This window comes from Papio anubis, chromosome 18 (genome assembly GCF_008728515.1).
Source record: "Papio anubis isolate 15944 chromosome 18, Panubis1.0, whole genome shotgun sequence".
Classification (NCBI taxonomy): domain Eukaryota; kingdom Metazoa; phylum Chordata; class Mammalia; order Primates; family Cercopithecidae; genus Papio; species Papio anubis.
In genome coordinates this window covers 43,492,912-43,565,000 of record NC_044993.1, presented here as the reverse complement: position 1 = coordinate 43,565,000, position 72,089 = coordinate 43,492,912, and the positions used below count along the sequence as shown (strand labels likewise).

Sequence of the window (72,089 nt, the reverse complement as noted above, 5' to 3'; positions counted from 1 at the left end):
TTTTTTTTTTGTTGTTGTTGTTGTTGTTGTTGTTGTTGTTGAGACGGAATCTTGTTCTGTCACCCGGGCTGGAGTGCAGTCATGTGATCTTGGCTCACTGCAACCTCTGCCTCCTGGGATCAAGTGATTCTTGTGTCTCAGCCTCCTGAGTAGCTGGGATTACAGGCACCTGCCACCATGCCCAGCTAATTTGTGTGTTTTTAGTAGAGATGGCCAGGCTGGTCTCAAACTCCTGGCCTCAAGTGATCCACCTGCCTCAGCCTCCCAAAGCGTTGGGATTACAGGTGTCAGCCACTGTGCCGGGCCTCTATTGATTGTCTTTGAGATCAGCAGTAAAGTAAGAGATGAGGCTAGGATCTCCCAGATTCCTCCTGTCTTCAGTATGTTAAGGCTCAGCCTAGAACTGTGCTCAGCCTTTCCATTGTGCCAGGCTAATTTTTGTATTTTTAGTAGAGACAGGGTTTCACCATGTTGTCCAGGCTAGTCTCGAACTCCTGACCTCAGGAGATCCACCCGCCTCGGCTTCCCAAAGTGCTGAGATTAGAGGCATGAGCCACCTCGCCCAGCCCTGTGTGATCTCACTTCTATGTGGAACCTAAAAGCATTGAACCCTTAGACCTAGAAAGTAGAATAGTGGTTGCCAGGGGCTGGGAGTAGGGAGTGGTGGAGTGGGGAGGGAGTCAGATGTTGGTCAAAGGATACAAAGTTTCAGTTAGATAGAAAGAATAATCTTTTGAGATCTATTGCACAGCATGGTGACTGTAGTTAAAAATAACATATAGTATATTTCAAAATTGTTAAGAGAATGTATTTCAAATATTCTCATCACAGAAAATGATGTGTGTGAGGTGATAAATAGGTAAATTAGCTAGATTTGATCATTCCCTAATGTACACATATATCTAAATGTCACATCATACCCCATAGTTATATATAATAAATAAAAAATATGTAAAAATATATTTTTAAAAAGATGCTCAGCATTATTAATCATCAGAGAGATGCACATTACAACCACAATGATATACCACTTCACACTCACTAGGACGGCTGTAATAAAACACACAATCACAAGTATTAGCAAGTGTGTAGAGACATCAGATCCTTCACACATTGTTGGGAAGAATGTAAAATGGTTCAAATTCTTTGGAAAACAGGTGTTTCCTCAAAAAGTTCAACACAGGACAGGCATGGTGGCCCACACCTGTGATCCCAGCAGTTTGGGGAGCTGAGGCAGGAGGATGGTCTGACCCCAAGGGTTTGAGACTAGCCTGGGCAACATAGACTCAGTCTCTAAAAAAGAAAAAGTGAGTGGCGTGTGTCTGTAGTTCCAACTACTCTGGGGGTTAAGGTGGGAGGATTGCGTGAACCCAGGAGGTTGAGGCTGCAGTGAGGTATGATTGTGCCACTACATTCCAGCCTGGGTGACAGAGCAAGACCATCTCAAAAAAAAAAATCAACATAGAGTTACCCCACATGTAGGGAATCCCACACCCAGGCATATACCCAAGAACTGAACATATGTCTCACAAAAACTGGTACACAAATGTTTAGAGCAGCATTATTTATAATAGCCCCCAACTGGAAACAACTCAAAACTCTATCGCCTGATAAATGGATAAATAAAATGCGGTCTACCCATGTAATGGAATATGATTTGACAATAAGAAGTGACGAAGTGCTGATACCTGGTATAACGTGGGTGAACCCTGAAAACATGCTGAGTGAGAGAGACCAGTCACAAAAGACCACACATTGTATGATTCCATTTATATGAAATGTCCAGAAGAGACCAATCCAAAGGGAGAGAAAGTAATTAGCGGTTGCCTCGGGCTGGGAACAGAGCAATGTTGGGGAGTGACTGCTCATGGGTGCAGGGTTTCTTCTTGGGGTTATGAAAATGTTCTGGAATTAGATGGTGATGACGGTTGTGCAACTTTGTGATTAAACTAAAAACCAGTGAATTGCACGCTTTAAAATAAAGTAGTGAATTTTATGGTATGTGAATTATATTGAAAAAAAAAAGTCAGTGAATGCTTAATGCAGAAAATAAGAAAAGAAGGAAACAGAAATTGCAATTGCAGCATCCGGAGATAATCACTGCAAATGTTTTGATGCAGATTTCCAGACTCTTATGTAAATCTAAACATCTTTGGAAAATAAAGTGGGATTATATAGCCCATATGCTTTAGTGAAAGTTTTGTTTTTATATTGCTAGTACTTTTCCTCTGCATTAAGAAATAGTCTTTCTAAGTATCAGTGGGTTTCACCTCTATGTCTTCTCAAATGTCTTGCCTTCCCACATTTCTCTGCCAAGCCATGATCCTGTTCCCTACTCTCTTCTCCAGGAGAACTTTCCAAGTTCATCTGTTCCACCTCCTTTTGGCACCTCTACCTCCCCTCAGTGCCTCTGTCTCCCCTGAGCCCCTGTCAGAGCTGCTAGAGGAACCGAGGGGAACTGAAGCCTTCTGGAGCATGAGGTTTGTGGGACTCAGGGTGCTTCTGGAGGGCAGAGTGAAGGTCAAGACCAGCAGAGTTAGGTGGGCATGTACACTGCAGAGCATGCATGCCAGGGGAGGGGAGAGAGCAAGGTCCAAGGAACACACAACTGGGCCCAAGAAGGAGTTGGGGAAGGGCGCTGACAGGCAAATTATGTGGCCAGAGGTTCCGGTGTCAGGTCCTGGCTCTCCCTCTTCCTTGCCCTTAGTGGGCCTCAATTCCAACAGCTCTAAAAGAGGGGACCGAGTGTTAAACTTTTCCCAACAGCGACACCAACTGTCCATTCTCCCAGGCTTGACCCACCTCCAGAGGTTCACCCTGGGGACTGGCTCTTCCAGATGCTTCTGTCATGCCACCTAGATGCATCCATCAGAAGGAAAGGGACAGTGATGCTATCACAGGGAAAACTGAATTTGCTCCAATTCACTAAGGGAGAGAGTTCCCACCTAATTATTACTACTTCCAAGTTACTCGTATCCCACTCAGGGCTCTGAGGTTGGGGCCTTGTCTTTTCTTCCACATCTCCTCAGGCTGTGGTTCCCAAACTTGAATGTGCACCAGGATCACCTGGAGGGCGTCATGAAACACACCAGCTCCACTCCCAGAGCCTGTGAGCTCATGGTCTGGGCTGGGGCTGGAGATACTGCATTTCTAGTACGTTTCCAGGTGACGCCGATGTTGCTGGTCTAGGGAATCCCATTTCAAGGTGCACCATTCAGCAGCCTCACCTCTTTCCTGCTCCCCCAGCCACCTGCAGCAAATGTCTCCCCACTAAAGTGGGGGCTCCCAGTGATTTTGGTGGCTTTCACCATTCTGGGAATAGTTTGCCATTTCAGTCTCCTCTAATTCTTTTGGTGGATGGATGGATGATGGAGAGGGTAGGAGGAGAGAGGTGGGGATGAAGGAAAAAAAGGCACCAGAGCTTTATTAAAAATGGTAGATTGAGAGGCTGAGGCGGGCGGATCACTTGAGGTCAGGAGTTTGAGAACAGCCTGGCCAACATGGTGAAATCCTGTCTCTACTAAAAATGCAAAAATTAGCCAGATGTGGTGGCGTGTGCCTGTAATTCCAGCTACTGGGGAGGCTGAGCCAGCAGAATCTCTTGAACTGGGGAGACAGAGGTTGCAGTGAGCCAAAATCGCACCACTGCACTCCAGCCTGGGCCACAGAGCAATACCCTGTCAAAAAAAAAAAAAAAAAAAAAACAAAAAAAACCCCAAAAAAAACAAAAAAAAAAAGAAAATAAAAAAAGAAAAAAAGGTATTACCAGTATTTATTTGCATGCTAGTCATTCTGATCACAAAGCTCCCTCTTGGAATCATTCTATTAGGTTTCCTTGGAAATATTTTTTTTTTTTTTTTCTTTTTGAGACAGAGCTCTGTTGCCAGGCTGGAGTGCAGTGGCTCAATCTCAGCTCACTGCAACCTCTGCCTCCTGGGGTCATGTGATTCTCCTGCCTCAGCTTCCCGAGTAGCTGGGACTACAGGTGTACGCCACCACACCCAGCTAATGTTTTGTATTTTTAGTAGAGATGAGGCTTTACCATGTTGGCCAGGATGGTGTCGATCTCTTGACCTCGTGATCCACCGGTCTTGGCCTCCCAAAGTGTTGAGATTACAGGCGTGAGCCACTACGCTCGGCCTGGTAATATTTTAATAGAGAACCAGCTGTTAGGTTGAAGAAATTACTTCCCCTTTGCTTTCTGGCAGTGTGTTAGGGACATTTCTAATGAGATGATTCAAATAACACACTTTAAACAAGTCCTGACATAGAACCAGTTTACAATACAATTCCGTAGAAGTACATCCCACAGCATAGAGATCAGCAGTACAGGCTCCAGATCAGAAGGCCTGGGGTTGGATCCCAGCTCTGTTATTTGTTAACTATGTGACTTTGGGCAAGTTACTTAAGCTCTCTGTAACTCAGTCTTCTTACCTGTGAAGTGGGGATAGGGATAATAGTACTCCCAGCCTTATAATGGATAATGGAATTATCTGTAAAATATACTTATGACAATGCCTGGCTCATAAGAAGCGTTTAATCAACATGGGCTATCATTCCTGGTTCAATGCTTTTGTGCAAACTGAAGTATAAAGATCACTGCAAAGGCGAATCACGTGGGCTGGGCCCCCATTGGGGTTATTCTGGATGCTTCTGTCCACTAATAAGGCCACTTGACAGGCAAAACAGATGCTAAGAATGGGAGTTGGAGTCATAATCCTTGGGTTCAATCCTGGCGAAAAAACTCCTTCTTAGTTATGTGAGCTAGAACAAGGTGTCTCACCTCTTTCATCTGTTAAGTGGGGACAGCAGTGGTATCTGCTTCATAGGATGGTGTGATGGTTAACACTGAGTGCCAACTTGATTGGACTGAAGGATGCAAAGTATTGATCCTGGGTGTGATTGTGAGGCTGTTGCCAAAGGAGATGAACATTTGAGTCTGTGGGCTGGGAAAGGCAGACCCGCCCTCAATCTGGGTGGGCACCACCTAATCATCTGCCAGCATGACCAGGATGTAAAGCAGGCAGAAAAATGTGAAAAGGCTACACTGGCCTGGCCTCTTTCTTCCGTGCTGGATGCTGCTTGCCCTTGAATATCAGACTCCAGGTTCTTCAGTTTTGGAACTGGAACTGGCTTTCCTTGCTCCTCAGCTTGCAGATGGCCTATTGTGGGACCTTGTGATCATGTGAGTTTATACTTAATAAATAAATAGGCCAGGCGCGGTGGCTCAAGCTTGTAATCCTAGCACTTTGGGAGGCAGAGATGGGCGGATCACGAGGTCAGAAGATTGAGACCATCCTGGCTCACACTGTGAAACCCTATCTCTACTAAAAATACAAAAAATTAGCCGGGGGCCGTGGCGGGCGCCTGTAGTCCCAGCTACAGCGGAGGCTGAGGCAGGAGAATGGCGTGAACCTGGGGGGCGGAGCTTGCAGTGAGTGGAGATCGCGCCACCGCACTCCAGCCTGGGCTACAGAGCAAGACTCCGTCTCAAAAAAAAAAAAAAAAAAAAAAAAAAGTACAAAAAAACTAGCCGGGTGAAGTGGCGGGCGCCTGTAGTGCTGAGGCAGGAGAATGGCGTGAACTCGGGAGGCGGAGCTTGCAGTGAGCCGAGATCGCGCCACTGCACTCCAGCCTGGGAGACAGAGCCAGACTCCATCTAAAATAAATAAATAAATACATACATACATACATACATACATACATACATGTGTGTGTGTGTGTGTGGAGGGTACTTAATTTAATAATACACAGAGTAAGTATCCTCTATTTTAATTTATTCTCTTTCTCCCTCCATTGCTAGAGTATAGTAGAAAGTAGTTTTTCTACCTGAATATGCAACTGGGCCACCACTTCATTGAAACAACTCAGGATGCTTAATTTCCCTTGTAAAATTGATTTTCACTCCATGTTCACAGGGAGGGCTCTCCATGTTTTGAATGTTTCCGCACTGTGTTAGAGGATAGGCTCAAATGGCAGTCTAGACAGCTGGTTCCTGACCACTCCTCCCTTGACTGTGCTTATATCAGCTTCATTTTGGAAAGCATTTTAAAGGAATGATAAAGTAGCTTAGTTTCAGAGTTTAGGTTTAAAATGTCTTTCCATTTTTTCATCAAAAGTCCAAAATGGCCAAAAATAAAACAATTAAAAAGACCTTTAATTATCAGGTCTTTTTGGAATATCGATGTGTGTAAAGCATGTGGGGCATTACCCACTCCAAGCTCCGTTTCTAGAATGTATTTTTTAAACTGTGATTCATTTAAACTTGTTTTTTAATTTCAGCAATAACAAAATAGAAATAAGCAAATATGCATATACACACATATCTGTATATATAATTTTAGGGGGGATAATCAGTTTCACACGTTTGAGGTTACGAAACACAATAGGAGTTGATCCGTGTAAATTCAAGTTGGTCTGAATCACTAGCATTTATTAAATTATCATGGAGCACAACCTGCCTCTCTTTGGTCGATTTATTGACACAATTTCCTCAATTATGAAGAGCAGTGAGGGGGCGGCATTAGGGGAAAAGGCAAGTCCAGGTGCTCTAAGACAATGGGATACAGGGGAAAGGAGAGTGCAGCAAAAGGCTCCTGATCCATCCCGTGATACGGCCACTGTCCAACCGGCCTGACCCTCCCCTCACTCTTGGGTTCTGTGATAAAGGCTCCTGGTTTGGGCTGATGGGAGAAGGGAAGTCACTTCCTGTAACTGGCAGCACTGGGACGCCAAGGCTCACTCTATTCAGAACAACTCAGTTTCATATTCATAGAAACCTCAGGTCCAACTTTAATCAGTCCACTCTTGCTGGGCAAAGGGGAGAAAGGGCATCCTGAACATGTTTTCACCAGGGCCTGAAATCTTAACACCTGACATCACAAGGCTTAGATTCCAGTGGAAAGATGGGTGAGAAACACACACATAAATAAGCAAGATAATTTCAGAGAGAGGCAAGCGACTGAAGAGTCAGAGGCTGTGACTTAATTGAGCTTGGCATGGGACAGTTGTGAATCCCTCTCTGATGATGAAGTGTAGCTGAGACCTGAGTTATGAGGAATGATGGTGCTTGAAGTCTCGGCTGGTTTGGGACAAAGTTCCCATTTCAGCTCTCTCCCTGGTAAGGTTGTTCAGGAACACGAGCTGCTGATCTTCCCAGGGTTCCGCCATCTGTCCCTTTTCTTGTGACATTGTCTGAGGTCAACTCTGCAAGAGTAGGGACTTTTGTTCACCGCGGCACTCCCACCCGGGAGAACATTGTTGGGCCCACTATAAGCACCTGTGGAATGAATGAATGAATGAATGAATGAACGAATGGAGTAGTTCCCCTGTCTCCTCCAAATCGCCACACCCCTGTGTTCCTTATCTTAGTGAGTGCAAGTCACACCCCCTGGTTCCCAAGCCAGAAACCTGGTGTCAGCTCTGACACGTTCTCCCTCCTCCAGCCTGAGCTGATTCTTTCTCAGGCCTGGCTTTGTGGGTTTTGGGCATCTTCCAACAGCCTCTTCATGGGATCACGTCTTCAGCTCGCCCTCCCCTGCCAATGCTTCCGGCTTCAGCCAGGCGGATGAACATAAGATAGGACTCCGATCAAGACCTTTCTCTTCAGGTGCTCCGCGGCTGCCCATGCTGTCCCAGCCTCTCGGGATGGTGCAAGCCTGGAACAGTTTAGTGCCAGGATGTGCCCCCTCCTCCCCTCTCGCCCCCTTTTCTCTTTTATCCTGAAACCAGTCGCCCTAAACACCCACAGTGTCTGCACAGTTGGTGTTCAGTAAATGGTGCCGCGGGACTTGGGTGCTGCTGGGAAATGAGCCAACTGTGTTCCCAGATCTCTGGAGGGAGTGGGGGGGAGTTGTGGGGAGAGAGGATAGGAGAGGTGACAGCTGAGACAGGTGTGCAAGCGTCTTCCAGGGGAGTCTACTGTGGTGAAATGGGGGTCCCCTGGCCATTGGGTTAGAGAGGTCTTTGGGCTGTTCTGCCAGGATACCTACCAAGCACCCATCCCTGCCAGCCCTGTGGGATCAGGGGCATCCCAGGGGCCTTGGGCCAAAAGATATGACGTGGGCCCCTGACACAAGGGATCCCAGGAAGTTGGGGGCATCAGGGCAGAGGCGAGGACAGGAGCCAGGCTCCAGCTTCAGAGCAGCGCCGACATCTGCAAGACTCGCGAGCTGGAGCCCACGTCTGTTTTTGCAACAGCTCGCCCTGGGGCTCCCAGCCCAGGTGTGGATGCCTTCTTAGGCAGCAGCTCCGCCCCCATCCACCCGCCTCTCCTCACAGCTGTCCCAGGCCCCTCTAAAACCAGGGGCCCAGAGTCAAAACCTAAATTGAACCTCCGATGGAGCCGGATTGTAGCCCACGGATGCAGCCAGCTCAGAGCAGGGGGCCTAGCACGCCCGCGGGAGGCGGCGGGAGCAGGTGCCCAGAGAGGAGTGGCGCCCTCGCGTGTTCAAAGACCGGAAGCGAGCGATTCTGTGGCAGGAGCCGCTCTGTATCTGCATTGGAGAAGATTGATTTGTCCATCTGATGTGTTGTTTCCATAGAAGCAGGGCTTAACCTTTTAAGCGAAGATTTAAAAGCTACCTAATTCATTTCAGATTAGGCTTCAAGCATCTCAGTACTTAACGCTCAAGTGTTTCTGTGGGACTTGCTGTAGTCATTCATCTAACCGCCAGACACAGCCTTTCCAGGGTCTGAAGGCTCTCACTCCAGCAGCAATCTAGGTTGTTTATTTATTTTTTAAAATTAACTTCATCAGGAGATATAACTTCTGTGGGAGATCATCAGAGTATTAATAATACCTTTTAATTAACAAACAGCACTGACTTCTCTTCATAAACACAGGAAGATGGGAACACAGGCAAGATCTGCACACACATTCAATTAATTTATTGTATTCTTCCAGATCGGACATAAAAAGCATCTTGGGAATTGAGATCACAACACACTGTTTACACCATTTTCAAAATCAGACTTGCATTGAATTCTTTTTAAAAGAACATAGTAATTTTTAAAAATCTAAATATTTACATATTAATAGCACATATATACAGAAGATTGAGACATTATCCATAGATACGGGTTTTTTTTTCCCGAGGAAGTGTGTGAAAAGGATTTCTGAATAAAGTCTGTACAGTAGTCACAGTAAGTAAACACAATTTTAATTTATAAAATAAGTTTGGTTTTTTTTTTTTAAGATGGGGTCTCACTCTGTTGCCCAGGCTGGAGTGCAGTGGCCCAGTCTCAGCTCACTGCAACCTCTGCCTCCCAGGTTCAAGCGATTCTTCTGCCTCAGCCTCCCGAGTAGCTGGGACCACAGACGCTCGCCACCATGCCTGGCTAATTTTTGTATTTTTAGTAGAGATGGGGTTTCACCATCTTGGCCAGGCTGGTCTCCAACTCCTGACCTCGTGATCCACCCGCCTCAGCCTCGCAAAGTGCTGGGATTATAGACGTGAGTCATCGCGCTCTGCAATATGATTTTACTGTTGCAGTTTTGACATGTATTTCCAGTGTGTGGATCCATTCATTGCACATATCTTTGGGTTGAACAAGCCCCACCCATCCCCAAGTGCTGAACACTCCAAGCCGTGGCCCCGCCTCGGAAGGCAGTGCTTCTGAAGGCTCCTCGCGAATCTCTAACAGACCACACTTGGAAGTTAGTGTTTCTGCCTTTACCAGCAGCATACTCATCCTATTTTAACAGATGGAAAGGTCACTAATTAATCTTTTCCCTTCCCTTGGGTAATATTTCCTTCTGGGAGGCAGAGGAGAGATTCTAAAACCCATGGTGCAAAAAACACAAGAGCCACGGTTCGCAGTACTTCACGAGACCACTTGATAAAACAAAGGGACCGTTTTCAGGAAAGGGATTACTTACTGAGCAGAAATGGAAAAAGGCTAACAGGAAGGTATGATGGAAATAATTTCTCCAAACCTTCCTCGTAGCCCCAAAAAGAAGAAAAATAAGCCAGACATATACGAGATGTAACTTGTCTAGTAGTTAGGTTAATTCCATAAGCCACCCCTAAAGCCAGCTTTTTGTCACAGTACAGGGATGCCTTCTCTTATCTTTGATGACTGGCCGGTCTTTGGTGGAATAGGGATTTATCCCAGAGCGCCCCTCCTATCTCTAGGTTTAGCATTTCAGTGTGATGTGACATGAGTACTGTGGACAGGGCAGTCAGGAAATCTGGGTTCTAGGCTAACGGGCTCTGGGCAACCATTTACCCTCATTCATGCTCAGTTGCCCCACCTGCAGAATGAGGGGTGAGACTTAGTAGCCTCTACAATAACTTTTAGCTCTTAACCTTCTGTACTTTCCTAAATCCAGGGCTAGGGGAAGGCATTGGAATTGCCAGTAGGCAGGTGTGAACCCCGGGTTTGGTGATCTGCAGTCCAAATTGTTTTCCTGCCAATTTTTGTCCTTTGGGTCAAGTGGCAAAGATTCAATGCAATTTGCTTTATACAATAAATGAAGTGTAAATGCAATGTTTCTAAATGACACAGTATTTTAAATTCACCTTTATTAGAGAAAGAAATCTGCAGGTAAATATATCTATAAAACAAATACCTTCGTGGCAAGATATCTTTTAAAAATAAATTCAGATTTTCATATATTAGTTTTATATAAAGTGAAGGGCAAGTATACTAGGAACCAAATAAACAATATAATATTCAGTACATTTTTAGCTAGTTGGCACATGGTGCAAAAACCCTGTACCACTCAGTTAAAACCATCTGTTAAAATGGCTGTGAGGTATCATGTAGATAACTGATTGATTTTCTCACCTTTTAATTAGTTATTTTGTTGTTGTATTGATGTAACTTAGGTGATAGGTTTTTCTTTCCTAAGAGCTCATAGGTCATTTGCACTTAGTTACAAATGGCTATCTGGGGGACACTGATGTCATGAATGATTTCATCTGATGGGTCAGAGCTATCCTTCTCCCAGAACAACTTTTTCATCTTCTTCATCTTCTAAAATGATGAAGGTCTAATTAATCTTGGCCTTCACAACTGCTCTCTCAGCACTGGAAAGAGTCATGTTCCTTTATACTGCATCTAAGCAATTTACATTAAAATAAATATGTGTCAAAGCTCTATATATTCACACTAGGTGCTGAATGAAAACAGGGAAGAGAAAACTACTTCTTTTTAATGGACAATGAACTAACTGAATCATACGCTGGACTTTTAAAGGGTAATGAGTCAATCCTAAAAATGATTTTAAAAATCTTATCTCAAATTGGAGGCTTGATTATCACACATTACAAAGAAAGTATGTGAAATGATTCAAACATGACAGGTAAGCTTGACAGAACACCCACACTTTGCAGGAGCTTGAAATGCTACGTGGATCTTTGTGGAATTTCAAATGGAAGTTACATATGCCACTGAACAATGTCACTAAAATCAAAGTCTAGGCAGTGAAACCTGGTTCTGTGTCTTCCATGTTTTCTCCCCTGGTGTCAAATATATTAGCACAACAGAGTCAAGAAAATGAAGGGGGAGAGCTGCTTCTCTAAGGAAGAGTTGTCCATGTGTCTGTGACATGGCTGGAGGTGGGTGTTCTGGACAAGTAAAGAACTTACTGGGGAGGTGTCTGTGTTTCCCAGTTAAGTTGCTAAGTTTCTACCCAAGGCTTTAGTTGTCCTCCCATGAAAAATTGTAGAAATTTGAAATTTGTAATGATGATGTTTTATGAGAAAGCCCGTGAATGTGTGTTACTATTAGAGTATATCCACATGCTATCCAGTAATAGAAAATGGCCTAATAAAATATAATTTACCCACAAAACAGAGTATCATGCAGCTATTAAAATAATGCACAGGGCACCACTGCAGTCCAGGCTGGGTGAGAGCGAGACTCCATCTCAAAATAGTAGTAGTAATAATAGTAATAATAATGCATATGAAGATTTGCCCTAAAGTGGAAAATGCTTGTTAAGTAAAAACAAAAACTTAGGAAACAAAATTTTACGTTTGATCTCCACTATATAAATAAATAAAATGGAGAAACATTTGCCAAAAATCACCCAATAATGGTTGTCGGTGGGTGGTAACAGCAATTGAAATGTTCTTCCTTACACTTTTATTAATTTTTTAAAAGAAAAGTATGTAAAATGCCAATTTATGACAATTGCTAAGTCCAGATGAACATCCCCCATTTCAAATTTGGAAGCCCCATTTTAAATTTTAGAAAGCATTGTTTTGATTTCACTTTCTCTATAGTTTTTTATGTGAATTGTCCCTAGCTCCTGGGTGGCTTTTCTTGAGTCCCAGGTCCTTTCCACATGTCTGTGCTATAGCATTTATGTAATTCCTTCTGCCTCTCACACTAGTCTGAGGGCATTTGTACACCAGCACCCAACACAGGGCTGATTCCTGGTAGTTGCTCCAAAAGGCTTAGTGAAGAGGGTTAAGGGAAAATAAAATGGATGCACTATAGAAGTGGATCCATTTTTGTTAAAACATGATGAATAGAAGGTTGCTTACATATAATGCATCCAAACAAATGTCATCTGACTTTCTGCCTGTAACACTGCCCTAGTCACTTCTGGTTCATAGAAACACTTAAGGACTTAAACACCTTTCCCTGCCTTTCCCCCAAACACACAAATTTGGAAGGAGGAAAAAAAACCTTAAAAAAGCAATGAAAGCATTGTTGAGTCTTTAGAAAGAACTAACTGTTGCTAGCTCAGATAAACTGGGTAATGAGAGTCTGTATCAGAGCCCTTGGTCACTCCTGTGGTTCTGACCAATGAGGCTCAAGTTCAAGGATGAAACCACATGTGCAAGAAAGGTGGAATTCTTAAAGGGATAAACGTTTTTATCTATCATGCTGCTCAGTGATTTGTATCAAATATCTATCAATAGTTTAGTAAAAAGACCTGCAACTGTGTTTTACTACTGTCTTCATTATGACCTCACAGCCTTGGGTAAAGTTTGAGAAAAGACTGGAAGAACTGAGTTTGAGCTGCAGTGAACCAGGCCAACTGACAACGAACATTTTAACTGTGAAGACTGAGACAGTGAAGTGGACTCCTAAAGGCATTAGCACATCCATTGTCTCTTGGGATCTTTAAGAAATATGCTGAGAAAAGCTGGCTTTGGCTTAGGTGTGAGAAAGCTATACGGTATCATGGCCGGGAGTCGAGGGACCTGGGTTCCGGCCAGGCCATCAACCAGCTGTGAGACCTTGGGAAAGTCACTTAATGTTTCTGGGCCTCAGGGTTTTTTTCCCTGTAAAATAAAAGGACTGGATAAAAAGAAGGGATTGGACTAGGTGATCTCTCAAGTTCCTTCTCATTCTCAGATTCTTTGACTTTTTTTTTCAGTTCCATGAGGCTCTTCTAACACCCTCTGTGCTCAGTTTCCTCATTGGAAACATATCTCCATCTTCAGATAGGAAAATGCAAAGGCATTCTGTACTCACCACTTGGAGGTGAATATAAACTTCAAAGGGAGTGGTTTTCAAATAGAAAAGCTCACTGTGTCACTTGACACGGGGAGGACAGGCAGTGCAGATGCCCGGGGCAGTGGGGCACTTGGGAGAGGGAGACCACTTGGGAAGCGCAGCTAGAAAGTTTTCACCATTCTTCTCCCTTTTCAGCTATCGTTGGTTTATGTTATAGATGTTAATATCATTATTTGAATACAATATTTTTTGATAATAGAGATATAAAATAAACTTTCCTGTATTACAATTTTTTTAATCTTATGAACCTCATTCTAGTAATCAATGATGATTTCTGTTTATTTTTACTTATTTACATAGGCTTAAATATCGAACCAGCATGTAGGGTGAATTGTCTAAATAGGGTCATTGAGGGGATGTGTCGGTGAATTCCTGCTGTAGACTTGCACTTGGCATCGCCGGAACCACTCCTGGGGGGCAGCTTAGGAAATGTTGAGAATTAACCTTTCTTTGGAGACGACTGATTCAGATCCTAGAGCTGCCAATCTAACTCTGGCATCAATGTGGTCATGAAAAAGGAACAGGCGTTGCTTCAGAAGATTCTCCATTTCTACATTTTAAAATGCAACCCTTCCCTCATCTCTGATGTATCCATCTCCTTGGTAGTTTTGCAAAGTTAGATCCTTCAGTCACACAAAACCTTCTGTTAAAAAAAAAAAAAAAAAAAAAGTTCCTCATGTGTCTCCTGATAATGGATGGGCTTGTTAGTTTCCCCTAACATGTGGGGAGAGGGGAAAACACTATGGTCCCTGGGATAGTTTTGGTGGTGCCCTCCAAGACCCATTGTCTGTGGTCCCCACAGGAAGGCCCATGCTGACTGCATAATGTGTGTGGGCAGCCCTTGTGAAGCTGTTGAATGACGTCAGTTTTGGCACCATGTTGTAACACTGAGTCGGTAGAAGGCTAAACCAATACTACATATTTGTTTTTATTGTTGTTGCTTTAAACACAATCAGGGCTTAGCTATAGCTAGAAACATTGTAAAGCTCCCCTGTCTCCTTCATCCTCCGACATCTTGTCCTCAGATGAACACTCACTGGCATTAGTGAAAGACGCCCTTTTCTGCTGACCTGCTGGATCCACCACAAAAAGAAATCACTGAGAAGGGACGAAATATGCAAGACCAATCTAGGTTGGAGAAGATTAGCAACCACCAAAAATGATGTTGTAGGTGAATATTTAATAACATAAAAATATTCAGTCAAACCATGGGATAAATAGTGTGATTAAAATTCTGGAAACAAGTTTACAAAAAAAAAAAAAAACAGGCCATATTAAAATGTGAACTGTGTTTCCCTCTGGATGAAAGGCTATAGTTTTAAATTTTGTTCTATGGCTTTTAGAAATTATTTTATATATGACAGTAATGAACGTGTTTGTATTTAGAAGACATTATTTTCTTCTGATTGGTTTGAGTGGGTTGGAATAAACAGATGGTCTGCATGGTAGTTCTCTCATTGCCTAGGATTTTAAAAATCCTTCAATAATCATCATCATCATGAAAATATCCACCATTTATTAAATGCTTGCTGAGCACTTGACATGCAATGTGTTATTGAATCCTTAGGAAACTCTACAAGGTGGGTCTGTTGTTCTGCCCATCTTAACAAATAAGGAGCATGAGACAGAGGTTAGGAAGCTCACTCCAGGTAACACAGCTAGTAAATAAAAATGCCAAGGACATGAATTGGGTTAATGTCTGGGCTATTCATCTCTTTGCTATTAATAGTCCAAATATACCACATGCATGAATATGAGCTAATTTCTTAAATCTTCGAGTTCTAGTTCATTTTGTATTTTAGCCACTTTATTTACATGTATAATTGCTTTCCATTATTTATAACAAGATCAGTTTGGGGTATAAACTGATCTTCCATTTGTAATTCAGCTACCTTCCCTTTGAAAAAACAGGCCTATGCTATTATGTGCTTTAGTAAGAAAAAAAAGTAACAAAAAATATAGATGATTATATATAAATTAGAACATGCTAGCTGCACAAATAGGGGCCGAGAGTCAAGAAGGAAAAGCATTGTTGTATTATTCAAATTTAATTATAACATCTATCTGCAACAACAAGCTCACAATCTTTCTTCCCTGGTGGCAATCAGGTTGTTAAGTTTGGAAAAGATTCAGCAAGTCCAGTAAACCTTTAACAGCAGTGACATCTTTACTCTGAGATCTAACAAAATTAATATATTATTATTTCAGCTGTGAGAAAAATTAATGAAAATGATAAAAATGTATACCAGGAAAGGAATCATTGGAGTTATAGAATAAAGATTATTCCATGTGATGAGAGCCCCAAATGAATTTCTATTTGGAGTCACTAATGGCCTTTCAAATCTGTGTGGGGCACTTCTTTTTTTTTTTTAGAGGCAGTGCAGGCTTCCTTAAGCGGTAGCCAATTAGCTTGTGGAGTCAGAGTCTCTACCTCATTCCAGGAATGGAGCTAGATATGATAAATAAGGTTGAAGTTGTGCAATATCTATGTGACACTTTTGCTAGGAACGCAGAAGAGAAGGGCCAAGGTGCCGATCGCAAGTATCTGGGTGGATCATCTAAACCAGCGGTCAACAGTTACAATGTTCGACATCAAATATTGTGATGTCTAAGGGGCAGGAGTGGGCAGTCTTCCAAGTGAGTGGAGGCTCCTCGAGGAGGGGAGGGGTGGGGAGCAGGCTATGGCTTGGATCTCATCCTGTAGAAATGGACAAACCCGGGGCGGGGGGGGGGGAAATGGGCATTTGTGATATGAATTATTAATAGAAATGTGACGTGGTTACGGGATGTGTTCCCTGGCCAGTCTGCTTGTGGAAAAGAAAAGAGGGATGTGGCAGCATATCCCTACTGGGTGCGTGCCTCTTTGCTGGTGGGACAGGGAAAGGGAATAGAGACCAGAACTCAAAATAAACGCTCTCAGTATCTGATGACAGAAGGAAAATAAGGTGTGTTTATGTCTAAAATATGCAGCATAATGAAGGCACCAGAACAACATTTAAATTGTGTTTGTTAGTCATGTGATCCACTGCCAGCAAGGTTTTTCTGGGTCCCTGAGAACAGCCTTCTACAGAATTTCCCCATTATTTTTGTTTTTAAGAAACAGTGTCTCACTGTCACCCAGACTGCAGTGTAGTGGCCAATCACAGCTCACTACAGCCTCTAACTCCTAGGCTCAAGCGATCCTCCCACCTTAGCCTCCCAAGTAGGTTGAACGACAGGTGCGTGCCGTCTTGCCTGGCTAATTTTTAAGGGGTGTGTGTGTGTGTGTGTGTGTGTGTGTGTGTGTGTGTGTGTGTAGATAGGGTCTCCATCTCCACAAAACATCTGGAGGTGTTGCCCAGGCTGGTCTTGAACTGCTGGACTCAAGCAATCCTCCTGCCTCAACCTCCCAACTATTTTTAATTTTTGAGGAAGCTCCATACTGCTTTTCATAATGGCTGCACTAATTTAGATGAAATTAGAGATTTGTGGCCTCTTAGATATAATCATTCTTATTTGATGGGAGAAAGCTGACTACACAGGGATTCTTCACTAGTACATTGGCCCCCACTGTCACTTTGGGGAAGCTGAGACTTCAATGACCAAATCTGAACAGTCACAATTCAACTGGCGCTGACTTTTCCTGGAAGAATAATCCCAGAAGCTCCAAGCCCAGAATTTTAAACCCACATACACAATCTGTGCATGCACGCGTGCACATCCCTCTCCCCCCGCACCTTAAAATCCCTTTTACTTGATGTGGTGTTGCTGGTAGAAGAGATTCTTTCTTCTTTGTTTTCTTCTTTTTTAACCTTAAGCAACTTGTACTTTTATAAAGTCATGCAGATCCAAACAAATAAAAATCAATAGGCAAACAGAAGCAAACCATAAAAGAGATCTTTTCATATACGAATAAGACGTTAAGAGATCAAATCACAGCATATCATACACAGTATTTCCTTCAAAAGACAAGACACTGAAATAACCTAGAGCCAAGTATTACACTTTATAAGGTCGAAGAATTCATAAGTGCTTCTCCAATTATTTTTTTGCACCTTAGTCATACCTGAGCCTGTTTTAAACCTCCTTCTGGCCAGTTCAATTTGATCCTGTAGAATCTGTACCCAATCTCTTGGGCCAGGAAGCTTATCCACATGGTTAGCTCTACAGTACTTTCTCTGAAGACTGAAAAACAAAATGTAAAATATTGTTAAATGCCTTAACAAGTAAAACATGCAGATATGAAACAGAAATATATTCTAAAAAGAAAAAAGTATATTTCTAAATGATGTGAGTTTTCCATGATATATCTTCAGTGTCTCTATTATATTTCTTTGGTAAAGATGGAGATTGGCAGGTCTGGCTAGGTCCAATGCGTTGTGCTTCAAAATGAAACTGGTGATAATCACTAGGTAGTTTGTAAGGAAGCTGCTCTTTTTACTGGTTCTACATCCTTGTGTATGTGTCTTATAAGCAGAGAAGAAAATGTTTCCTAAGGGTCTACTGATGTTATGACAAGGTTTAGCAAATGTATTAAGAGAGTTCACTTTTTTTGTTGTCAATTCAAAATTGCATGCGAAATTACATGGAAAGATGATATTTCTCATGGTGATTTCTACTAACTCAATCAGTACTCAAATAATAGTGCAGTTGGTGTCATGATGAAAGTCTGAATTCTACTTTATGTCAACCCCTTGTACATCACATGAGCTCCCAGGAAAGAACTACCCGATTGAGCACAAAGGGAACTAAGGGAGAACCCCATGGCAGCACACAAGGGAGGCAGGACGATGATCGTGGGAAGGCTGTGCACAGTCTGTGCACACACATGCGGTGCTGGGGTTGACATTTCTGCCTCACACTCACTCCTGAGCACTTTTAAACTCATCTTTTCAACTTGTGTTTTGTAAGGTCAAGATCTGGTAGGCCATCACATCACGTTGCCTCCTTGGTATTTAAAATATTGGTAATTTCAATGTTTTAAAAAGTTTCTCTTAGAAAACAAAAAGGCAAAAGAAAATATTGACAGATTCAACTACAGAAAAAGGTAAAATTTCTATTGAATGAAAAATAAGACATTTCATCAGAATGAGAAAAGCTAGTTGTACTAAATGTGACCAGAAAGGTTCACTATCTACTGTCAGATAAAGAGCTCATTCAAATAAAAGAGTAACTTCAAAAGTCCCTATAGATAAATGGGCAAAAATATTTAATAAAACATATTAGGAAAAATGTCCAATTAACATGTAAACCAAAGAACTGCAAAACACATTTTATACCTACTAAAATTAGAAAAACAATTTAGAAAGCTAATACTTGATACTGATAAAATTGGTACATTTAAACATTACTGTTGATGCAAACAGGCAAAACTCTTTTGAGAAATAAAAGTAATATTTAATGGAAGACATAAAACTGTTATACCTTTGGACTGGTAATCTTACTCGTGGAAATTTAAGGAAATAACTTGAGAAAGAAAAGCAGCTATATGTGATCTCTACTGTCAAACACATGGAAACAATCCAATTGTGCAGTAAGATCAATGTCAGTAGTGTGGCGGATACATTTCAGGGAGCCCAGAGTAAAGCGGGGGCTCCCCTTCAGGAAGCTACTATGAAAGTCTGAGCTAGTGAAGCATCTAGGGCCTCTCAGAGAACTGGCATTGTTTGGTTAATCACATGATGTGGTAAAAAGAGAAGAAACGGATGGTATGTGAGCTGAAAGAATGTCGCAGGCTTGGTTTGGAGCATGCTGAGTTTGGGGTGTCTGTGGAGCACCCATGTGGAGATGGCAGATATAAACTTGGTTACAGGACCCCCAGCAGGTACCAAAACCTGCAGATCTTCAAGTCCCTGATGTAGGCCAGGCATGGTGGGTCATACCTGTAATTTCAACACTTTAGGAGGTTAAGATGTGAGGGTTGCTTGAGGCCAGGAGTTTGAGACCAGCCTGGCCAACACAGTGAGACCCTGTCTCAGTTAATCAATCAACCAGTCAATCAATCAGTAAATAAATAGATAAATCCGGGAGTGGTGGTACAAGCCTGTGGTTCCAGCTACTCAGGAGACTGAGGCAGGAGGGTCACTTGAGCCTAGGAGTTCAAGGCTGCAGTGAGCTATGGTCACACCATTACACTCCTGCCTGGACAATCAAGCGAGACCTTAAGCAACTTGTACAATTGTGCCCTGAGACTCTGGAGCATACAACAGCAGTGGAGGGGTGCCCAGCCTATTTGCATTATTTTTTATTGTTGTATTGAATTTTTTTTTTTTCTGAACATTTTCAATCTGCAGCTGGTTGAATCTGTGGATGCGGAACCTGCAGACAAGGAGGCCAAGTGTATTTAGACAGAGAAATCTACAGTTCAGAGAAGGGGCCAAACTGAACACACTGCTTTAAGAGGCACAGACATACTTGTGGTGGTTAAAACTGAGAGAGGTTTGGCATGGTGGCTCACACCTGTAATCCCAGTACTTTGGGAGGCCAAGGTGGGTGGATCACTTGAGGTCAGGAGTTTGATACCAGCCAGGCCAACATGATAAAACCCCATCTCAGCCAAAAATACAAAACATTACCCAGGCGTGGTGGCATGCGTCTGCAGTCCCAGCTACTCAGGAGGTTGAGGTAGGAGAATCATTTGAACCTGAGAGAAGGAGGTTGCAGTGAGCCAAGATCGCACCACTGAACTCCAGCCTGGGCAACAGAGCAAGGCTCTGACTCAAAAAACAACAACAGCAACAACAAAACAAAACAGTGAGAGAGAGAGAATGCTCACCAGCAAGAACACAGAGAGTGGAAAGGGCATAGGCTGGGTTGGGAACCCTGGGGCATGCTACGCTGCCAAGGAGAAGGTGGAGGCAGAAGAGTGCATTGAAGGGCTTAAGCGTGGCTGGCCAGGCAGGAGGGGCGGGGAGAGTGGTAGAAAGGCCAGTGAGTGGTTCTAATAAAAAGGAGGGACCAGCAGGCTGCAGGGCAGAAGAGGGGTAGGAGGGTTGGAGAGATGGCTTGGTGCCCTCTGAAGGTCAGTAAATGCCAGGAAGGGTGGCCACTCTCAGGACACCTGGCCCAGAGGGGAGGGCAGAAGAAGAGGGGAGACAGGAGTGCCGAGGGATGGGGACTTGGGCATGGGGTGCAGGCTGAGGGAGCAGCAGTGTGGCAGAAGAGAACAGGATAAAGGGAAAAAGAGGAGACGATCAAAAGCACCACTCTGGGGGGGCTGGGGCTGATGGATCTGGAATCGATATGAAGGGGCATCCTCTAACAGAAGGAGGGAAACGTCCTTTTCTGAACCCATGGGAAGGGAAGATGGTCAATTCAGAAGTGGTTCTAGGCTGGAGCAAACACTCCTGAGGCCTCAGTGGGTTCAGGGGTGAGGGACTCTGGAGAATGGAGGGTGTAGGGGAGGTGAGGGATCTTCTCAGAAGAATCGGAGAGGAAGATGACCACAGACAACTAATACGGCTGTCAAGCTGCAGACGAGCTATGGGGTAGGGCTATGCAGTGTGGCCACAGGCTACAGGCTTTCCACCTCGGTCCCCTGCAGCTCCTTTAGGACAATGGATGACAGGGCTGCTCTAGGCTCAGGATGTTGCTGGGCAGTTTTGGCAGAAGAACAAAGATAGAATCCCTTGAAGATGCTGAAGGTGTGACCTAGCATGAATGAACTCACCTCTCCACTCCCTCCCATCTCCTTCACCCCCTAAATCTAGGAAGGACGGAAGGATGTGAAGACAGAAAAAGGCTCATGGGCTTGGAGATATCTATAGAGATCAGGGAATGCAGATGTCAATGGGTTGGCAAGCAGGGGTCACAGAGCTGGAAGAATTGTCCCCTGAGATACCAGAGCATACAGCAGCAGCTGAGGAGCAGCCATGTGTGAGGATGCTAAGGTGTGGCCAACAGTGCAGGGCTGAAATGCAGCAGAGGTGAATGTCACTGTGGATGAGGTCCAGCGACTACATAGGCTAGGCTATCTGTCGTGTGGACAGAGAAGTGATCAGGATGACAGTGGGACTGGGAAGAGAGAGAAAGATGTAGGGCTATGATAAGAGTCTTAGTGGAAAGGTTCCATTGAAGCCCCACCTGCAGAAGAGGGGCAGTGATGCTTAGAAAGCAGAATTAATGACTAGGGAGAAAATCAATGAGGCTGCCCAATGTATGATATGGGGGGACCGGGAGAGCAAGGTGTGGAGGTGCTGAGGAGAGGCTATCCCTGGAGGTGTGCATGCTTTCAAATCTCTGCCACTAGATTCTAAGTAACTTCAGGGTCTTCATCTCTTTTGTCTCCCTCAAACACCTACTATAGTGCCTTTTTCTAAAGAAGAATTCAAGCATTTGATAAATAAGCAAACATATTTTCCAGTTTTGTTTCTAATGGAAGCAAATACATTAGCTTACAAATTTTGACTAATTGGGGGAAAATGGTCTATCTGAATTAGCAGGAAGTGTTTAATTAATAGGATCTATTTAAAGAAGCAAGGTCTTATTGACTTCAAATGTCCACAAGAACGTTTACTAATCAGATAATTTCCAAAACGTTCTTGAAGTCATGTTTTAATAAACAGAACAAAATATTTCCATTTAGCATCCTATTTATGTATATAAAAATGTGTACTTCAAAATGGCTCAATCCACTGTCTTAGCAGGTAAACATCTTGCCCCCCCCCCCTTGTAATATTATTTATAGTTAATTTCCCTAGCAATCCCGCTTTTCTTGGGTTGTGAAATGCATGTGTCCAAATTAGCACACATTAGAAAGTCATGGCTCCAAATTAATGAAGTGGATTTGGACTACACCACACTGAATGATTCCCATGTGGACAAGCAAGTTCAAGATAAGCCAAAGGAGACTGTGGGCTCTCTGCTCCTACATCGTGAGGAGGTTCAGATCAGACCTTTCTAGGCCAACCTTGAGCTAAAATATTCTCTCAGTCACTAAAAGGGCAGCCATGTCTGCTTATTTTTTTCTAGTTTCAATGAAAACTTACTTAGTTTCAATAGAAAGAAGTCAATAAAATCACTGTCTCCTGGGTCTGTGTCTAAGATCTTTGAAGGTGCAGCAATAGGCTTTTCAAAACATACCTATACAAATAAATATTTCCACCGGACACATAATTGACACTCTAGTTCATGGAATACATCTAAACTTAAAAGAGACTTTTAACTGGAATTTACCTACTGAAGACGAAATCCTCTTCTCTCCATTATGACAGCAGATGAGACCTCAAGAACAAGGCCAAAAGACTGTCATTGCATTGATCTGCAGTCAATATGCTATGTGAATAGAGGTATTGGGGAGACAGAATGCATTTTTGCTACCTAAATCTATAGCTACAGGTCAAGCTATTATCCTGCTAACAGTTCCATTAGGAGTAATGATGTGAAAAAAGGTATTGCATTAATGTACTGAGTTTTCTACTATGGTAATAGTGGGTCATTAAGAATCATAGTCGAACCATTTGCATTAATCTTTAGTATGCAGTACGCTCTAAAAGGAAATTTCCCTCCTTTCCTATTTTAATACATGAAGAAGAAGCAAGGGCTAATTTAAAAAGAGCTCAGATAATCTGAAAAAGTGGAATAAGATCAACAAACTAAATAAAAGAGTTAAAGCATCTCTTCTGCTTAATATAATTTGAGTCTCAAGGCACAGGTAGTATGTGAAGTCACCAGAGAAACGACAAATATTCAGTCTGATCTGTACATGAATAATGACTTTTCCCATATGCCAGCATTCATTTGAACCCTGACCTTTAATTGTATATAAATAAGCTGCAGGTGGCTGGGCAGACCCTTCCTTCAGAATGCTGCTCCTCATGTAATCATCATCAAGTGAACGCAGCAGCACGTGGCGTGTCTGACATGCTGAATGTGCCACTCTGTGAATAGGGCAGATTGACCATGTTCCCCAAACAGCGATCTATCCACACTGTCGTTTTCCTGAGGGTCTTTTAATTTGGGTTTTTCTGACTGGCTGTGCAGGGAAAAGCAGAATATGGCATGGACTTTGAAAGGAAGTCACTGTGTCTAGCAGACACTTTAAGAAGCAGGAGTAGGTTGGAAGAGCTTTCGCGTTGCTGTGAAATCTTCTAAGAACTTTGGCTGGCAGTCACAGCACAGCTTCAGATTTGATGACTCAGTTTTAACTTGTGGTCAAATCAAAGTTTACATCATGGAAGGAAATCAAGGTTTAGAGCTGGCAGAACTGAAAACCAGGTCTTCATTAGATCTGCCAAACTCCTAGAGTTCACAAGGGGCAAGGGACAATAGTCTCTGCAGTCAGGTCCCAGGGGACAAGCAGAGGGACCCAACTGGGGACCACTTGCAGCCAGGGATGTACAGAGGGAGAGGGAGTTGTGGGAGGCAGCCCGCCCACACATCTGAGTGAGTGGACCACAACCAGGGTCCCTCCCACTCTCTTTCCTCTTACTGTCTTAAAGCTCTCATTTGAGATTCCCCATCTGTTGGGCAGTTTAGACACATCTCATTTAATCTCTCAGCAGCCAGTGGGGGTAGGTACTGTGCTCCTGAATTACGAATGACAAAATTCAAGTTTGGCAGCTTAAATAACTGGCTTCAGACTGCATAGCTAACAGGAGCTATTTTCCACATAAATGACTTACATTTACAGTTGTGTTTGTGCACACAGTGATTGTAAATGAAAAATGGTTGAATTGTAAACATAAGCAAACTCATGGCTAAGTGAATCCTCCCATGTTAAACTTGAGAATGCTGGGTATTACTTTCAACCTCACAAAACAGACTTGAATATAAACAGACTAAATGTCCCCCAATTAAAAGGCAGAGTAGCAAGTTGGGTAAAGAAGCAAGATCCAACTCTATCTTCAAGAGACCCATCTCAGATACAATAACACCGATAGGCTTGAAATAAAGGGATGGAGAAAAAATCTACCTAGCAAACAGAAAGCTAATAAAGTGGGTTGCTAATCAAATGTCAGTCAAAACAGACTTCAAACCAACAAAGAACAAAAAAGACAAAAAAGGACATTACATAATGAAAAAAACCTATCCTTAATATATATGGACCCAACACAGGAGCACCCAGATTCATAAACCAAGATCTTACAGCCTTACAAAGAGACTTAGATAATCACACAAAAATAGTGGGAGACTACAATACCCCATTGACAATATTAGATCATCAAGGCAGAAAGCTAACAAAGATATTTGGCACCTTAACACTTACCTAATGGTCCTAATAGACTCCTGGAGAACTATCCACCCCAAAACAACAGCATATACCTTCTTCTCATCTGCACATGGCACATAATCAAAAATTAAACAGACATCCAGCCATAAAACAATCCTTAGCAAATTTTTAAAAACCAAAAGTTTACCACACACACTCTGAAAACATAGTGCAATAAAAACAGAAATGAGTACTAAGAAAATCTCTAACAACCATACCATTACATGGAAACGAACCTGCTCCTGATTGACTTTAGGGTAAAGAATAAAATTAAGGAATAAATCTAGAAAATCTTTGAAAATAATGGGAAATAATTTGAAAGAATAAATAAGATTAATAGACTGCCAGCTGGACCAATGAAAAAATCCAAGATTCAAAAGAGAAGATCTAAATAAACATGATAAGAAATGACAAAGGTGACATTACCACCTACCCCACAGAAATACAAAAATCCTGAGATTTAAAAAACATACACACACACACACACACACACACACACACACAACCTTTATGCAAACACAAACTAGAAAACATAGAAGAATTTGATAAGTTTCCTGGAAACCTACAACCTCCCAAGATTTAACTAGGAAAAGATTGAATTCCTTCACAGACTTACAATGAGTTCTCATATTGATCAGTAATAAAAAGCTTACCAACTAGAAAAAGCCCAGGACCACATGAATTCACAACCAAATTTTACCAGGTGTATAAAGAAGATCTAGTAAGATTCCTACTAAAACTATTTCAAAAAATTGAGTAGAAGTGTTGGATCCCTAGCTCTGGGGGAAATTCAAGCAGGATACTCAAGCAGACCTGTGAAGAGGTCCAGGTGGAAAGGAACACAGACCTCCTGCCAATAGCCATGTAACTGAGTCATCTTACAAGGGGATCCTCCAACCCCAGTCAAGCCTTTCAATGACATCACCCTTGAGTAATACCCGATTTAAAACTCATGAGAGATCTCAAGCCATAATTCTACAGCCAAGTTGATCTCAAATTTCTGACCCATGGCAATCATGATAGATAATAAAATTATTCAACTGAGTTATTGAATTTTAGGGAAATTTGTTATATAACATTGGATAACTGTTATAACTCCACCTTCATTACTTAATCACCCACCAAATACCCACCTCCAAATGCCATCACACTGGGTGTTAGGTTTCAACCTTTTGGGGGAAAGGCATAAACATTCATCCTATAGTATAATAAAATCATGTCAATGTAAAATCATTAAGAGAAAGGAGATTTTATGTTTTTTGTGATTCACTTGTTGACTTAACAAAATATGTCAAGTAAAAGTGTATAGAAACATTACAAGTTAAGAGGAATATTTTATAACACTTTATAAAATAAGTATGCCATTTAATAAGACTGTCATATTTCTCTTTAAATTGCCTTCACATATTTTTCACTTATCCCATTTTTCTTAAAAATTATGTTAATTATTTAGTGTGATTGTTTTAATGGGTGTTCAGAACCAATATATTATATTATATTTTGATTTATAGAAACAAAAGTCTCAGGATGATGAGTTTAGGATAAATGCTCAGCTAATAAGCTTCTATTGCCAAGTGTAAACTAAGGAATGGTGTCCCTTCACCCTTTTTTCAGTCTTCTTCTGGTTTCAGTTGCTTCTCACCATCACTGTGTGTCATCATGAGTACTGGCATTATCATCGTCTTCCCTAACAAATATTGTTCTGATTTTTCTGTATGAACAAACTTGCATAAAGCACAAATGACTCTTTAAACGTACAAGTAACCTCTTTAACCTTTGGTTGACTCCTTTTCTTATTAATATTATTGACAGTACGCTTCTTAAAATGAAATAATTTTCCTCATTTATCTTTCACTTTTTGATGAGGTGGAACAATTCAACTAACAATTGAAACTATTTATCCATAATGATAATGAGATGCCCAGAAATGTATCTTTAAGGTATTTATCATAGAACAACAGGAATGTCAAAATACCATCTGTTAGTGAATCATTGTTCTTTAAAAGATGAGTGATGGCTGTGTAGCCTTTTGGGGAATACTCTTTAATACTGGTTACAGATAGCTCTTTGTAATTTGAAAAACATAAAATGATAATAAATTAACAGGTAGAATTCTAAAATATATTACATAGAGAAAGAAGGAGAATTAAATGAAGCAATGTCTCACATATTCAGTATTTTGAGGAAACTCATACAAGGGAATTTTCTAGGATAAATATATTTTTTGAAGTAATCAAATTTAAAGAATTGTAACTGTTGGCTTTTCTTTGCTTCTTAAACATTATAAACTAAAATCATGTCAGAAGTATACCATATTCTGATATAAAATAGTTGCGTCTCTACCGAAGGTCAATCTCCTGACAGTGTGACTATTTAATATAGATAGAGATTTGTGATCGCTGCTTCCAATTTGCCGTGAATGAGAAATTTCCAGTACTAGTGGAATTCAGCGTAGAGAGTCACCGTGCTCTGAATGATGGTCTGAAGGCAGGGATGCTGGAGCATAAGGTAGAATTTTGCTATAACATTGGATGTATTAAAATATGTATCTTTTGGTTTATATTTATTACATAAGCAATTCTAGCAACCAGATTTCTTATCTTCCCTTCTGTTAACTCAGAGATGTCCCCTGACTACTCTTTTGTTCTTGCTAGTTTTCTGAGCTGTTTAATCTTTCAGACATCCAGCTTGTGTCTGAACATATGTGTGTGTGTGTGTGACGCATGCACATGTCACAGGGTGAGTTGTTGTGTGTGCATATGTGTGTGTGTAGATGGTTGAAAGGCACCAATGACAGCCTGTCTGGGTGCAAGCAGGCCAAGCCCCATTCCTCAAGATGGAGGAGGAGCTGTTGCCCCTGCGCGGACTCACCAGCAGGCCACTGGGGGAAGCCCCACGACCCAGACAGTAGGTGGAGAGCAGCAGCCGGCCAGAGACGAACTACAGCGAGAAACTGTGCGGAGCTCCGGCCACTGAACTTCCTGCAGCAGGAGAGCCTGGGCACCCCGCCCCTGATGATCTCACTGCACACAGCCTAGGGCCCCACCCGCTGAGGAATCCGGAACCTTATCCTACCAGCTCGCCTAGCGACCAGGCCAAGAGCATGGTCTCTGAGGAGCCCCCGCAGGAAGGCAAGGCGACGCCCACAGAGAAGGATGCCGAGCCTGTAGAAGCAGAGACTTCAGGGGGATCTGCGCTGGGCCCCGCCGGCGGTCCCAGTGCCCAGCACCGCAGGAGTTGGAGACGGCGCTGAGCACCACCAGGTGTCGCCCGGTTCCTCCAGGGCTCCTGCAGGCAGGCAGGGTGGCTGTGCCGGGATCCTGGAGCGGCTCCTGGCCCCACGCAGGCAGCCCCGGGGCCATCAGGCACCGCGGTAGCTGCCGCCCTGGCTCAGCCCTGAGCACATCTGACCTGGCCAAGCCAGCTGCCCCCATTGAACCCGCGCCCGGCGCTCCGGCTCTCCGCAGGGGCCCATGCCGACCCCGCGGGCTCCGGCTCCGGGTTCCTGTCCCAGCCTGCGCCACCTCCAGCGCCTCCGACTCCCCAGCGGCTTCTCCCCACTCCTAGCCTTGGCTGCCCCCAGCGCGGAACCGACCCCTTCCCCTGCCTCCAGTGTCGCGGGTCGCGCCTCTTTGCAGCCTCTTTGGCATCTGCGCCTCAGCGCTGGGGCCAGGGTCCCTCTTGAGCTCGCCGCCAAGCTTGCCAAGCCCGCCAAGCCCTCTTCTGCCTCAGCCCTCCTGGCAGCGTCTTCCTCGCCTGATGGTCTGCATCGCGCCACAGCCAATGTCTCCTGTAGCTGTCTCCTTGGCGAAGCGCTTCAAGGGCCAGCGCCGAACCTGTCGCTGCGGAAGACCCCGGCACAGAAACTGCCCTGGTGCTGGGCAAGCGCTTCCTCCCCAAGTCCCCGGCCTGGGCAACCTGGAGGAGCCCAGGGAATAGCGCTCAGGACCCGGAAGCTGGACATCCCGCCAGCCCGCCCCTGGCCACTAGGCGCCCTGGGCCTGACCACCGCCCCCACCACCTCCGCCGGTTGGCAAGGAAGGTCCCCTTTCAGCTTGCAGTTCCTCAGCGGAGAGGAGAACCTTCCACAGACCCGCACCCTGTCTCCAGCGCGGCGCCCACCACTATCACAGATGGAGCTCAAGGTCACCGCCAGGCCATCAGGCCGGGCAGGGCCCGCTGCTGTGGGGGGAGTCCAGGACACGGCTGGACTTAAGAGAGGAGTGGGACCGGGCTTCGTGCCGGTGCTATCCCCTGCCCCGTCGCACCGCCGGTGCTCTGCAGATCCAGAGGGCACCCACACTGGGGAGAAGCCATTCAGTGGGCCATCTGTGTCAGGCCTGCATCACCAAGGGCAACCTCCAGGTACACTTGGTACATGTGGAATAACGACTCCCACATCCTCCCCCAAGGCGAGCTGCCTCTGTGGAACAGTCCAAGGCTCTGCTAGGGGGTGATGGCCTGAAGTTCTCTGAAACATTCCCGAAGGATCTGGCAGCCCAAATAATGAATGGCGACCCCAATATTTGGAACCAGGATGCTGCTGGCTCCGAGGAGCTTGCAGTAAAGAAGAATGAGATTTTCATCATTCAGGACACAGGCTTTTCCCACATCCCAGGAAGTTTTGGCTGCTGCACTGCCCCTCTGGGTACCCTGGGACGCAAAAAAGCTCAAAATAGTCCTCCCATTGTCAGCCTGGACAAATCACCTGAGCAGCCTGCACAGCAGGCAACGTTCATTTGCCAGGTCACCCAGGAGAACAAGGAGATGGTCTAAACTAGCTGAACACATGGGACTCAGGTCCTTCCACAGTGAATCTGACTGTTCCTGAGAACTCTGCAACCTTTTAAGTTAAAAAAAAAAAAAAAGTGATTGGAAAATGGCCTCAGGAACACAAAGAGCCCAGGCAATCCTCACTCTTCCCTAGAGGGTCTCACTGTGTTGGCCAGCCTAGACTCGAACTCCTGGCCTTAAGTGATCCACCACTTTGGCCTTTCAATTGCTGGGATTACAGGCAAGAACCACCCACACCTGGCCTTTAGAGGGACTCTTGCTTTGTGTGTTCGGGCTGGTCTTCCAGTGTAGTCAGTAAGATGTTCCTGCAGTTTAGTTTGGGATCTTTCTGCACAAATTCAGGGGATCCTGTGATTTTTTCCATGTAATAAATTGTATTACAAACAAATTTGCAATGAATAAGCTAGACAATTAATTCAGTTAGTAACCTAAGGCCTGGAAAATTTCATTACTTTATCCACACATGTTTATAAGGAGATGATTGAAGAAGTAGTCAAAATATGCAGATTCCTAATCATCCCCAAGAAGAAGGGAACCACTGAAAGGCAACGTGGGAGGGTGTGTGGGGTTGTTCTGAGGTTGTGAAAGTCACTGAAATTCACACATGAGGGGATAGAAAAAGGCAATCCACATCTTTTGAGTACCTACATGTGCCGGGTATAACTTGGTCTTTGTTAAGATGATCCACCACCTTCAGAGTCGCACAGAACTGGGTTGAATGCCGGTTCCATCGCTCATTACTATACGATAGTGAATGTGTTTTTAACTTCTCTGAGCCTCAGTTTTCTCACCTACAAAAGATGGGATTGTTATGAGGCTTACATATGTTACATGTGTATAAATTTAGACACAATGCCTGTAATTTTGTAAGTGTCCAATATATGGAGGGAGGAGTATTCTATTTCCTTCATTTAATTTTTTGAGCAAGTTTATAAAATTTGTGTTATTCATATTTTTTAGATTAACCAAGGATGAGAAAGATTACATAAATTGCCATAGTCACAAAGCAGTCGCTAGTACATTTACTTAGTAATTGCTAATTAAAAGGAGCAATGACCAGGCGCGGTGGCTCATGCCTTTAATCCCAGCACTTTGAGAGGCCAAAGCGGGTGGATCACGTGAGGTCAGGAGTTCGAGAGCAGCCTGACAAACATGGAGAAATCCTGTCTGTACTAAAAATACAAAATTAGTCGGGCATGGTGGTGCATGCCTGTAACCCCAGCTATTCAGGAGGCTGAGACAGGGGAATCATTTGAACCCAGGAGGTGGAGGTTGTGGTGAGCCGAGATGGTGCCACTGCACTCCAACTTGGGCAACAAGAGTGAGACTCTGTCAAAAACAAAAACAAAAACAAAAAAAACAGTAGCAATGGTAATGAATTTTAAAATATTGTATTACATGGTGGTTTTCTTTTCTTTTCTTTTTTTGTTTGAGATGGTATCTCACTGTTGCCCAGGCTGGAGTGCAGTGGTGCAATCTGGGCTCACTGCAACCTCCGCCTCCTGGGTTCAAGAGATTCTCCTGTCTCAGCTCCCGAGTAGCTGGAACTACAGGCGTGTGCCACCACATCCAGCTAATTTTTTGTGTTTTTAGTAGGGACAGGGTTCACCGTGTTAGTCAGGATGGTCTCGATATCCTGACCTCATGATCTGGCCTCCTTGGCTTCCCAAAGTGCTGGGATTACAGGCATGAGCCACCGCGTCTGGCCTGGTTCTCTTTTATATAAGCGTCTTCATTTGCTGAAACCATAGATTATAAGTTGCTCTATCAAAGTGATAATTAGAAAAATGTGATGTACTTAGTGCATAAATTTTAGGAAATTTCCCCTATTACTCTTGTTTGATTGAATATGTGTATTATTTTCCAAAAGTGTAAATTGAATATATATGTGTTGAATCTATATATGTATTGAAAATATAAGTTGACATCACAGAGTAGACTAAGTTCATGGCAATGCTTTTTCTGAAAGCACCTGGGTCTCTCTAGTTTCTAAAAACCTCACAGGCCACAGGGGAAAGGGCGTTCTTTGGATGCCAGATAATGCATGAAGCAGATTTGGTTACAGTAATTTTAGTATAATTCATTGTAAAGTGATGATCTCTAGGAACTCCCTCACAGTGGAGCAACCTGAAAGCTCCCAGCAGCCAGCAATGAATGAAAGGTGGGGGCGGGGCTGCCAGCAGGGCGGGGCCTGGTGAGCCAGGGGCCTAGGCTCCCACATCACAATGGGTGCGCGGGCGCGTGGAGGGGACTCTGGGTCTGATTGGTTCCTGGGAACCAGGAGGGAGCTCTGGCGGTTGGCAGGGCAACCTTGTTCAGTTGGTGGGAAGCAGTGGAAGTAGAAGGAGCTCCCTGTGTGCTCTCTTCTCCGCAATCACAGCTATCAGGCTTCTTGCGTCTAGACCCATTCTAAATAAACCAAGCAGGTTCCCAAGGGACCCTTGCAGGCAAGTCGGCACAGGGGAGGCGGCAGAGGCGGGGTGCGGGCTGCTAGTGGGGTGCAGCCCCATAGCCAGGGGCTGGCCCTGCCAGCGTGCCGTTGTTGAGAAGCGGTGGAAGTGCTGAGCTCTGCAGACTTGGAAGCAAGGGAAGGCCCAAGCTGCTGGAGAGGAGCGGGGCTACCCCATGGGGAACACGCTGAGCTGTTGCTTGGGCACCAACCCCAGCCCCAGGCAGGGTCTATCCAGGGGGTCTGCGGAGCTGTACTGTGGCTCTGACATCTATGAGGCGGTGGCAAGCAGAGGTGCAGGCCAAGGCAGAGAGGAGCGGAGGCACAGCAGATGGAACATGCTGTTCCCCAATGCCAGCCCCAAGCGGGGCCAGCACAGGGGGTCTGGGGAGTTGTCCTGCAGCGCTGAAATCTATGAGGCATCGTCAAGCAGAGGTGCAGGCCAAGGCAGAGAGGAGCGGAGGCGCCACAGATGGAACATGCTGCTCCCCAATGCCAGTCCCAAGCAAAGCCAGCCCGGGGTGCAGTGGACGGAACCGCCCTGCAGCTGTAACATCACGGAGGCGGAGGTGGCAGTGGCACCACACCCCCCTGCTGTGGAGCCTGCCCAGTCTGATTTCGGAGCCCAAGAGGGCCATGACCTGCAGCACGTCGGCGACCAGGAGATGCCCAAAGGTAAGGAGGCGACTGATACTGTTTGCCCTCAGGCGCGCCTCTGGCTGCCGCTGACCCAGGGTCCCCACTAGAGGCATCCACAGCCTTGGGCTCCTGCCTTCTGCCTCTAGCCAGCTTTCCTAGGCCCAGAGACCAGGCTGGCCTTGCTTCTTGCCTGCCCACCCTCTCCCTCATTCTTTTTCCCTGCAGCATCTGGCGGTTTCTCTCCTCCTCCCTGCCCCAGTGCCCAGTTCTGGCCCCTTTCTCATCCCCCCAGGCTGGCGGAAAACTAAGTTTTCAAAATAGAAAATGTATGCTACAGTTTTCATTTCTGTAGAGGAAGTGTCTCACAGCTCTTCTCTTTAAACTTTGGTACTTGTGAATGTTGTTCCTTGTTTGGTGGTGTAAGGTAAGCCACTCAGTGGTTTTATACACTAGGTGATAGATGGGTAGTGTTGGATGAGAGTCCAAAACAGACTATATCATTCCTTAGGATTTACAGCACATTTCCATGTATGTCTCATTTCACCCTGTCTCTACGAAAAAAAACATGGTCAAAAATTAGCCAGATGTGGTAACTTGCACCAATAGTGTCAGCTGCAAGAGGATCTCTTGAGCCCAGGAGTGTGAGGCTTCAGTGAGCTGTGCTGGCTCCATCGCACCATTGCACCACGCCAGCCCGGGCAACAGAGTGAGACCCTGTCTCTTTAAAAAAGTATTTTTTGCCCAAAATACCTCTTTGTTTTAACATATTTGACATATCAAGCCGGTGTCTGACAGTAATTGACCACAGCATCACTTGCTGCTTGAGACTTTCCCTGAAATGTGCTGGTAATAGCAGCATAGAGGAGGGTGGGTATATTTGATAAGAAGAAGGAGGACGGCATGTGTATAATTCATCTACAAGTTGCATCAGTTTATTTAGGTGCAAATTTTAAAAAAGAAGTCCCAGACACAGCCCGGTTTTATTCCACATATGTGGAGAACTTCTGTGATTTTTTGCATTCTCCAGTAGAACTGTGACATTGTGGCATTTATTTTCTTTACATTTATTACTAAAACTTTTCTCAAGATTGTTAAAAGTGATTAAAATGGATGTGTAGCTTTAAAAAGTATCTTTTCTACTCACTTAAATTATTACATTTTTCCTTCTTCCTCTACAGATTTTGGTTCTGACCATCCAAGGGAAAGCACACTCTTCGTGAGAAAATATCAAATGAGTGGTAAGACAATATTGTTTCTTCCTCCAAGCAAAAAACTACAAACTTTCATTTTGTGTATTACAGAAAGTATTTAGAGGAACTCAGATAGTAGTTAAAATGTTTTAATATTTACTATATTTACTCATTTTAATAGGTGACATAATTTCCTTTACTTGTCACTGTTCATGGAAACTTGCAGACTTTGTGTTTATACCTTTGGCAACATTTTTATCAGTGCAATTAATGGGCCACATGATTTAGTGTAGTAGTTATGGATATACGCCTTTTTCTTCATAGGTCTTTGCCCTTTTTCCCTTGTTCCAAAGAGTACATTTTGATGATGAGTGATAGGATTTAGGCTACAGCTTGGATTTCACTTGAACAAATCAAAAGAATTTGTTGTTCTAGATTGAATCTGTGCTGTTGGCCTCCTTTTTGCACAATGCTCTAAGCACATGAGCCTATCACATCCATGTTCATGCTACTCAGAACTTTTTCACTCGAATGTAATGGAAATGTAAACATGGCCTCTGCTGTTTTCCAGGTTAGCCTTAGTATGTGAAAGTAGTGTAAAGTTTCCACATCCTGCTTATTTTAGGAAGAGAATTAGAACTGTAGGATTTTTCTGTACTACTGCTTATTTTTGTAACATTCTGCTAAATCTTACTTTATTTTCAAAAATGCCACACACCATATTTTTCAGTTAATTTCAACAGTAGGAATAGAAGAAGTGCGGGTTCTATAATAACATCTGAAGGAATGCCGCACAATAAAAAATGGGTTTCTCCCCTGCATTTTCATAGTTCGTGTGGACTTTGCCTGTCTTGAGCTGGTAACTTCCGGTTAGGATTGTTGTATTTCTCAGTTTCTTCCAGAGCCATGGGCTTCTCACACATGGAGTGTATGAAAGTGGAAGAAAACCTACCCCATGTCCCCGTCTCTTCAGCAGTGAGAAATGTGTGTCCGTGAGACCAGTTCAACTTCAAAGGAGGAGGCATTGTAGGGAACAAAGCGTGGCCCAATTCCCCCTTGTAGCTTTTATTCTTCTGACCTGTGTTAGAACAAAATGATTTTGTGTGCTGAGGATGCCATATTCAATTAGGTTGGCACACTCATTTTAACATTTGAGTTTAAGATAGGCTACTTTCCAGTTGTGTAAAGACCCATTTATTTTTTCAGTAACATATTAATAGATGAGCGATAATTCATTTGGGATGCTTGCAGGGATTCTAGTGCATCTGGAGATTGGCTCCTGGTCAGAAACTGGTTCTTAGAGCTGTCAGCTATTAGATCCTGGTGATGAAAGTAAACTATGTGTAAATGTAGAATCAGAAAACACTACTACTTAGGGGTTCAGATGTACAATAGGTAAATTTTTTATTAGCTGAATTTCTCATCTGTCCTGTATTTTGGCATTTCTATGAAGGAATACTTGAGACTGGATAATTTATAAAGAAAAGAGGCTTTATCGGCTCACAGTCCTACAGGCTGTACAGAAAGTATGGTGCTAGCATCTGCTTCTGGCAAGGGCCTCAAGAAGCTAATAATCACTGTGGAAGGTGAAGAAGTCATTTTTCACACGGTGAGAGAAGGAGCAAGAGAGAGTGAGAGGTGCTGCATGCTTTTAAATAAGCAGATCAGGTCTGGTGCAGTGACTCATGCCTGTAACCCCAGTATTTGGGAGGCTGAGGCAGGCAGATCAATTGAGGCTGGAGTCTGAGACCAGCCTGGGCCAACATAGTGAGACTCTGTCTCTACAGAAAATTTAAAAATTAGCCAGGTGTGGTGGTGCATGCCTGCAGCCCCTCCTATTCTTGAGGGTAAGGTGACAGGATTACTTGAGCCCAGGAGGTCAAGGTTGCAGTGAACCATAATCATGCCACTGTACCCCAGCCTGGGCATCAGAGTGAGACCCTGTCTCAGAACAACAACAACAACAACAAAAACCCAAGAAGATTATGCATGAACTCAGAGCAGGAACTCACTCATCACCAAGGGGATGGTGCTAAGCCATTCATGAGGGATCTGCCCCCGTAGTCCAAACACTTCCCCACCTCCAACACTGGAGACTACATTTCAACATGAGATTTGCAGGGCACATATGTTCCCTAATTTGTTTTGCCTTTCCTTGTGTACATGGGGATTCTTTCAGTTTTATGTAATAGAATATCTGTTAGGGCAAAAATAAAACTATGTTTTTAGATTTTACTTTATGAGATTAATCATGCCAGATTATTTAAATTATGCATTTTGTTGGTAAGAAGTTTTTAAAGTGGAATTTTGTCGGATTTTTCTATAGTGATAATCAGATGATTAGCAACTACGTTTATTCTATAGTATTTACACCAGAATTGATTTATTTTTTCATTCTTAGTGCGAGAAAAGAGGACCTCTCGCCTATATCATGTAAGTAAGATTTTGAAAAGTTAAGAAATCAATTGTTTGAATTAAAAGTCTGTCAAGATTCCTTAAACATTTAACAGGGAGCCAGTGCTGTTAGCATGATCCTCTTTTGGTGGATTTTCTAAATCTCTTCTATTTTCCTAAGCATCAGATTTATAGAGGAAAGTCTTTGGTTTACCGTGCCCATTTTTAAGGGTGTCTGACATTTAAGTTACATAATTTGGGTGATATAAAGATCTGCCTTAAATATTTAATCTTTTGGCTGGATGCGGTGGCTCACGCCTATAATCCCAGCACTTTGTCAGGCCAAGGCTGGTGGATCACGAGGTCAGGAGTTCAAGACCAGTCTGGCCAAGATGGTGAAACCCTGCCTCTACTAAAAATACAAAAATTAGCCAGGTGTGGTGGTGCACGCCTGTAATCCCAGCTACTTAGGAGGCTGAGGCAAAAGGATTGCTTGAACCCAGGATACGGAGGTTTCAGTGAGCTGAGATCATGCCACTGCACTCCAGCCTGGGTGACAGAGTGAAACTCCGTCTCAAAAAAAAAAAAAAAAAAAGAAAATTAATCTTTTTAAATCAAATCAAATAAAAAATAACTAAGTCCATTTTCTTCAACACTTTCTGCTGACTTCTTGTCATAGCAGGTGAAAGCGTAACTTCCTCACTCCACTGTAACCTTATTTACCTCCCTGTTTCTTTCTTCCACCTCTAACACATTTTTTATTAAATAATTAATTGGTATTTACATGATTATGACTAAGCACATATTATTCACTGCTGAGTCATAGAGTATTCTGACTGTGCCTCGTCTTTGTACATGTTTCATTCTTTCTCTTAAATTCAAGCACTTCTGCACTTCCCCCAGATAACCCCCTTTTTCCTAGCCTGTGATAGCTCATAAAGCCAAATGCGACCATTAGACCCCAACTGGCCTCCTTGTTTTCACATCCTTCATTATTTTGTGTGTGGAATTAATTTTCCGACTATGTTCCTTTGCCCTTTTTTTTTTTTTTAACAGTTCTTCTTTCCTCAAGTGTTGTGACATTTGTTACATGCCTATCAAAAAATAATATTTTACCTACTAAAGCATATGTTCCATGTTTTTTCTTGAAGTGACTTTCCTTGGCCTCTGGTTATCCTCCTCCAGGATAGTCTAAGTTTCCCTAGGCTGTCCTGGGCCCGCTTGCCCAGGAGCCCTCTTCAAACTCTTCTGCCACCACTCATGTTGGATCCCTGAGTCCTAGACTGTGCCTTGCCCTCTGTCTTGTGTTACTTCCCAGTGATGCTGGAGCACAGTTTCCGAGGAAAGGCTCATGGACACACATATATAGAATTCTAGCCTCTCTCAAAACCCCTCCTTTGTTATAGAGGATAAAATTCTAGAGTGAAAACTAAATTTCATGGCTCAGAAGACAATTTTCTATTGTGTTTTCATTATACTGTTCTTGAAACTGTTACCATTGTGTGGTACATCATACGTAACCAATTTTTACATTTCTCAAGCTTTTTTGGACCTTCTCTATCCCTGGAATTCTGAAATTATATAATAAAGCCTGGAGGGGACATTTTATTGTGGCCACTAAGTGTGCAGACTATCTCTTTTAGAGAATTTTCCTACTTTCTCTGTTTTATTATTATTATTATTATTGTTTTAGCATTCTTATGATTCAGATGTTGGGCCTCCTAGACCAGTATTTCTGTATTGATCTTTAATTTCTTCCCCTCCTATTTTCCAATTTGTCTTTTGTTCTGCTTCTTAGAGATTCTTTGACTTTCTCCACTAACTGTTCTATTGATTTTTTTTAACTCCTTAAGGACATTTTAAGATTTTTAAAAACAATTTTGCTCCTGAATTTTTACTGGTCCCAGGAATTCATTTCTCCTATTGTTTTGGTCTGTCATTGGAGGTTTCCCTCAAATGTGTGGTGGTCTTTGGCTTTCTCTAATTGGAAGCAGGACCTTTGTTCCCCGAGGGGTCTCACTGTGGGGATTTGGAAGTCGAGCCAGCTTTTCATTTGGGGGACATCAGTGTATTATGTGAGGGTATGATGTTTCAGTTTTCTTCCAAGAAGGGTCTCCCAATTTTCTGCCTTGGCAGTGCAAGCCTGGCTGCTGGCTTTCCAGAAGCAGGTTTGGGAAGGAAGGTGCAGTTTAACTTTGTGTGTGCAATTTGTTCCCATTTCCCAGGTTTTAGTCCTGGGAATAAAAGCTCTGAGCCCAGATATCCTCAGGTATAATATATCCAGATAATACACATCCAAATTCCTTTTGAGAGGAGAGGTGGACTTGGGGCTCTAGGCACAGATTTACAGTTGACCTTGCTGGCTTCTGTTGTATGTTTCACCCTACCTTCCCAGGTACCATGTGCCTCTGAGTTTGGAGCCTGGGTTGTGTTCTTTAAAACAAACAATATTGCTTGTTTCTGTTTAAGTCACTCCCTGTCAGCTCCAAAGTTATGCTTCCATGTCAGTTGCCACTCCTCTGTCTGCTTTCCACCTTGCAGCATTGACTCAGAATCATCTGCCGTCAATCCTGTCTCCTGGTCCTGTGTATAATGTTTATTTTATGATGAATGCTAATGAGATTTCAGAAAGAAGAGAAAATAAATTTCTGGTCAATACATCATATTTAATCCAAATTTAGAACCTATATGTAAGTGTAAATCTAAATTTAAATTTGACATAATTATTACATTAATTCAGACAATTTCTATTTTTACCTACAATAAACATATTACACTTTTCCATTCAGGCCTTATGTAAGAATTCTATCCAAACTCCATACATACCATGTGGTCCCATTGCTGTGCAACATAAATGGAGCTGTTCTGTTAGTGCACAAAGTGTTAGAAATTTTTAAGTTAGTTAAAAGTCATTAATTATTTAAAAACTATCTGAAATATGTCTTGTAAAAAAGTGGGGAGAAAAAAGTGATCCTGAGAGTCACCATGTCAGTGGCTCATACCTGTAATCCCAGCACTTTGGGGGATCACTTGAGGCCAGGAGTTTGAGAGCAGCCTGGCCAATATGGTGAAACCCCATCTGTACTAAAAATACAAAAATTAGCCTGGCATGGTGGCACATGCCTATAATCCCAGCTACATGGGAGGCCGAGAGAGGAGAATTGCTTGAACATGTGAGGCAGAGGTTGCAGTGAGCTGAGATCAGGCCACTGCACTGCAGCCTGGGAAACAGAGCAAGACTTCCTCTCAAAAAAATCCACAATCCAATATGCATTCATTATAAGAAATGTTAAATAGAAGAAAATGAGGACAGATATCACCTAAAGCTATACCAATTAGTCTGTGTTTTGATGTATTATTTTCCTGTTCTTTTTATTCTCATAAATGGATTTTTTCTCAGAATCGAGTTTTGTTATTATGTAATATTATGCTGTATTACCCTAATAGTAGTGACCTTAAGGGATACCTTCTTTCACTTTGAATAGAAGTATCTGAATGAGTCAATTTTCATTTTTCATGCTATATTTGTTTTTTGAGACAGTCAAAGTATATTCATTGACCCACATACACTGTTAATGTAAAGTATACACATTAATAGAGTAGCTTAAGAGATATAAGAGTTTAGCTAGAGTTAAAACATTTCTACCTTGAAGGAGAATTTGGTCCTTCAAATAGTAATATTGTTCAAAAACATCTGGAATTTTTGTTAAGAAATAAGTGAATTTACAGTAAAAAGCATCTGAAACAAGCAAAATGGTGTTAGACTGTATGGATATTTCTGATTATTGGCTACAGGCAGTTTTCAAATGCTGTGTACTTTTATAAACAACCACTAGATCTTCTCCCTACCCTGTCTTTCACGTACCTGTGGGAGACCCTGATGGAAGAGGGTGATAACATGATGCAGACAAGCATATCCCACCAGGAGGGAAGAAGGCTCATCTGAGTTTTTTTTTTTTTAAGTTAAAATAATAGGTATTTTGTGGTTTTAAATAATGCTGTTGATCTTTTCAACTATTTGGTGCCAGGGATTTGGTTACTGGCGTTATTATTAAGAAAGAGTTTTATTTTTTAATTTTTTTACTTTTTAGACGGAGTCTTGCTCTGTTGCCCAGGCTGGAGTGCAGTGGCATGATCTAGGCTCACTGCTACCCTACCTCCCAGGTTCAAGCAATTCTCTGCCTCAACCTCCTGGGTAGCTGGGATTGCAGGCACGCCAACCACCATGCCTGGCTAATTTTTGTATCTTTAGTAGAGACGGGGTTTCACCATCTTGGCCAGGCTAGTTTTGAACTCCTGACCTCGTGGTCCACACGCCTCAGTCTCCCAAAGTCCTGGGATTACAGGAGTGAGCCACCGTGCCTGGCCAAGAAATGCATTTTCCTAACATAGATGAGGCAGTTTCCATATTGACTATTGCACTCTTGACAAATGAATAGATACTTTAAAAGTGTTTTAGAGATAGTTTATTTTCTAGAAGGCTCAAAAGATTCATTGTCATCTCTCTGATAGCACTGCAGATAAATTTTCATTGATTTGTAAGTGTAGGAAGATTTACCTTCCAAATTGTAACTGATTTAAATAATTTGCCAAGCACTTATTGAACTCCTTAATTTCTCCCACATTCTGTGCTTAGCAGCTGCAGGTAGGAGAGGAAGGGCTCTCCCTCCCCTGGAGAGGCTTACTTTCTCACCAGGGGGATGCTCTGCAGACAATTGCTATCATGTAACACAAGGTGCATTAGACCAACGAGTACACAAAATTGGAAATATTTTGTGGTGTGGCTGCTGGCAGAGGGATCCCAGAAGGCAGAGGAGGTGAAGCCTGCTGGGACAAGGGGAAAAGAAATTGGTATTCTGGGCAGAGAGCAGCATGAGTGAGGCAGGACAGTGCCATAATGTGTGTCAAATAACTTACAGAATAAAATCAATCAACTTTTGAAATGAATGCAAAGTATTCTCGGAAGTTCTCATTCGAGTAATGTAACAGCAGTCTTATGTAAACATGAAGTGAAAGTTAAATTCCCAAAGCTGTTTCCATCATCTGATTTTTAGATGTGAGAGCATCTTAAAGCAGTACTTTTTCTATCTTCCGCCAAGGAAACAGGCCCAGAGAAATCTATGGCCACTGACTTGTTTGGTCATTGAGCCTCCCTGGCACACAGAGTCTCTGACTCTAAAACACTGGTTCCATCACACTGTCTCTTGAATGAGTGACTTAGGATTAGTAATTTAGTGAATGTAGTATGAGGTATTTATTTACTGCAATAAAAATGCTCCTGTGCCAGTCTTATTTAATGTATGACATTTTATTGTAGTTAATGAATAAAAGAAATAGAAAATAGCTGCTTTTTACTGCATAATAAAAAAAAAAGCAGGAAATCTTATTTTAAACTTTTCCCATTATTTGTAAGGGGAATTCATAATAGAGGCTTTCCAGGTTTGATGATTGGTATCATAGCAAGGGCGGAATTTCATAACCCAGTCCGCAAACATCATCTGTAGAAGTTATGCACCTCCAGTGAGTTTCCCATAGAGCTGCTCATGATACCACACTCAGGCAGGTCACGGGGTATAAGAAATACCTTAATGCTTTATTGTTTGACATTTTTACTAAGGTAAAAAGCCCACACTTTTGTAAGTTCAGCCTGCTACAAACATTTTCCTCTATCTTCCTTCTCCTTCAGATATCTCCTTGGCATCTTGATAGAAAATACAGCTCGTGTTCCACCATATTGCTAGATAACAGCACAGTCAGCAAACCTGATCTTAGACACACACTGGAAAGGTGAGTATGATGAGGTTTCCGAGGGCTGAGTGACAAACCCCCATATGCTAAAAGCATCCCGGCCATCCTCTATCATTTCAGCCATTTGGTTGCCCTTTTCAGCAAGCAGTTTAAGAAACTGATTTCAATGATATATGGATTTCCAGGACCTAGATATGAATTTTCTGTTTCTCTTTTAATCTTAGACACTGTGTGGTAGAAGAGAAAGCCAGTTACCAAAGAAGCAACCCCAGAAAATCCATAGCTATTCATTTGATGCATTTATGTTATGACAGTGTTGAACACAATGGGAAGGAGAGGTGCCTTTTATTGGATGTTTCTGGGAAAAATTATTAGTTCTTTATAGGCTAGAGGCCTAAGACCATGGGTGCTACTTTGGAAACTACTCTTGGAAGAAGGAACAGCTTGTCCTCCAGTGGTACTGTAGTGTATCTGCATTTAACTGTTCCCATCATGCATGAGCACTTCATAGACCACAATCAGACATGTCTTTTCAAAGCACCCTCGAAGGATGGGTTCGAGTTTATTTAAAAAGCCACAACAAAGCCCAGTTCCATTGGATGTGTCCAGGGAACATTATTAATGTCTCCTTAGATTATGAGTGTTGATTTTTGGGAAAACAGTTTGAGAGGTACTCCCTCAGAATATTAATGTCCTTATCCCTAGTAACTTTCCAGTCTATAACCATGACTAGCATACAAGCTTAATTTTGTTTCCATTTTACTTGCTTTTTAAGCTAATTTGTCAGCAACTTCTACTTTAATTATAAATGGTAAATTTACGCTCATAATAATATCACTTTCCTCTCTGATGTATAACAATTATTGAGATCAAATTGTGTTTCAGCAGGAACTGGACTCCACCAATGTTTAAAGCCCTGAGTTTTGGCCTCTATGGAGTCATCACTTAATGTTTGTGTTCAGCCTTAAGTAAAAACCCACTCTGTTTTGGCTAGAGTCCCTGGTTTCTTCTGATTTCAAAAGATTCTGATGTTTCAGTATGCCATTCAAAAGGAGTTTTAAGCTTCACCTTGCTCAAACAAGTAGAGGTTCTGCTTTTTCTTCCAGCATACCCTAATTCCTACAAGTGTTTTTAAAATAGAATTTTCTTTTCATTTTTAGAGACAGGGTTTTACTGTGTTGACCAGGCTGGTTTCAAACTCCTGGGCTCAAGCAATCCACCTAACTCAGCCTCCCAAAGTGCTATGATTACAGGCATGAGCTACCACACCTGGCCTAGAAGTCTATTTTTGAAGTACAGTTAGTTTTAATTTGCTCTCAAATTTTAGAAGGGATCATTTGGTATATTTACTTTTGATGAAATAAAGGTTTACTGAGCAAATTAATGCAGCAAATTGGCTTTTTGGAAAGATTTTGAAGAATGTTTTTCATGGTTACTAGTCCATTGTTCTCAAAGGGATGATTGGGCCATATTAGAATCATGTATATATGTTTCTTCAAAATATATGTCTGCAAACACATGCATCTTCCCAGCTCCACATTCCCTCCATCTCTGGGCACTCCCAAGCCTTTTAGAAAAATGCTTAAGTATGTGAGACATCATTATATGAATAAAAGCATCCCAGATGATTCTGACCTTAACCCTAACTCAGTCATTCCCAAACTTTGTTGCACGTTGGAATCACTTGGGGAACTTTACCAACAACCTTGATGCCCGAATCATGTCCAACGCCAACTAAATCACAACATCTCCAGCTGGTGGTGAGGCTGTTTTTAAAGCTCCTTGGGTGGTCCAGTGTGCAGCAAACATGGGGGCCACTGCTTCCTTTGCATGGAGGAGTGACGGTTCTAACATATAAATTACACGTTTTCCCTGTCATTTGCTCTTCTTTCTACCCATAGAGCCTTTCATCTGTGTGAGTCATTTCTATGTATGTGTGCATATGCTTAAATTGAAACCATACCATAGGATTTTGTGAACACCTGCAGTTCACAAAAGCACTATGTGGGGACCTTGGGCAAATTAGTTTGAAGTCCTGGTTCTCTTATTTGCAAAATGGGTGGTTCATGGAGTGTCATGTAAGGTTCAGTGGTCTTTTCGGCATGTAACTTCCAATTCTGTGATTTTAAAATCAATTTGGAGATGAAACTGTTTGAGGCACTATAGAAATATCCATCTTAGATGCTAATAATGTTGTAAGGCCTACTTTTTACAACTCAAGTTTGCCTCCTCAAATTATTCTGAGCCCCATTTTAAATGCTGAGGGCAAATGGAAGCACAGAACTTATCCAGGAGAAGCCCCTGTTTGCTGACACACAACATTGAGGATGACTTAGGACCACAGTAACACACATCTGAAGAGTTGTATTTGTTCACTAATATTTTGTTTAAACTAATGTGGAAATATCTGTCATGAATATTGTATGATGCGGTGTTACACTGTGTGTTTAGTGCCACTTATTTCAGGATAGTTACAAGTGTCATTGATTTTTGTGTGCATTATGTTTACTAACAAATTTCCTGCTAATAATTATGTATAGGTGATTTTAAATTACTTTAATTGGTATAAAGCACACTGATGATGTGCTTTTAGGGAAATAATGACAAATGGGTGAGTAGGTGGTGGTGAACTAAATCAGTTGAAATGTAGGGCCTAGCCACTTAAAAAGCAAAACATTACTGTATGGCCTAAATATAAGCATATGTACACATGGATGTAAGTGACTTGCACAAGATTACAGGTTCTATGGGTAGAAGAGCAAATGACAGGGAAAATATGTAATTATGTATATATAATAACCATCAGCAGAAACATCTTCTAACAGCACATTGCCTAGCAGTTTGGTTATCCTATTTTCGCTATAAATCCAGGGAGCTAAAACAAAAGAAACGGGCTCATATAGTACTGCTTTGAATGAGAGGATTTCAGGGCCACTGAGAGCGTTCGTTCCTCCACGTTTTAAAAACATATCTTCAGGCCAAACAAGTGATAAAGTCGGTAGTTAAAAATATTTTTTTTTTCCCTCCACAGTGTGACTTTGGCAATATATTACAACATAAAGCACAGGTGAGCTCTTTGAAAACCTGCCTTGTTACTCCAGCTCATCACTTTGTATAATATGACACATGCTGTTAGGTGTTAACTGTAGACATAAGCTGTAGAGTGCGTATTTCACAGTGTGAAAGTGAGTCATGTGTGGGCTGGTCTGTAAGACGCTGTTCACTCTGAAATTTTCGAGGGTCCCACAGTGTATTTGCTTATGTCCTGTTTGCAATTTATTGTAAAGAAGCAATAAAAAGATGACCTAGCCTCATGCAAGTATATAGTACAAAAAAGGTGTATTTTTAAAGCTTTCAGGTAATTGTGGGTATTTTTAACCACACCAAAGCTCCCCAAGTGCTGATTTATTAAAATAGTTATAATGGGGTTGTACATATCAATGAATTCATTCCACTAATACTCACTGATCTTTCTTGTACACTGAATGGATCTTTCCCCTTACTGGCTTTTATATTATCCATTGGCTATTTGGAAAATATTAATTCATGTTTATGTATAGTGTAAAAACTCACTTTCATTAGCATCACCACGATTATAAAAACGTCTTCACAGATTGAGATGCTGCCAAGCTCACAGTAGTAGGTATGAGTCTTCCAAGTCCTGATCTTTAGCTTGAAAGCATTAGATTTATTATGGACAACAGATACTTGTTATTTTCCGTGAAATGACAGACTCACTTGGCTTCTTTTTGAGAATGCCAGTCAGTCATACTTTCAATAGAAATGGTGCTCTGTGAAAAATTGGCTTGTTCAGCTCGCAGTTAAATCACAAGTGCTTTTCTTTAACATAACCATACTTCAGCATGCAGAAGTGCTTTATGTGAATGTTCTACTTAGAGTACTAAAAAGAGAGGTCAAGATTTAATAGCTCCATTAATTTTTACTGTTTCATCAAGGACATTCTTAAGTGAAGCTGGCTGCTTTAATAAAAACTGCAAGGGGCGGTGAAGAGCGGAATGAATACTAGTATAATTCAGTACCACGGCCCTTATTCATACTGAGAAACCAGCAGTTTTACCCACTTTTGCTTTTACGTAATTATTACAAGTGTTGAACAGTGAGAAAGCAAGTGATGTCTTACTACTTTCAGAAAGTAATAAATTATTTTTATATTTTATTTTCAAGCAGCTTCTCAGGTTTAATTAGTATTCTTATAAGAACATTTTGGGCCATAGGTGGTGGTTGGCACCTGTAACACCAGCACTTTGGGAGGCCAAGGTGGGAGAATTACTTGGGACCAGGAGTTTGAGACTAGCCTGGGTAATGTGACAAGACCCCATCTATATCAAAAAAGAATTAAAAATTAGCTGAGCATGGTGGTGTGCACATTTCATTCCAGCTACTTGGGAGGCTGAGGCAGGAGGATCGCTTGAGCCCAGGGAGTCAAGCCTGCAGTGAGCCATATTTGTACCACTGTGCTCCATCCTGGGTGAAAGAGCAAAACCCTGTCTCAAAAAAAAAAAAAAAAAAAAAAAGGTTTTGACATCATGGGCCTCCTAGGGAATCTCAGGGTCCACAAACCACATTTGGAGAACCACTGGTTTCCTAAGTGAGCACACAATGTGTTAGATTTTTAAAGTTCATTAAAGACTGGCCTCTTTTAAAATAAAAAGGCAATTAAGTTTGTAACTCAAACTACTTAAACAAATATGATAAAAGTATAATAAAGATATAGTTGGGAAATCTGAATCTCATTCACATTTAATAAAAGGTCTAAAAACTTTATTGCCAACCACTACTGCTTTATAAAATGTTCTTGTGTTCCAGCATGAGGGTAGAGGGGTGAAAACAGATGTAGTTTATTACCATTGCCTGTTAGCGGCGGTGAATATTTAAAGGCAAATCTGGATCATCAATGTAGAAAAGACTTCACAGTTCAGGACATTATGTGCTGAAGAAAAAGAGGTCAAGAAACCCTCTGAAGGCCAGGATCCGGGAGAAAAATTTGCAAAAACTGTTTTGGTGAACAAATTTCACCAAAGCAAATAAGATGTATCTCCCTCCACCCTCCATGCCCTACTCCCAGCAGATACTTTACTAAGATGTTGACAATTCCCAGATTAATTTCTTAAATGCACATTCTTATTTTATAGATATGCAAATAGATCTCTGGCTATTTTTGAAGAGCCAATACATCCACTTTCAGTAAGTGACACTTTCTTTGAGGTTCTATTTTTGTTTCATAGAGTTGTGTTTAGTTCATGCTGAAGTCAAAATCACCCACCTTTAAGTCTCGCCTCTGTTGTGTCTAATCATCTTATATAAGGAGTGTTGTCAAGTGGGCATGCTGGAGTAAGAGCTGACTTGCAGCTTTGTTTAATTAGTGCGCTAAGGGGAGTAAATATACCATCCAGATAACAAAATGTATCATTTTAAAAGATAATTTTCTATAGCAGCAAACAATATAAATATTTGTAAATAGTCCTGACAAATATACACAATCTCTGTGAATAGAATTAGACAACAATTTAAATTTAAATCAGTTTAAATGCTATAAAAATTTTAAAACTTCCTTCTTCAGACATATGATAGCCAAAGGACCACCTTAGCATCTCTGTTTACAGGAAACCAAAAATATTTTAAGATCCCACTGTTTATATTTTTGAAAACTAAAAGACATTTTATCCCATCAAAATTATTTTAAGGGACATGTTAGCACAAATGGGAGCAATGCCATCTTAAGAGTACTTAAAAAGTTTTCTTGAGTGGATATTTATATTGTCTTTTTCTTCTTTCAGCAAGGAAATTCTTCAGGGAAATCCTTCGAGGATGATCCCAAACGCAACTGTATTTTCAGATATTTCTGTACTCTTTTTCAAGTCACAAAACTAACAGCTCCATGTGCAATCGTAGCTTTGGTAAGATATTTCTTATCGATAAAGCATCTTTAACAACTGGTCTCCTACTCAGGGTATGGCCATGTTTCTAACCAAAAGTAGATTCCTGAAATTTTCATCAGATCTTTTGAGAGAAACCTGTACAAGCAAAGTAAATACACATATTTGAATTTAATCATCATTGTGGTTTAAAATGATGCCATTTTTTTTCTTATCACAGAATAATTGCTATTAAAGGCAGCAGGAGAGATTTCTGGTTTCTCCTTCAACAGATTCCAATATAGCAAAACAATAAAGCAGGATAAAGAGAGAGGGATGGGAGGGGCTCACTAATTGAGAATGATGAGGAAGAGCCTCTCTAGAGAGGTCATATTTGAACAGTGACATGACTATAAAGCGAGGATGATAAGGAGTTCTGGCATGACAGGCAGTGGAACGAGAGCGAAGACTGAGATAGGAACATGTTTCATGTGTGTTCAAGGAACAAACAGCAGGGGCCCGTGAGGTGGGAGGAATGAAGGAAAGAACGGAAGAGGTGAGGCCGCACAGGCAGTGCCACGGCTCACAGAGCCCTTTGGCTTGCAGGCCATGGGAAGAAGTTCAGGTTTTATTCCAGTTTGATGAGGGGACTCATGGTAGATCTTAAGCAGTGGGGTGCAGTGTTCTTAATTTAAGAGGTTATGGCGATGGCTTGGGGAGAGTAGACCATAGTTAGGAGGAAGGTTGGGGCAGAGAAGAGGACCAAGAAGCAACTAGAATGATACAGGTGAGCCGTGACCCATGGTGGCTCAGAATCTGAAGCAGGCAGCCTACCAGTGAAGGTGGGCACAGAGTGTTTGCACACAGATTGGAGCAGGGTAACTCACATGTAAGTATTAGTCCCCAGGAGCTAGGCCAATAACAATTCCTTGGACAAGATGAGGGCCAGCTTGGGGAGTGGAGCCTTGGGGTGAAGGGCTCTGGTTTGTAGGTGTCAAGACTCTGAGGACCTTGGCAAGAGGAGTCTCAGGAGAGTGATGGGGGTGGGTGAGGTGGGTTAAGGAGAGATGGGAGGTGAGGAGCTGGCAACAGGCCTGATGCTGTGAGCAAATGAGAGGATGCCTCTGGGGAGCTGCGGGGAGCAGGATGGGAACAGGAAACACATTTGTATTGGGGAAAATCTCTGGCAGAGAGGGAAAAAGTCTTCAAGAAGAGGTGATTTGGGGAACAGTGTTCTGCAATAGTGGGATGGGATCCACCGTGCTGATAGAAGAGCTGGTGTTAAAAAATGAAATTCCTCACTGACCCAGGAGGACAAGTGGTATCGGTATCAGCAGGTCCAGCTTACCAGTAAAGGTGACAGGAAGTTGAGGGCTCGCCAATGCTGTTTAAGTGCTCTCTAATGAGTGCTGTGGAGTTGAACCCTGGGAAGGAGGGTCATTCCCAGGATACTCGATAGAGCAGAGTTAGGAGGAAAGGGAGCAGAATCTCTCATAAGAACGTATCATGTTCAAGATCCATTTGATTTTGAAAACACAGTTGAGTTTGGAGAACATTGCCAGATCTGACCCGTCAATCTGATAACCTTCAGACAAGAAATGAACTCTCTTAAAATGAACTGTTTTCCTTTGGTCTTGATCCAAAGACGTCAAGTAGCATAGAGACATACTGTTCTGCAGAGCACCCTCTGGGATAGGAACGCCTCCCAGCTCTCCTCTGTCACCTTCACTCAGCGGGTCCCTCACCCAGTTCTTTATAGGATAGAGATTGGATAGATAGAAAATACTTCCTGAGATTGTCTCACAAACTGCTTGGCAGGTTTAGAGGAACTCCAGGGATACAGAGGCCGACAACTGTCTCTGCCTTCAAGCTAACCAAATTGACTGAATGCAGATACTGTGGGACAAGCAATGAGTTTTCATGAAGTGATGATGGAGACATGGAAAATAGGGGCTGTGAGCAGGACCCTCCTTTCATACACATGCGTTCCTTATGAAGCACTGGATACCAGATTATTTCTCAGCCACAGAGACCTGCGCTTGTCATGCTATCTGCACGGCAGGCATTGGGAAATGCTCTTGACCACAGTTCCTCAGCGGGTGTCCCAAGAGTGGGTTAGTTATTGTGAAAAGGAGAAGACAGCAGTGTCCTCAGTATCACTTGGGTGTTACATATTCAAGCATGGCACACCTGTAAAATTCCTATCTACCTGCCAGCCACGTGTGACTCAGCACACGGACGGCGCTGGAGCGTTTCCTGAACAACCTTAATCTGCACTGGGCCTGAGTTTGTGCTGCCTTTCATGAGTGTGAAGGTGCTGATGGTGCCTCTCTTCATGCCCAAGAATGTGCAGTCATCCCTGTGACCAAAATTGGGCTGGAAATGTCTATGGACAGAGTAGGCTGCAGAGGTATGTGACTATGACTGTGATTTGGCCTCTTGCTTTGTCTGAGCAAAGTCTCTGCGGAACATAAGAATAAAAGGCACTTACTTTCTGGTCAAAACCAGAAGAAATCTTTCATTCTTAAATGTTCTTATCACCACACTTACACTGAACTGAAATTAAAGACCAGCGCTCTATTTTGCAGGTGTACATTGAACGACTTTTAACTAGTGCTAACATCGATCTTTGTCCTACTAATTGGAAAAAGATTGTCCTCGGAGCCATGCGTCTTGCCTCCAAGGTTTGGAGAAACCATGGTCTGTGGAGTGAGGATGACAGCCAGAATCCCCAGGACGTTGCAGTTGAGAATGTGTGAGTTTGTCAGATTTTGGCGATCTTTGTAACCAGTTTCCATGCCTCGTTGCTCTCCAAGTTAAGACTGTAAGAAATATCTTTATAGGTTTCATTGTGCAGGTAAAGGAAATAGGTATAAGACTGCAGACTTCTCTCTATCCAGCGTTAGTGTAACAGTTTGTATTTTCCAGCATTAATGGGTAGGTCTTGATGTGTTATTGTTGTAATAACCTGCTTGATGAACTGAAAAGTATTTTTCTGGTTGTTTTCTGGCAAACCTCTTACAAGTGTACTATCAGAATGATAAGGTACAGTAAATATCTTTATAGCTTTTGAGAAGCTGCATGCCAGTTTCAGTCCCCTTTTAAGGGGTAAACATCTGGCCTTTGAAATAATTGGCCACTGTTAAGATCATAAGGCCTCTGGACTATGGGGAAGTTATGGTTTCAACTTCAGTCACCCATTGTGTATTTGCTTTTGCTGGCCCTTTCTTCTCCCTTTTATCTGAAGATCTGTTTTTATAGGAACCTAGAGAAATGAAGTTAAATAGCCACAGATTCCTGTGCTCTGGTCCCTCCCCGTTGAGAGTGTTGCATGTATTTGGAAATTGGTCTGATGAGTTAGAAGCTCCAGCGTTCACCAACCACAGTGTGAGAAGCACTCTGGGGCATCAACACATGCCCACCACACTCTCAAGTCTCCATGGGTACTCAGATATCTGCAGCAGCACTCTTTGGGCCTGGAATTGCCCATGACCATGTGAGGAGCCTTGTAGAGTCATGGGGTTCCTCCCAGATGCACCAACATGACACTGAAACACAGCTTCACCAGGGCTCCCTTCCAATCCAGCCTCATGACTGCTGTGAAGGGAGGGGCCCTGGAGCTGGCAGGCAGGGTGAGCAGGGAGGCATTTCCAGCAGAGCCTTCGTGGATGCCCACTAGACAGTGAGGACAGCTGTGTGGGCTGCATCTGTGCAAGACAAGGGAGCAGTTTTGTTTACATTGAGCAGCAGCAGCAGATCAAGATCATGCCAGGCATTGGCACGAGTTAGTGTTATGACTTTTACTTATGACTCCAGATAAGACTGTCATTCACAATCACCTCAGTGTACGTCTACAATTGAAGATACAGTGTCTATTGTAGATACACCTCAGAGTATATCTACATTCAAAAATGACCCCTTTGCGGCTGAGCTCAGTGGCTCATGCCTGTAATCCCAGCACTTCGCGAGGCTGAGGTGAGTGGATCGCTTGAGCTCAGGAGTTGAAGTCCTGCTAGGTAACACAGTGAACCCTGTCTGTACCAAATGTTTTTTTTAAAAAAATTAGCTGGGCATGGTGGCAGGCTCCTGTAGTAGTCCCAGCTACTTGGGAGTCTGAGGTGGGAGAATTGCCTGAGCCTGGGAAGTTGAGGCTGTAGTGAACTATGATCACATCATGGCACTCCAGCCCTGGGTGAAGGAGCCAGACCTTGTCTCAAAAAGAAAAACAAAAAACCATTTTTGCCACCACTTTGCTAATAGTGTAAACCAAGTGATCATGGTGACATTTCTGATAGCCATTTTAGCAAAGAGTGTGACAGCAAATGAATTGGAAACAAACGGAAGTACTTTGGAAGTTCCCAACGCTAAAGGATCTTTGATCATAGTCATCCTTTTGTAAACTGGTTCCTTGAAGAAAGCAAGATTTGTGACTGCCTGAGTTCTCCTTGCCTGCTGCCTAGCCAGAGCAGATTTATTAAGACAGGGGAATTGCAATAAATAGTTTAATTCACACAGAGGCAGCTGTATGGGAGTCCAGCGTGCTACTATTACTCAAATTAGTCTCCCAAAAACTCTGGGGTGGTTTTTAAAAGAATAATTTGGTGGGTAGGGGGTCAGAAAGAGGGGAGTGCTGATTGGTCAGATCAGAGATGGAATCAGAGGGAGCTGAAGCTGTCCTCCTGCACTGAGTTGGCTCCTGGGTGGGGGCCACAAAACCAGATAAACAAAGTTTATTGATTGAGGTGGTGCCGCCTGATCCCAGTGCAGGGTCTGCAAAATATCTCAAGTTCTGGTCTTAGGTTTAACAATAGTGATGCTATTCCCAGGAGCGATATGGGGAGGTTCAGACTTTTGCAGGCTTCAGCCGCATGACTTCTCAACCATAATTTCTAATCTTGTGGCTAATTTGTTAGTCCTGGAAAGGCAGTCCAGTCCCCAGGCAGGAAGCAGGTTTGTTTTGGGAAAGGGCTATTACTGTCTTGGTTTCCAAGCTAAACTATAAACTATGTTTCTCCTGAAGTTAGTTTGGTCTCTGCCTAGGAATGAACAAGGACAGCTTGGAGGTTAGAAGCAAGATAAAGTCAGTTAGATCAGCTCTCTTTCACTGTCATGATTTTCTCAGTTACAATTTCTGCAAAGGCGGTTTCAAGTTTGTAATCACGAACAGCTGAATTGTTCTCAAAACCTGCAGCTCAGCTGACTGGGGCTCTGAGTTCTAGTCACAGGATCAGAGCACATGCAGGGATCTGTGCAGGTTTCCACAGAAGTGAGCTCCAGGAGCAGTGGGGGCAGAGCCCAGCTCCAAGAAGACCAGTTCCAAACAGTGCTGTTGCTGTGTGAACGGAGAAAAACCAGGAGCTATGCTCCGAGCAGGCTGCTTCTGTTTATGATCTTGGGAAGTTGAAAAGCATATGTCAAAGCATTTAATAGACATTTGTCTCAACCCCTGCTGTTGACTGTTTGCAATGGTCCCATTTTGAGTGTAAATTTAATAGTTAAAAATTGGTGTCTGTCGGATTTTTCTTAAAAATTTCCAACATCTATATGTCTTCCTAGAATATGTTTCCTTTCTAAAGAGTAAGTTAAACTGAGTAGCCACTATTCAGAAAATTTGCTGCGTCTGTAAAGGTTATGCTCTTCAATCATCTAGCCATTATAAAAAACCACAAAGCCCAGAAGATGCATATTCTATATACAGAATGCTTTTCTTCAGTGAGTAAACCTCTATTAAGAGACATGTTAATTCTGTAAAGTACTGTATTTCTACACAGTTACAATGTGCTAGTGGAGAAAATAAAAAGGGATTATGAAGTGCTATTGATTCCTGTAGTATGTCAGGTACTGATCAGCTGTCTATTCAAATATCATTTGATTTACATTTCTATAGACTGATGGACATGTGAACAGGAAATTAATTTTGGAATTAGGTTCAGCTGGGTTTTAAGTTCAGCAAATGAGATCACCACATCTTGGCTCGTGGTCTAACTGTCCCCCTTACAGGAAAACATCAAGCATTTGTTGACTTAGCCAGTAGGTAAAATATCAAAGCTTTCAGCCCAAGAAACCAAATGGGTTGTTTAGATATTGATTATTTTTAACCAATTACCTCATGACACAGGTTACTCTGAAAGCAGCCAGATTTACTCTGTGTACCTATTAATTTAGCCTTGGTGAGGATGGCTGGATGACCATATGGCAGAGGACGGCTCCCAGCCCTTTCCTCTCCCAGTGCATTCAACTCCCCACAACCCATTCTGGCCAGGGGTGACAGATGCTGAGCACTTCAGGGTTGCATTCCCAACTCAGGAGCAACACTGCATGCATAAGACCAGGGCCCTACTAGAAATCACATCACAAAATGGCTTTAGTCTAGCCAAAATGTCTCTCCTTGATTTTTCTGCCTTTCAAACTTTGAAGATTAAAGATTATCCTTGCCCCGTCATAGTGGCAGTTTCACCTCTTCATAGTACTAAGGTGAGCAGAATCTTGCATTATGCCCCCTTAACATAGCCTTGTGTGCTGGAGCAGAGGGAAGGGGATTCTTGTTGCCATGGAATGTAGCTTGCTTATGTATTTATTTGGGATGAATCCTCCCTGTAGCCTTAGTGTTTTTCCTCCTCTGAGATAATAGGCTGGTTCTCCATGGGTCCATTTGTGGCAGTGGTGATGCGCCCAGTCGTCTTATTGGTTCTTCTCTTCTTCAGTGAGGCCCTTCCTGTTGTCGTCCTGGTAAAAATGCATGGAAGTCCTTCAGAGCTAATAAATGGCACCCGTCATTCCTGTCATGGGATTGCTATTGCGGGGCTTGTGAATGAGCATGGAGTTTGAGTTGTGCAGCTGCCCTAAGGGAACTCTGAAGAATGAGCCCCGAGTCAGCAGCATGAATGCAGAAGAGGCTTCCACCTTTCCCTCATCCCAAACTTGGGGTGCTGGGAGGCAGAAGAGACCCCAAGCAGCTGTGTCTTGCTTGGACATTAGTGTGGGAACCCAACCAGGCAGCCTTTATTTGTTTCAAAACAGAATTTAGAGCATCCCAATAGCTCAGAAGGATATTTTTAAAGATAACCCACTTGACTAGAACTGTCCTATGTTGGTTTAATTGTGTTTCTTCTACCCCAGGAGCAAGATGGAGAAGTGTTTTTTGGAGTTACTTGAGTTTAATATTCATGTGTCTGCCAGTGTTTATGTAAAATATTACTTTGACCTGCGTGCCTTGGCAAATGACCATGACGTGTATTTTCTATTTCATTTTCTTCACAAAGATAAAGCCCGGAGACTGAAGGTAAGGATGTGAAGTCACTTAGCAGAGTTTACCATCAGCCACAGAAGCCAGCATCTGTGACAAAATCATATTAAGTAGTGATTAGGAAAATGAAAGCCTTAAAATTAACAGACCAAAAATCTAGTTCTTTGGCAACATATTTCTTTTCTTTTATGGTTTATACAAGGATCCATATTCTTTTATTTATTTATCTGTTTGTTTATTGAGACAGAGTTTCACTCTTGTTGCCCAAGCTGGAGTGCAATGGTGCGATCTCAGCTCACTGCAACCTCCACCTCCCAGGTTTGAGTGATTCTCCTGCCTCATCCTCCTGAGTAGCTGGGATTACAGGCATGCGCCACCACCAGCTAATTTTGTATTTTTAGGAGAGACAGGGTTTCTCCATGTTGGTCAGGCTGGTCTCTAACTCCTGACCTCAGGTGATCCACCCACATCAGTCTCCCAAAGTGCTGGGAATACAGGCATGAGCCACCAGGCCCGGTCAAGGATCCATATTCTTAAAAATTTATTGATATCCTTTCTGCTGTGACCATATTGTTAATTAAATTTAGTCTGTTCTTAATGGGTTTTATTTTTAACCTCTACCCATTCACATAACAATATGTGAATAAATGCAATTGTATTCCTAATTATATCTACATACACAGTACACTTACCACTCTTGACTGTCTTTTACTTACGCAGTTTGCAAATTCATGTTATCATCTAGTGTATATAGCACAGTGCAGTCCCATGAGTTTATTAGACAAAGCAGAAGTGGCTGAGAGACTTGTACTTAGACTGTATAAGGTGCCAGTGTTTCAAATACTGGGTAGGAAGGACATGGGTTTTTAATGAAAATGGTAACTTTCATGGGACAACGTATGATTTATGGCTTATGACTCTTGGTGAGTATACAGGAAAATTACCACTGAAATCGACACATTTAAAATGGCCACTTTCTCTGGTATCTTGGTGGTACTTTAGAATAATACACTTTTCTACCACAATGTGCAAGTAAAGTAGCACCTTTTGGTGTTCCACTCATGAGACTTCTTAGATGTTCCAAGACAGCCCAGAGCACACCTGCCTCATTAAAATTTGCTTTGAGTATTTGGTAACTAATCAGGATTGGGTAGAATTTGAATCGCTGAGGAAATGGATGTTTTGGCACAAGTGCATGTTTATTATGTCGAAGGAACAAGTGCACAGGTAACAGATGATATAGTTGTTAGGTGCTTGTCACAATACTCTTGAAATCTTTGGGAGTCCTATTTTACTTTTTTGTGACAGTATCACCAAGCAATGAGCCCAATTTTAAAATAACTTAATAAAATAAATTCCTCTTGACTCTGGCAATCTATTTGTAGCCCTTAAAGGAGCTTGCCTTAGTGAATGGGCAGGGAGTAGCATCCTCAGGACCGGGCAGTGTAAACCTCAGCCAAAGCAGCTGTGAAGGAACCATCTAAAGAAATCTGTATGTGTGGCTTCTCATCAGCAATGCCTTTTAAAACATGTTGGAACCCTTTTTAACATTGTACCTGTTTTCTCTTTGAATGACTTTCCTAGGCTATGTCACGGCCGTGTGAATACAAAGACTTGCATCAAGATGCCGCTGCTGTGAAAAGGGCTATCAGCATGAATTTCATTGGTATTCGGTGCCCTAATGCCATCTTATCTTAAAGACAGAAATTAGCCTTATAAGATCCTGAACTTCTCAACTATAAAGACAAGAAAATACTTGTCCTGCCGGAAAAAAAAATTAGGATTTTCTTTTTTTCTTTTTTGTTTTTTGTTGTTATTGTTAGTGTTTAGGATTTTCATCAAGAGGAAACATCTTCCATCAAGAGGAAACATCTCCCAGTTACCACAATGTGGATGGGTCATGGTGGTATGAACAGTGGGTGCCAGGTGCTTCCTGCCCTTCCTCTTCCACTGGTTCCAGATGGCATTCCTAGGGCACCACCTTCCTGAACAACTCTTGGGGAGGAAGAGTGTCGCATGGACACAGCACATCCCAGCTCAGAGTCTACAGTCACCCACAGTCTCAAGCAGGTGCCAGTGGTGTCCACAGTCACCCACAGTCTCAAGCAGCTGTCAGTGGTCTGAGCTGAGCTGGAGCTCAAAAAACTTTAGAATTGGCTCCACATTTGTGAGAGTACCTGGGTTTGGTTCTCTGTCCACTGAGGCACTAAATGCATGATGTCCCAAAAGTCAACAATGGTGGGAAAAGAGAGTGGCATCGGGGCAAGGCTGTCATTACTCCAAGCACCAGGGTAGCTCAGGCCTGCTTATCTAGTTTTTGGAGGGAATCTTTGTGTGTGAAATGAGGCCCTCATGTCATGGTTATAAAGGAAGCGATGAAATCAGCTCATCTTCCCCCAGACTGATAATGGTCACACCACCTAGGGAAGCAGCAGAAGACCAGGCCTGGGATTGTTAGGGGAGCTACGGAAGTGAAAACTGAATTTACCCAGTTCCAGGAAAACAACAAAAGAGGAACATCTGGGTTCAAAATGTTATCAGATCATTTTCCCAGCTAATCTTGCCCTGGTGCATTGTATGGTCTCAAAACAAAAGCCCCTCAATAATTCTAACACAGGGAAACACCACAACTCACATTTTCCAGTGCACTGCAGTGGTTCAAGAGATTGCTGGTGCTGCCTGCATCTGTCAGTCAGTTCACATATGGAGAGGAGCAGCGGTTCTCATGGGAGTGGCTTCTGCATCCTGAGGAAGCTTGCTCAGACATTAGTTGTAATAACTGGTGGCACCCACTGACATGCAGTCCACAATGGGAATCCTGTGGTGCACAGGACTGCCCCCCTTTTCAATCAAGAAAGAATTTTCTGGCTTCCAAAATAGAAAGTGCTGAGGATCAAGTGCCTCAGAGACTACAAGGGAAACACTTTCTGAGACTATTTTTTTTTTTCTTACAAGAACACCAGATCCCCACCAATGTGAGATGTTAGATCAAGTTTTAGTGCAAGGGTGGATGTTGGGGGCAGAAATCTAAGATGCCCCATGATCCCTGCTATCTTTTGTTACACCTGAATCCTCATCTTTCCTTGGGTACGGCCAAACCTGTGGCTTGTTCTAGACTTTTGAATATGGCAAAGTGAGGGAGTGGCTCTCTGGGAGTTACCTTTCCTTTCCTTTTATCAGGAACAATAGGAATCCCTATTTTCTTTCTTGTGTTTACTTTCATAGTGTAGTGGTTTGGAGTATCCCACTATCGATTTGCGACTTCCTCTTCCAACCATAATACGTAATTGAATATTTTCATGTATTGACATTTTGTGTCTGAAGATGAAATATTAGACTTCCAACCATAATAACGTAATTGAATATTTTCATGTATTGACATTTTGTGTCTGAAGATGAAATATTAGACTTCCAACCATAATAACGTAATTGAATATTTTCATGTATTGACATTTTGTGTCTGAAGATGAAATATTAGACTTCCAACCATAATAACGTAATTGAATATTTTCATGTATTGACATTTTGTGTCTGAAGATGAAATATTAGACTAAACCTATGAAAACATTTCATGCAAAGCCTTCAGTGATTGTAGAGTCTACTCTTTGGCGAATACACAAATTGATCTGTTAAAAATTGTATTAGATGTGATAATGATATTTTCTTTTTTATCTTCACCTGTTAGATATACTTACTTTAATTCTTCCAAAATTAATGATATGATTTAAAATACTACTAGGATATTTGGAGTTGATAGTTGAAAATAAAAGGCAAAATAAGAATTGCTGAAGCCTAGTGATAATGTATTTAGGATGTATTTATTATCTATTATCCCTATCATTAAATGTTTAAATTTCCATGCAAACCTATACATAAGAACTTGAACTTTTCTATAAAACCCTTCTTGCTCTGCACTTGAGCACCAGTGCATAACAAATAAAAGGAAAATGGATTCTCCTTCCAGAAGTTTGGCTGGACTCTCCCTTTCTTTTCCCTGCAATGCAGGGAGAGCATTTTGAGGTCACCATGGGGTGAGGTGGCCATGAGTGGGGGTCCTGGAGATGGCGGCCTGGAGGAGTGAGTGTGTGGACATGGGTTTCGTGGCCACGATTCTCCCTTGGGTCTTTCTGGTTGTGGTGGTGGCTGTGAGGACGGTGTCTGGGGATCCTCTCCAGGGGAGTTCTCCGCTTGTGCGGTCTCCCTGTGGAGAGGGCCCGAGGATGTCTGGGGAGGGATTCATAGAGTCGCCCCTGTGTGACAAAGACTTCCTGTGCGGGGTCTCCGGAAAAGCATCTTTGTAGGGGTGGTTGGGGGAAGCCATCGCCTGAGTGGAGGGTGGGGCCTGGTCTCCCCTGTAGGGTGGGCGGGATGTCTGAGGGAGTGCTGGAGGGTTATCTTCTGCGTCCGGGTCGCTGTGCAGGGTCTCAGCACAGTCCTTGACCTGGGGAAGTCATTGTGGAGACTCCGAAGTGGTTGGGACCGGGAAGGGGGCAGCCTGGGCGGTCTCCGTGGTCTGTCAGCGTCGCTGATGCCAGGAGACAGGTATGGGAGGAGTCTTTGGAGGGGAATAATTGTGGAGTCCCCACGTTCTGGGCTGGGAAAACTCGAGGGTGCTCTAAGGCCAGAGGCCAATACAGGGTGCGCAGGAATAACCTAGTTGGGTTCACAGGGGAATAACGGGTCCCTGGAAGGGTAAAGGGTGGAAGGAAGGGACCTCAGCAGGTCAGGTCTTGCAGGGCCCTTCTGTAGGGCTTCTGGGAGATAGAGGCTTGGAGCTCCTGAGGTCGCCCCTACCTGGGGCAGGGTATTTTCCCTGCTCCAGACCTTCCTGGGTCCCGGAGGAAGGAAATGAAACCGACTTCGCCCTCTCCACCGCCACGCTCCACTTGGCCAGGAGGCCTGGGCTCCCGCCTGCCCCACGTGGCGCTTGGCAAAGGCAGTTCAGGCGAGTCGCGGACTCCTGGGCGGGGAAGCTCCTGGAGTCTCTGGGATAGCGGGGCCACCCCTTTAGGGCCTGCAGCAGGAAGGGAGGGAGCTAGTGGCGCACCTCTGCATCCTTTTATTTCGGAATTGGAATTGGGTTTTCTTGGCCCACGGTGCAGAGCGGAGGGTGGGACGGGCGTCCCCCTGCTCCTTCTCTGCCAGGCGCAGTTTCCAGGGCAGATCCGAATGCCTGGGGCCCGACCGCGGGCTCCTGGGACTGTCAGGGGCCGTCTGTGCCCTGCGAGGGCCAAGCCAGCCCCACAGCTCCTGCGCGGGCCAACGAGGGCGCCCGGTGCAGAACACGGACCAGCAGCCCGAGCTCCCGAGGTGGACAATTCTGCTCCAGAACCAGCGGCGCCAGGTAGGGCTACAAACAGAGGGAATGCAGAGGGCTGGCCAAAAATTGAAGAAAGAAAAAAGGCAAATTACTGAATGTGGTAGTCATGAAATGTGGGGTTTGGTGTTGGATTTGAGTGTTACATTGGGTTTCGAATGAATGATTACGATGCAGTTTTAGGACTGGCGGTAGACAACTGTAAAACTCCAGGCACCTGCGGAGAGGAGAGTCGTTGATAACCTTTCTGTGAGAAGGTTCTTTTGAGCTGTGTTTGATAAGAAATATGCCCAGCCCTATGAGTATAGCTTTTACGTTCCTAACAATCTGCGAGTCAGAGTGGTCTTCAATAAATTACTATCATTTCCTTTGCTTCTCTGACCTGGTTAAACGAATCACATGGTTCTTGCCCATGAATAACCCTGCATCGGTGACCAAACCTTTGCGTGTTAGCTTGCTGCCTCCCTTTTCTTTATCATGCTTTGAAGTGGACAAGAAATAGATTTCATTTTTACAATCTGAGACTTGGGTTTCTGAAAGTCTAAAACAACCTTAGTGTATGTTGACATGTTGATTTTTTAAAATGTTTTACTGAGGTATATTTTATATAATATAATCACATATTTTAAATACAGCTCCAAGCTATTTAGTATGCTTATAGAGCCATGCGAGCTTAATTACCACCTAAATTTAGAATATTCGTATCTTTTAAGAGGAAAATGCATCCTATTTGCATTCACCTTTGCTGTGTCAGATCTAGACAACAATCAATTTTGTGTCTCTATAGATGAGCCTATTATCAGAGCTTCTGATAGCCAGGATCATGAATTATGTGGTGTTTTGGGTCTGGTTTCTTTCACTTAGCCTAATGTTTTTGGGTTTCATTTCTGTTGTGGCTTGCATCATTACATCATTCCTCTTGGATGGCAAGTAGCGTTCTGTTGCATGGACATTACCACATGTTATGAGCATTCATATAAGAGTCTTTGTATGATTATAGGAATTTCACTCGTTTTGCATACTAACTTTGAGTTAGAATTTCTGTGTCCTATAGTGATTTTATGTGCAACATTTTGCGGGATAGCCACATTTTTATTTCGTATTGTTTTGTTTTCAAGGTGGCGCAGTATTTTACATTCCTATTTGCAGCACATGTGAATTCCATATTCTCCACTTATTTTCTAACATTTGTCATTGTATCTTTGGTATAGCCATTCTAGTGGGTGTCAATTAGTATTAATTGTGGTTCGACTTGTATTATTTTAGCAACTCATGAAATTGAGTAAATTGGTAAATTGTGTATCTTCTATGGAAAACGTCTATTCAAATATTTTGTCCATTTTTAATTGGTCAATAGTTGTTTCATTATTGACTGATGAGAGTTTTTTATATATTCTACATACTAGCTTCTCTGAGTTTGGTTTTTAAGATTCCTTATATGAGATTTTATATATATATATAAAATATTCTTTATAAACTCTAATATACCCAAATCACATATACAATTTAAAATATTTCCTCCCATTAAGCAGCATATTTTTTCATCTTCTTTTTGATGTACTAAGAACAAAAGTTTCCAATTCAATAAAGTACAATTCATCTGTTTTTTAAAAAATTGTGCCTTTGGTGTAATATCTTATACATATCTATATAATCCAAGAATACAAATATGAACTCTATGATTTCTCCAAAGAATTTTGTGTTTTACCTCTTACATTTTGATAGATTATCTTTTTGAGTAGTTTTGGGCAGCTGCGGTTTGAGTTAGGGGTCCACCTTATCCTTTTGCAAAGTGGATATTTAGTTTTCCCCACAAAACTTTTTGAAATGACATTTATTTTCCTATTACAATTTCTTGGCATCTGTGGCACAATCAATTTACCATAAATTAATGTTTATTAGTTGCCCTTCTGCTTTATTCGCCTATATGAATCTATACTCATGTTAGTACCAGACTATAACACTGCGATAAAGATTGATATTGGTTGTGTGGGCATGGTGGCTCACACTTGTAATCCAAGCATTTTGCGAGGCCAAGGCAGGATAATTGCTTGATCCCAGGAGTTTGAGACTAGCCTGGACAAGACACCAAGACCCCATCTCTACAAGAAAAAGCAGTGTTAGCAGGATGAGTGGCATGCACTTGTTGTCCCAGCTACTCCTGTGGCTGAGGTGGGAAGATCGCTTGAGCCCAGGAGTTCCAGGATGCAGTGTGCTGTGATTGTGCCACTGAACTCCAGCCAAGGTGACAGAGAAAGACCCTGTTGCTGAAAAGCAAAAATAAAAAGATATTGGCAGGGCAAGTCATTAAATTTTGTTATTCTTTTTTAAGAAATTGCATTTATTTTATTTTGGTTGCATATCCACATGCGTTTTAGGAAGAGCTTTACAATTTTTATTGAAAAAACTAGAGAATTTGCATTGAATCTATAGAACCAGCTTTTAGTATTTTGGTGTTAATAGTAAGTATTGTTATTTTTGAATATTGATGTCACTCAACATATTCAGTTCTTTGATTACTTTTGGAGTCATTGCATTTATTTTGTTACATTTATCTCTGAGTATTTCTTCCTTTTTGATGCTTTTACCAATGGAAATTTTGTCTTCATTTAATTGTTAGAATAACCGGTTTTATGCAATAGTACAATTTAATTTTGTATGTTAATCTTACATCTGATTGTATCTAATTAACTTACTAATTCATCTAGGTTTTCAATAAATTTCTTACACATATTTATACAAAGTTATGACATGTGAAATGACCTATTTCTTTTTCAATCTGGGGAAGGGGAAGGAGAGGGGTTCTGCCTAGGCCTGGCCCTTCTTCCCATCTGGTCATTGCGTGAGGCCCAGAACCCTTGGTGGGGGCTATGGAGAGGCACAGACTGGGGCAGCCCCTCAGGGCCTGAGCCCCGGTCTGCATCAGCTGTTGCCAAAGCAGTTCTGCCCGACCCTCTGGGGTGGAAACTGAGCAGAGGACCCCACTACTGGGACCTGCCCCTGTCAGTCAGTCTCCTATGTCTCAATCTTGAGGGGTCCAGGTACGTGATCACGCCAGCTGAAGCAGCACCACGGGAACCTCGGCCCTGGCCTGGGAAACGCAACCCTCAAGAAGGCAGGAGAAAGCGACTGCCATCAACTGATCTCAGACCACCGTGTTCCTCCGAGTCTTTGAGTAACATCTCTTTCCAGGCATTGCCACCAGGGAGGAACTGGCCAGAGAGACGGGCCTCCCGGAGTATAGGATTCAGATTTGGCTTCCAGGCCAGGATGGCAGGGGACGCACGCACACAGGCGGCTGGTGCAACGCGCCCCTGGGCGAATGTCACTCTCCCCACACCTGGGCCTGGGAAAGGCCCCTTCCTGCACCCCACATGAACAGCCCGCCTTGGGTTCTCCCACGGAGAGCTTTCCTGAGCCACGCAGCAAGGGCCTTCACTCTGCTCCAGCCCAGCCAGGCTTCACAGGCATAAGGAATCTCCCACCTGCTCCTGGCACTCGGGTCTTTTGGATTCGATGTCCTGGCTCCTATGGAAGCGGCGGTCTCCCACCGTCAGACTCCTCGGTGGCCTCTGCACCCGACCAGATGTCAGGAGGACCAGGACCCACAGCACGGCGGCCTGCTGGGGGCGTGCTCAGTGGGACAGCTTGGGCCTGGTCAAGCTGAGTCACAGAGGCAAGGTGTACTTGTGCCCCACCCATTCCACCTGAGTCCGTGGTGGGGCTGGGGCCAGGGGTTCCAGGTCGCCAGGGCGACATAGGAACCCGAAGCCAAGGCGCCTCCACCTCCACAACTGGTGCCTGCGTAGGCCTCCACGTGGCAGGGGCAGATGCAAACCATCCAGGCGCCCTCCCAACCGCTCCAACAGCCAGAGCGCTGAGCTCACCGCTAGCCTGTTAGAGGAGCTCTTGTCGATCCCAGAGTTTCAGCAAAAGGCATAATCTCTTCTAGATCCAGAGCCACTGGGGGAGCTAAAGGATGTGGAAAAGCTCACGTCGCTGGAACCACTAAGCGATGAAGAATACGGGGCCCTGCCCCAGGAATTTTAGGACCCGGGGTTGGGGTGGGGTGGGGCAGAGCGATGGACTCTTTGGGGGTGAACATCAGGCTCGGTATGGAGAGGCGAGAGGTCTCTCTTCTCTTTCACCTGACCTGTGTAGAATCTTTGAGTTCCGGGTCCCGTGACGGACTACACACAGAGGAGAGTTGTCATCCTTTCCTGAGCATCCAGGGGTTCTCAGAGACCGCCCAAATACACCCAAGTGGGCCGTCTACTGCGCATGCGCGGGATCTCAGGCAGCTGGCTAGGCTTGGGGATCCGCCAGGGCAGGGGTCCCATTCCTTTTTCGTCCCGCGTTCTTCAGTGGGGTGAGGGGAGAACTCGGTCCTGAGAAACACTGGGACCGGGTAGCAGACAGGTCGGCTGTCTTTTCCGCGGCTCACCTCCGCTGCCTCCCCGCTCCAACGTTACTCGCCCACCCGTGCCCCGGCAGCCTCCTCGCCGTCATTGAGGAGTACCTGGCAGCTAAATGTGGAGCCCAGACGTCGCGCAAACCTGGGTGCTGCCCTTTCAAGACGGGAGTGAAGGCAGGCAGAGATGGGGAGAGGAACCGAGGCAGCGAAGGAGAAAAGGATGGAGGGAGGATAGGACGGTTGGACAGAGGGAGGTTGGAAGGGAGGGAGGGAGGAGAGGAGGGAGGAAAAAGAGGGAAAAGCGAAGTCAGGGAGAAAGGGAGGGCGGGAGAAAGAACGTGAGTGGGGGAGGAATGGACGGAGGAACGGAGGGACAGAGGGAGAAAGCAAGCAAGAAATAGAGAAGGGGAGGCAGATAGAAAAGCGGTCTTCTGCCTCCAGGACCAACAGGACCCCGCACTCCGGGAATATGTTGGGCGACCAATGCGGGCTAAGTGCTTGGCCCACAGCCGCGTCGGCCCGCGGGGGCTCACCGACCCTCCGAATCGCTAGACCTGAGCGATTGTGACGAATTCCTTCTCCCAAGGAATGAGTCAATTCCCCGAAGAGCAAAGAGCCGAATTTCGGGTGGTTGTTTTTCATTCTGCGTTCAGTGTAGAGGCCGACTGAGGCACAAGGGAGCTGGCCGGCCTCTCTCTGTCCTTGTCTGTCCTGTGAAATTCTGGCAAGGTCTCTCCGCGACGGCTCTCCCCACACCTTCTGACAACCTCTCCCCGAGGTAGCCAGGAGGAGGAAGGCGAAGGAGACTCTTTTGGACTGCGACCCGAAGGGATGACATGCGAGCCTGCTTTGAGCTGAACTCGTACTCTGGCATCACCAGCAGAGAACAGCTGGCCCAAGCGATGGGCATTCAGGAGCCCAGGGTCCAGATCTGGTTTCAGAATGAGAGATCACCCAGCTGAGGCAGCAGCAGCGGGAACCTCGGCCCTGGCCTGGGAAACACAGCCCTCAAGAAGGCAGGAGAAAGCAAACCGCTGTCCCCTGATCCCAGACCACCTTGCTCCTCTGAGCATTTGAGAAAGATCGCTTTCCAGGCATCACCAACAGGGAGGAACTGGCTGAGTAGCCTTGCAAAGGCAACTCTCTGCATGGTCTCTGACTTTTGGAGGAAAGGCAAATGCTTTAGGGCATATTTTCCTCTCTTACTTTTTTGAGGCCGGTTGGTGGGTGGGATAAGGCCAAGACTGGAGTGGAATTTTAAAGATTCAGCGCTGGAGTCCATATGTCCCACCGAGGGAGCTAACCTGTGGCCTCACACAGTGATCCTGGGCCTTTTAAGCCTGCTGTCCCTCAGAACTGTTTTCTCACCTTTTAATGGAATGAGGTGTGTGCTTCAGCTTGTTTAGCAAAACCACTCTGGAATCATTTAACTTTTGAGATTAAAAAACACAAAACCATAGCACAGCTGTCTTTTTTTTTTTCTTTTTTGACGAAGTATCGCTCATTGCCCAGGCTGGAGTGCAATGGCAAGGTCTCAGCTCACTGCAACCTCCGCCTCCTGGGTTCAAATGATTCTCTTCCCTCAGCTTCCTGAGTAGCTGGGATTACAGGTGCATGCCACCACACCTAGCTATATTTTTTGTATTTTTAGTATAGACAGGGTTTCACTATGTTAGCCAGGCTGATCCACCCACTTCAGCCTCCCAAAGTGCTGGGATTACAGGCCTGAGCCACTGCCCCTGGCCAGCACAGCTGTCTTTAGGCAAGTAAGATCACATCTACTCCAGTGCAATCTGTCATCTGAAGACTTGAAAACAAAAATGAAGTTTTTATAGTCACTGGGTGGGCAGTGTCTGAATGCATACTAATCAACACAAACCTTTGAAAGGTTACACTTAGTACAGAACTTTTAAACCTTGCTCTGTATGAATTGTACTTTTTGAACATAAGCTGCACTTTATTTTCTAATCTGGAGGATGAATAAGTTAAATACATGCTTTGAGGATGCTAGTAATTGCAAGTGATATCTGATTGTGATTTTGCTTTGCAATTTCCTAATGAAAACAATGTTGAGCACCTTTTCATGAGCTCATTAGCCACTTGGATCATTTATTCCTATACTGATATGTTGTCATCACTGATCATCAGAATGTCATCTGATAGAATATATTTTTCTAAGTTAATTTACTTATGAGAAATTTACAAGGGCATAAAATAATTTGCTTAGTGAATGTAGTCATCTCGTTTAATCTTTGATGTTTTAGATGACAATATTTTTTGGTTTTTTGAGACAGAGTCTCATTCCATTGCCCAGGCTGGAGAGCAGGAGGGAGAACACAGCTCACTGCAGCTTGGACTTCCCAGGCTCAAGGGTCCTCCCACCTCAGTTTCCTGAGTAGCTGTGGCTACACGCATGCACCACCATGTCCAGCTTTTTGTAAATTTTGTAGACATGGGGTTTTGCCATCTTGCCCAGGCTGGTCTCGAACTCCTGGGCTCCAAGAAATCTTCCCAACTCAGCCTCCCAAAGTGCTGGGATATCAGGCATCAGCCATCAAACCTGGCTACGATGGCTTGGTTTTCTTATTGGCATATTCTATATTCACCAAATGAAGTATTTACAGTCTCAGTCCTGGTCGAGTAAGCAAAAAGAAATAATCTGCAGTAATTTTGCATGCTTATATTCAAATTTTATATCCAAATCCACAACATATTGGCCTAATTTTAAAGTTTTTTAAACAATATATGTAATGGTCATGTAAACCTTTCATGGCTTTTTAAAATTAAAAGAGATTTGAAAGAATACCTTAATCTTAAAATTTTTTAAAGAGACACTTAAAACAATGAGAAATTTTGGTTATGCTTCAAAAATTTTAAAATGTATTTCTTTTTTTACTTCATAAATATTCTTATCTTAGTGTTTGTAGCCTCTATATTAAAAAAATTACTTAATCCTCTTAGTTTATTAACATATTACCAACAGGTTGTTTATATTAATCTCCACAGTTAACAAACTCAATAGTTTTAGTACTGCTTATTCTTAATAATATTTACATGTATCTTTCACATTTTTTGTATCCTTTTCATTTTATTAATGAATCAGAAAATAGGCAATAAAAATTCAAAGCCACTGTCTCTTCTTCCGTTTGTCAAGCCAACAATCTGTCAACATGGGATTACATTAAAAGAGAAAATGGCTATCTTGAACAGCAGCGGATTCTCTTCCCTGTTCTCATTCATGCTGGCAGACTCCAGCTTGTGAGGAAGGGAGCCCAGCTGGGACCAACAGGCGGAAGGTGCTGCACACACGTCCAGTGTAGGAGCAAAATGCGGCTCCTAACATTTCAAGCCATCTTGAAGAGGTTCGGAGGAAAGCCTCTGCACTGGGTGAAGGCTGTGGGGACCAAGATCTCTGTGGCTCCTCTAAGCACAAACTGAGAGGACAGCAGAGGACCCAGGCTCTGCCCCGACCTTTTTCTTTAGACTAAGGAGTGGCGATTGCCATCAAAGAATACCAGAAACGCAGAAATCCAAGCTCTGCTACTCTGTCTCCCGATATTGGCAGTGGCTACTGCCATCACGTCGGCTGCAGCAGGGAGGCGCGGCGGGGGCTGCACACTCCACGGAGCCCTGGGAGCCCCGTCCCTTCTGAGTTGGAACCTAAACTGCCTGGTGCGCTGCCATCCAAACCGCAGCTACAGACCCAGGCCTCCTGCTCTACCGATCAGCCAGGAGCCCCGCGCTTCCAAACTGCGGCTGTGGGTCCGAGCCTCCCTGTGCTCTTGGGTGGCGGCCGGAAACAGGCAAGATCCGCCCTCCCGGGTGCAGCTGCAGCGACTGACCGCGGCTGCAGACCTGGGCCTCCCGTTTCACAGAGCAGGCAGGGGGACAAGCGGGAACCCTGTCCCTTCTGAGTTGGCGGGGCGGGATCTCCCGGGTGCAGCTGCCTCCGGCAGCCAGCTCAGGTGCAGGACCTGGGCGTCTCTGCAGCCTGCACCCTCGGGGACACCAGGAAGAATCTCTGTCCCTACAGGCTCGGGGGTGTCAGCTACTGTGCCTGGCCTCCCACTGCTCCTGTCGCCTGCTCCGATTGCATAGCAGGAGTTGGGGCCGAGCCATGAATGCAGCGGGAGGTAGATCGATTGATTATTGGGCCGAAGGGGGAGGGTCCCCAGTAAGGACCCACCTTCAGGTCTGGGAGGGCCTGAAGGCTGGGGACTGGGTTGCCAGTCCCGCGGACCGGAGTCGGATTGGGTTCTGGAGACAGAAGTTTAATTGCAAAGAAACATAAAATTTTTAATTTTTATTAAAAAATATGAGAAGTCTATGGAGAAAAGTAGAGCAAGTTCTCATATATATTTTAAGAACTTGGAAAGGATTAAAATGTTCGCAAAAATATGTAAATCAAGCAAAATATTAAACTAGGTGTGCAAGCCAGAAAATAAATGCTTCACAGACAGGAGGTAAGTTCGGCACAAAACAAGGCGCTCAATCCAGAAAAATCTTTCTCTTTATAGCAGAAAGGACTTACCAGAATAGACAAAAGCCCTTTTATTATGCTAGGAGGGATAGATGGTCTTTTATTAAAGTAGCCTTATTCAAACCAGATCCCAACAATGTCAAAAATCCTGTATCAAAGTAACAGATTCTTAACCTGAGGGAGGACTCACCAGGGCAGAAAAGGTGATTTATAAGAGTTCAAAACTAGCCTGGGCAACATAGCAAGATGCCATTTCTATAAAAAATTAAAATCATTTTTTCTAATGCTTCTTTTTTTTCATGTAATCTTCCTTCTTCTAAAAATAATTTAAAAACAAGATTTTCTGTTTCCGGCTTATAACTTGGTCTTTGTATCAATGTGGTTTGTTTTCCTCCAAACTGTAGGAATGAGTCATCTGAGTTTTCTCGGTCTCCGTAGCTTTAGTTTAATTGTAGGTGCACTTTGTTTATTGGAATATTTCTGTCTGAGCTTGTGTTTAGTAGAGAGGTTCAGAAGTAATGTGTTTGAATTTAGTTGTATAAGATTACAGTGTTTTTTTCCCACAAATGTGAACTTTACCATATGTGAGTTCAGAATATTATGTGAAATACTTTCACTTGTATTGATCATTTGATTTTCAGGTTTTCCCTGATGAATTTCACCTCCAGACTTAGAATCCTTTTCTTCGGGGCTCTGCTGAGTTACACCAGAATGTAAACGTGAAAAACATAATCATTGCTTTAATTGATACGTAAGACATTCCAACACTGGAGGACACATGCTCGGACTTGGGAATAATGAATTTTAAACATTTTATGAATTATTTGTTTCTGTTACATCTTTATCACAACAATGATCTTAATTTAATTATACTATAAAGAGTGTAGCTTTGTGAGTATGAGTACTAGGTACTTGCCTTGGTTAGACATGAAAGAGGCTTAACTTAAATGTGCCAGAGACGTGAAGATAATATATTTATTCTGTGTGTTTAATTTACATTTAAAGACATTGTGCAGACTTATTTTTTAAATTGTACAAATCCAAAGATCATACTGAAGAACAAAATTTGTTTTTTTACCATGATGTAAGTATCTTGCAGTGGGAACTCATTTGATTTAGAGTAGCCAAAAGATACAGATGATTGAAAATGTTCAAGTAATCATTCTATCACATTTTCTTAAAAAAAAATTTTAAGTGTCAAATATGTTTAGTACATCCACTTCTTTATTTTCTTGGATTTTTTTGAGACAGAGCCTCACTCTGTCACCCAAGCTAGAGTGCAGTGGCGCTATCTCAGCTCACTGCAAATTCTAACTCCTGGGTTCCAGGAATTCTAGTGTTTCAGCCTCCCGAGTAGCTGGGATTACAGACATGCACCACCATGCCTGGCTAATTTTTGTATTTTTAGTAGAGATGGGGTTTTGCCAGGTTGGCCAGGCTGGTCTCAAACTCCTGAGCTCAAATGACCAGTCTGCCTCAGCTTCCCAAAGTGGTGGGATTACAGATGTGAGCCACTGTGCTTGGCCAATGGGTGACTTCTTTGCAGCCATGTTGTGTAGTAGTACAGAATGTCTGTCCTACTACTTGTAAGCATTGTCATGAAACAGGAAAGCTAAGTGAAGACTTATTTCGGTAGATACCTTTTGTATGTTTTTTAAAAAACTAAGTCATTAATTTTAAAGTCTGAGAATTTAGATAACAAAATTTTCCAAATTATCAGCTCGATCCTGGGCAGCAAAAATCCCATACTGATTGGGCCCACTCTTAAAGGAAGCTAGTAACTGGATTTTCCTGTGTTACCTGTAATGTCACTTACCCATCTCTGTCAGTAGTGATGCTTCTGGGCATAACAAAATGTGGATGTAGTTCTGACTCTGACAAAGAGATAATGATAATGAACCAGACATTATTTTGAGTAATTTATGATGTGGGAAATAAAAGTTAATTGTATGAATTTTAGACTTAGTTTTATTTCGAACTTTAGTAAAAATGCAGTATCTTAAAAAGTCTATGTACTTTTATTTTTTAAAGATTATTTATTTACATCATGGTTGTTGAATACATTTGTCACTTTAATGCATTTCTGTCCATATCTACTTAATTATGCTTCAAAGAGTTCGAGAGAATTATCTTGTTGAAAATCTACTTAGTATGGTATGAAATAAGAATGCTGAAGAAAAAAGGTTGCATTGGCAAAACTGTTTAGTTAAAAATGAATTGAGGAGGCCGGGTGCAGTGGCTCACATCTGTAATCCCAGCACTTTCGGAGGCCAAGGAGGGAGGCTTGCTTGAGTCCATTTATTAAAAATAAATGCTCCAGTATGCCTCAATAGCTACAGAATGATTTTACTAGTGACTACCTAAAAATCAGTCAGCCTGCTTTTCCTTAATCACCAACATCTGATGCAGAAGAAATAGTTTATATATTTTTCTATTGTGTCGAATTGCTGGTTTTGCATGGATTGTTTTTCCTACTTATTTTCATCTTGAATATACAATACTTGTTGGTCGCCCCCTGGGAACCAAACTATCACTTAAACTACTTCCCTTAGAAATGTCATCGAATTCTTAACTCCAGGGATACCATCTGTTCATGAGTTGAAAACTGTATCTAGTTTTGTATCAACAGAAAAACAATAGATGAATATATATTTGTGTTTAGAAAAGCATTTTTATCCTCTTGAAAGGTGGTTGTTACAGTCTTCTGTGGTGGTATGATTTACTTGACCCATTTCCTTTAATGTGTAATGAAAATTTTCAAATTCTTATAGAGCAAGTGCTATTTGTGCATTGAGAAAATTAATTTTATTCATTAAGACTTCTGTTTTTCTTTTTGTAGTATTGCTACCAATAGTGCAGTTTCAAAGGAACGCAC

The 72,089-nt window shown here is 43.0% G+C and overlaps 1 protein-coding gene and 1 pseudogene across 2 annotated transcripts; both read left to right on the top strand.

Annotated features, from left to right (window-relative positions):
* Positions 1-31,703: 31,703 nt before the first annotated feature.
* On the top strand, positions 31,704-57,443 carry LOC101014526 (cyclin-Y-like protein 1). Of its 2 annotated transcripts, XM_031658273.1 has the most exons (10): positions 31,704-32,585; positions 33,728-33,787; positions 36,141-36,172; positions 41,820-41,920; positions 44,913-44,948; positions 47,035-47,086; positions 47,680-47,799; positions 50,346-50,512; positions 54,877-55,039; positions 56,588-57,443. In XM_031658273.1, exons 1-10 carry the CDS (start codon positions 32,087-32,089, stop codon positions 56,699-56,701), a joined length of 1,344 nt encoding a protein of 447 aa, XP_031514133.1. In that variant the 5' UTR covers positions 31,704-32,086; the 3' UTR covers positions 56,702-57,443. The 2 variants fall into 2 exon arrangements, with proteins under 2 accessions (XP_031514133.1, XP_009194619.2); XM_009196355.4 differs by lacking the exon at positions 44,913-44,948.
* A 1,621-nt stretch (positions 57,444-59,064) lies between these two features.
* LOC116271243 lies at positions 59,065-66,247 on the top strand (annotated as a pseudogene).
* Positions 66,248-72,089: the final 5,842 nt, after the last annotated feature.

Coding starts and splice junctions, on each gene's coding strand:
- LOC101014526 (XM_031658273.1), top strand. CDS start 32,087: ATGGGGAACACGCTGAGCTGTTGCTTGGGCACCAACCCCAGCCCCAGG. Junction 33,788..36,140: donor GAGAAAATATCAAATGAGTG/GTAAGACAATAT, acceptor TTTCATTCTTAG/TGCGAGAAAAGAGGACCTCT. Junction 47,800..50,345: donor CATGTGCAATCGTAGCTTTG/GTAAGATATTTC, acceptor TCTATTTTGCAG/GTGTACATTGAACGACTTTT.